A 72089-nucleotide genomic window follows, 5' to 3' on the forward strand; every position below is an offset into this window, starting at 1 on the left:
GGAAAGGGTTCTCCGGTCAGCCGCATACTTGTCGGTCCACGTGGCAAAATATCAGCGGTATCGGCACTCGCCTTGGGCCCACTTTTGTCTGCTTGTCCCCTCCGAGCGACAAAAGCTTTCTTTCTTTAGCTAAAACTGCCAGTTTGCCCCCTCCTTTAATCTTTTTAATTAATAATAATTAATATTGGAAAATTATCATCTAATCGCTGGATTACTGACACATGAAGGACAACTTACCCGTAAATGTTAATTCACCACGTAAATTATCTAATTCAAAACAAGCTTTCCTCCCTTTAATAGACAATGACAAACCATAGTTTTTAAAATCGGACCGGACCGGCAGATCGAACCAGTTTAATCGGGAACTGGACACCCACCCGGTCCGGTTCTGAATTTAACTTCATTTGCAAGTCGAACCCGGTCAAACCTATGAGAATCGGCCGGTTTTCTAAAAACCCACTGAAACCAATTGAACTGTCCTAAAAATTGGTTCTTGATTTTAAAAGAAAAAATGTGATCTGAGAGAGGGGAAAAGAGAGAGAGCGAGGGGGGCAGCGACAGCCCCAACGCCTGTTGTCTTCACCCAAGACGCGATCCGTGGTGACGGCTTAGGCGGCTTGCAACTTCGTATGGCCAGTGATGGTGGAGATCCGGCGACCATCACTCGGATTTTCTCATTTTCCTTAGTTTGAGGTTGAAATTGAGGATGCAGTCAATGGGGAAATACAAGAGCTTTAGTCGGAATATGCAATGGTTGAAGCAGTAAGAGCGGAGGTGGACTTAGCAAAAGAGGAATTCGTGAAATGAAATGGGATGCTTGCCTTGAGTTTTCTGCTTGGTTTGGGAAAAGAAATGGAGACAATGAGAAAGGAAAAGAGACGTTGGGTTGTCGGGAAAGTGGAAAAAGAAAGAGAGATAGCGAGCCACCTTATTCATTTTCCTTTTTCTTTTCTTTTTTTTAATTTCAACTTTTTTTTCTCTTTTTTGGTCAAACTGTTTCTTTTCAGTTTCCTAGCTCTAAACAAGTAAACATATGCTTTAATTTTATAAATATATATACATACGTGTATAATTATATATAACATATTATACAGATTATTTAAATGTTCCATTTTCCTATTCCATTAGAAGATATATGCAATTTTTCTTTTTGGGTGAAAGAGGCTATATATTTTTACAAATTACATTTAATTCTTTTTTTCTAAAAACCCGGTGGAACCCATTGAATCCCGGTTGAACACATAAACCCGTGAACCCAAGCTTTGACTAGTTCGGTTTTAAAAACTATGCTACAAAAAATGTTGCATTTATCTATTTCTTTTTGCTGCGTAAATTTTCATTTATCTAAGCACTCTCTAGGAGCACCTTTATCATCATTTATAGTGGGCTGCAGATAACATAATAAGGAAAAATATTTTTGATGATATTATCTCACCACGTGACATGAGAAACGCCAAATAAATAGCAATAGTACATTAAAAAAGATAAATTAGACTGTAACAAATAGGATAGTGAATATTAAACTATTGGAGATTTTACAGCGATTGACTAGCAAAAACAACCACATAGTTGTTTTTATTTTAACCGTTTGATTTTAATAGATAAAATCTGAACCGTACATGTATCCTATTTTTATAACATGAAGATTCTATGCTCGTATTTTTACTTTCTATATTTTTTATCACGCATCTTTTTAGCGATGCTTGGGCGAACACGAGAATTAATCGATATTCAGGTCATAACAGTTTCAGACAAAACCAACTGACTCAGTGCATAAAAAAATTACGGAAAACAATTATGGTTTTGAAAATTTTTTAAAAAATCAGCAATAATTAATCAATCAAATAAGTATTAATTACATAGGTAGTCCAAAAAGTTTCATGAATGTTTCAGGTTGGTCCAAAATATTTTTTTGGTAACTTATTGGAACGAAAAGTTTCAAAATCGTTTCAATGTAGTGCATTCCGTCAATTGGTCATGACGCCGTTAACATTTTACTGACGTGGCGCGTCCTATCTGTCACTTTTGTTACGTGAAACCAATCATAGTGCGCTGCGTTCATTTAAGAGAACATAAAATCTGAAAAAATACAATAAAAAATACAGAAAAAAAATAAAAAAATTCAGAAAATACTAAAAATATAGGAAATATTATTTAAAATTATTTTCAAAATTTTTAAAAGTTTTGAAAATTTAAAAATATTTTTTTATTATTTTTAAAAGTTTTTTTAAAAAATTAATTTTAATTTTATATTATTTTTAAAAAATTTAAAATAATAAAAATTATTTAAAATTTAAAATTAAAATTAAAATTAAAAGTTTAAAATTATTTTAAAAATTTTAAAAATTATTTAAAATTTAAAAGTTTTAAAATTTTTATTATTTTTACATTATTTTAAAATTTTTAAAAATTTTTTTATTATTTTCTAAATTTTTTACTATTTTTTTATTTTCTGTATTTTTATTGGATTTTTTCAGATTTTTTGTCATTAAATGACGTGGCGCACTATGAGTGGTTCGACGTAATAAAAGTGACACATATGACGCGTCACATCAGTAAAATGTTAACGGCGTCAGGAGCAATTGACGGAATGCACTACATTGAAACGGTTTTGAAACTTTTTGTACCAACAAGTTACCAAAAACACATTTTGGATCAACTTGAAACATTCATGAAACTTTTTAGATCACTGGTGCAATTAACCCATTAAATAAAGACTAAAACTTGGCCAATAAAAAATAAAAAAGCAAAGGCTAAAAAAAAAAACTCAATTCAACACAATCAGGGCAAATCATCACCGTCAACATTAAAAATTAAAAATTCACCAAAAAATAAAAATAAAAATAAAAATATACAAATTAAAAACAAAAACCCTAATCCTCGAATTGATCGATCGACCAATTTGCTGCCCCCTGCCTGCGTCCCAACCGGGGGGACCAGTTTTGACGTCGACGCCAACTCGTCTCCACCCAATCGGATGCCTGTCCTTCCCGTCTGTGCCTCCCACGCCCAGGCCTTCCACCTTCGGCTCTTTCTTTCTCCCGCCGGCTCTGATGTTCCCGCCAGAGCTTCCACCTGCCCGCTCCCACCCTGATTAATTGTTATAATTCTATTTCTTTTGTATGCAGAGATAGAATTTCATTTGTCATACAAATATGGGTCCGCCTTTGTCTGGATATTCTTTCAATTCTTTCTCTGATGATTTTCTTTTCGTCCAATAATATTGTACCAGATAACATCGTTAGCTCCACATTAACTGTTATCATTACAATCTGACGGAATAATTGACTCGTGCTAGATACGCAATATGTATTTAACTAAAATTTAATTTTTTTAAAAAAAATTAAAAGAAAAGAAAGGGTGATTCAACTTAATAAGAGGAAAGAGGGAGGGGGACCGACAGTGGCTACGCCGGTAGTTACCGTCTCCCAATTGGGGTCGCCAGTCGCAGCAGGACACCAATTATATGAGTAGTGGCTGCAATCGGGGCACCCACCGCCGGAATCGAAAGAGCCCCGAAATTGGGGACTTTTTTATTTTGGCAGTGAGGGCCCTAGTTACGCCACTCGCAATCTACAATCTGCTTATTTCTTTTTTTAAAGAAAAAAAACTTCTTTTTAAATTTTTTAAATTTTGAATTATTTTTTAATTAAATAAAAATATATAAGACCCACTCGTCCAATCATGTTGTGCCATGAGGCACTGTTAGCTATCACCATTACATTTGACGAATAATTGACGATATACTAGAATCGCAGCAACACTTGAAAGTCGTGTCTTTCTATGCTATCTTTTAAAGATCTTGCTATATTTAGGAAAAAAAGTAAAGATCGTGCATTTTTGTGCTACTTTCAAAAGGACGTGTTATATTTAAAAAAAATACAAAGGTCGTGCTTTTATGGATAATTAGCCCAAAAGAAATGCACAAGCACTTAAAGGGTCCTTATAGTCTTGGTTCGATCGTATAGCGCGACTCAATCATTTATGTACTTTTATTTTATTTTATTTATTATTTCTAAAAGTATGAAAATATTATTTTTATTGAACCAATTGTTTCACTCTAATTTAATTTTGAGCTGGGTTTGACCTGTTTTGGGCGTGGCCGAGCGTTGTCCAATAGATTTGTGGTTGAAACTATAAAAAGGAAAAGCATCGGTAGGGAATTTTCGCATTACAAAAATATGACATACGTACGGTTGTTACCTAGTAAAATATAATCGCTAAAATGAAAAAATCATAACGGTTGTTTTTTCAGCTAACCGTGATAACATCACCTTAAACTACTGAGTATGTAATTGTCATAATTATTCAGATTGTAATAATTGTGTTAGTTGTCCCTCACAATTGACCATGTGAATTTAATGGGGAAGATCTCATTTGTTTCCCAATGGTTAACTGCTTTCTGCTTTCATTATAATACTTCTTTTTTTAAATTATTATTCTGATCCTAATGTTTGAATTTCCAAAAGTCTTTTGTCCACTTTGATGCTAATGTTTGAATTTCCAAAATTCTATTGATATACATTAATTTAAGAATAAATATTTCAAATATAAAAAAAAATATAATAGTAGAAATCTTTGAACACCACTGAGGCTCTCAACGATTTAGAGCAAGACCCCCATTCCTCAAGATTGATATGACAAATTGGTACGTCTGACATCTTAATCTTAAAGACAAGCTACTATCATGTAATAGTTTTGTGGATAAAAAAATTATTTAAAATAAAAGGAAAAAAACAACAACGATAAAGAGTCTACCCAAGGTGCTCAACTACTACTAAGGCCCAAGGTGACCTAGGGTGAGTAGTGACCACCATCGAGCTCCTAATCCATTCGCCCTCGCACTCTCCCTAGAGATCATTGTAGCTAGTAGTCTTCGACCTCGTCAAGGTGGTGGTCGTTGCCATATGACATTGATTTACCTACTCTTTGTTCTCGGTTTTCTTTTTTCTACGGTTTTTTTTGTGTGTGTACCTTGTATCCAGTTGAGCCTTGAATCAGCCTATTAAGGGGTGGAGTTCTTATAATCAAGGATTTTCTCCAGTCTAAAGAGTCGAACTTAAGACCTTGTTTAAGAGGTACAAGAGCCGAACTGCTTGAATAACCCTTGTTAGTCCTTTTTCTTTTTTGTATTTCGTAGATTTTAAATTGATTTTGTTTTTATAGGAAATTCTAAGGCTGATAAAAAAATTGCTTTCCCCAAAAACCTAATATGAACCGAACCGCCCTGAATTTTTGGTTTGTCTAGAGCACGATTCGGTTCTAGTGCCTGTTTCTCATCCTTTTGTAGGTTTCAATTATGGGGTTCGGGTTTGGAAATTAGATACCCGAATACCCCAACCTGAATGAGTTTACATAATAATATAAAAAAAAAATTACAATATGTTATTTTAAATATTTGATAGATGAGCCTAAGCTAAACCTAGCCCAATAGCTCAGCTTAACCAAGCTAATCAAAATATTACAGTTCATGGTTTACTTTATATCTACCTTTCTCTCTCTCTCTCTCTCTCTTCTCCCCCTTGATCATTTATCATTCTCAATTCCACTCCAAACCGTATCTTTTTTCATCTCCTCCTACCTCTGCTACGCAGCTAAGCCTCACAATCATGAAGGTCGAAGGGGACAACTTTTGATTCTTGAAGATCTTTTTTATTTCTGCACTCTCTGTACTGTTGGTTTTTAGTTTTATTCTTATGTTGTTTTTATTAGGTAATCCAACGACCGACCCGTGAAAACTCGTACGCGTAAGGGTTTGTTATTTTCTTAATTTCGGTTTTGGTTCTCAAGGAGGGGTTTTAAAATTCTGAGCTGATGAAAGCGGTGCCTCAAAATTTTACCCGAAACCAATTCAACCCGAACTGTGATCATCACCCCTAGGAAATTCCTTGTTAACAAATGTTATATAAAGGAACTTGTGATGCCACACCAGCAGTTGCCACCGCCTCGGTGTAATTGAGGCAACCACTTTGGCAGCGAATGACCTCAAGTTGTTGAGTAGTTGCCAATACGAGGATCCCCCTTGAGACTGAGATTTTAAAGGTCATAATTTGGGATTTTGATGACCCACCCCTAAAATCTTAAAACCCTAAAATACAAGGACTCCACCCCTAAAACCGAGATCTTAATGGTGCGTTTGATTTTAGAGTTAAAGTAAGTTTGATTTTGATTTTGATTTTGATTTTGATTTTGATTTTGATTTTGATTGTGGAAAATGACAAATGAGATGAAATTATAAATTTGACTTGAGAAACGTGTATTTTTGTTGTGTAGTATGTTGAGTTAAAATCAAAATCATGATTCTAAAATCAAACTTACAAATCAAACGGGGCCAATGTCATAATTCGGGATTTTGATGTTGAGGCAGGGAGAGCCTCGCCTCGCCAAAAGCGAATGCCGACGCCCTAAATAGCATATGCCTGTTGACAACCTCGGGTAAAGTACCATTTGTCATTTCCATTTTTCTTAGGGGTTTGGTTCCATTTAATCTACGATTTTTCCTAGAAAAATCCAAACATTCGGTGCTATTTTACAGCATTGGCTACAAATCTAACCATTGTAATCATTTTCTGGAATTAAAACTTAACAATTGTGGTTGGTAAATAGATTGAATTCGAAATAGGTGGATTCTCAAATTATAACGAGATTATGATTGTGAATCCCACATCTTAACTATATAAAAATAAATTCTATATTATATTTTCGTTCGCATTTCTAATAATCAAATATATTTGTCAAACACAATAATCTCACATTTCAACCTATAAAGCAAGTAAAATGATTCCGTGGCTATTTTTTTCTTATATAATCTTCATGTTCCATGTAATCAAACAATACCCGAACCAAATGTCCCTTTAATTTTTAAAAAAATTATTCCAATTATTTACACGACAATAGATTTGATGGAAATTCCAATCCTTAGCCAAAGTGGACTAACCAATATGAAATGTTAAGGACAAAATTGGACAAATAAAAGAATTAGGTTGAAATTGAAAAACAACTAAAAATTTATGATTACAATAGTTTATTTCTATCAAGTTATCATGATCAACGAGACGGAGTGTTATTATTATTTTTTTCAAGAATAGGTCGGAGCATCATTTAATAATATATCTCAAACAATGAAAGTGCAATTTTGTTTCCTTAAGTAATGTTTTAAGTTCGAGTCTTGTGAATGGAGATAATATTTAATTGGGAGAGTTTTATCTCTTAGTAAGCCGACCCAACTCGATTGGATTCGTTGAATTTCTGAATTCCCACAGAAAAAAGAATGAGAGTCCAATTTATTCAAAAAATTTCAATTAGATATTCTTTTTTTCTTTCGATGTGAATCATGGTATTCGAAAGTCCAATTGGGCCGAACTAATCCAGTCAAGCCGGGTCTAGTAAAGTTTTCAAAGTGTGAATTTTCTGTATTCATAAAGACTCGAATCAGAGACCTTGTTTAAGCGGAACAAGTACCGAACCGCTTGAACCAATCCACGTCGATTTCAATTAGATATTCTTTATTATAGCTTCCAAGTGTCGTTTCTGATATTGCATGTTCTGAATGAGGTTATTTCCTTGTCTACTCGAGATAGACAAGGACATATTTCACAATATAGTTTGGGTTTACGGTGTGGGTGGGAAGATTGAACTGGAGACAGAGAAAGAATAATGTTTTAAAATTCAGTGTGATGGAATGCTCAATGCGGTCAAATTTGTTTATGACGTACCATATTTCAATTAAAACGGGTTCCTTCTAATTTCCGAAAGTTCTTCTAACCGTAGCGCACCCTACTTGAAATCCGGTGATATAAGAGGACAAAAATTAATGATACATATGAAGATTTTATGGTGGTAATTTTATGGTGGGATTCTGAGTTCAAATACCGATCAAAGGTGTTCTCTCTATTCTATCTCCAGCAAGGAGATAGAAATTCAACGTGGATTGATGGACTGGTTTTGATGATGGAGAATTGTTGCATGAAGGTAGTGGACCGAGATTATTAATTTTTCAAAAGGCTTGTTGTAATTGTAGTGTTCTTACTTAATATGATATTCACGTTTATGTTCTTACTCAATCAATGTATCACACTCTTGTAATTTTTAATTGGATATTTTCCTTTGTATCCGCTTTTACAACGAATCGATTTTTGAAGGATCTCATTATCAATTGAGGAAAAAAATGGAAATTTTATGTAGTTTTTATAAGGGCAAATGACCTAAAAAACACATGGTTTCTCCTTTTTATCAAATTTATCTGCACTCTCTTCTTATCACATAACAAATCAAATGTTTTTAAATTTTATCAAATCTATTCACAGTTAAAATTGGCGAGAGTACTTTTTTTATTAATAAACCTGGGAATTTGGTACATGTATTTTAAGAACTACAGTGTTTGGGCTTGGAATATATCATTTACCATATAGTTCTCCCATCTATTTATTTATAGCATTAGAAAAAAAACTGTCGAAATGGTTCCCTTCAATGTTTAATTTTGTTATGAGCAAATAAATAGTTTCAAAATCAACTAAATTTTTCTTGCCCAAAAAAAAAGAAAACTAATTTTTGTGATGCAAGTGAAGGTGGTCAAAAGCGAATTTCAAAATAAAATAGTAGAGCATTTACAAAATCAAAAAATTCATATTGCACTATTATAATTTTCAATACTTAGGAAATATTTTTACATTTATATATGATTATAATTTTTATAGAGCTGTAATTAAGACTCAATAAATGATTCTTACATATCTATACTAATATATCCGTACTAATATATAAAGTCAGAGATGGTCTTTTCGTCAAACTTTCATCTTCCCAAAATACCTTAATACATATGTTTCATTTTTTACAAGTCACTAAATAAAAACAAAATTGTAAATTCAACAATATACTTACTCAATTCCCCTCTTTTCTCTCACTCTCTCTCTCTTCCTTCCTCACCCCAAATCCAACGTGGAACACTTATGATGCGTTTGGTTTCAGAGTTAAAATAACTTTGATTTTGATTGTGGAAAATGACAAATAATTGTGTAGTGTGTTGAGTTAAAGTTAAAGTTAAAATTTTTGACTCGGGAAATGTGTATTTTTGTTGTATAGTGTGTTGAATTAAAATTAAAATTAAAATTTTTGTAATTTTAACTGCGAAACCAAACGGAGCATTACTTTTTTATAAAAAATAATTTATTAATATTTCTCATAGTTTATTACAGTAGTTTTTAGTTTTTATTACAAAAAACTCACTCGAATTTTATTTTGTGTAAAATATAATAAGATAAAGAATTTACTGTAACCGATTCACAAGGTTTAATGAACACTGTGGCGTAGAGCGGGTATTCATCTAGTATTTATAAAGCAAAACAATGCTTTCCTTTTTTGATACAAATTATATATAAAAACCATAAAGAGCGAGGTTAAAAAAATAATAAATATATATTAATTTATATATTTTTGAAGCTATTCAGCGAAAATAAAAAAACGTAGAATTGTAAGATGTCTAGGGTTAGAATTGAGTTTTTCATAATAATAATGATGGCAAATATATGGTACCTTAATCATTTGTCCTTCCTTTTGCGTTGCCCGGGAACAATAATATTTACTGTTTACACACATCGTTATACCACAAAACTTATTGTATTCTGTCATAGTCCGCAACTTGATTGATGGCAGCAGGTATTTCATTGAAAACTAGAAAAGGTTGATTGCATTAGCAGAGATCGTCCGTAAGAAACTAGTTTTTTTTTTTTGGATAAGTATTTATAAGGAAGTTGTTATAGTTCTTCCTTTTTTAATTTGTGACCATGTATTTAGCTAAGATTTATTTTTCTTCAATCCTATTTTGATTCAAGTTCTTTTGGTTCTCATATAACTTGATGATGTACTATAAAACAGTTAGCTAGATATTTTGTGCTTCCAAAAAAATTAGATATTTGTTATTCTTAGGTCATGAAAGTTTGTGTTTTATTTATGTGAAGATGTTAACGTGTATAATCATATATATATATATTTTGAATTTTATTTTGAAGATTATATAATAGATGATTTTTCATCTTCCATAACTAAAAAAGTTTTAGAGTTCCATAAATGATATGGTTCAACAATACTGTGCCATTTTTCGAATTGTGATTTGTGAGAATTTCAAGAGTCATTCAATCACGAGTTACCTACATCTTATATGGCAATGTCCGACGTTTCGTTCTGATTTTTATAATTATATATAGATGCTGCAGTCTTATTTTTAATGGATAAGTACAAAATCTATTCTTTGAAAGCACACTGTTAATTTTAGTTTTCTTTACCAGCCACAATGAATTAAGAAAGAAAAAGGGGTTATAAAAGAATCCGATTATTTAATTGGTTGGACTTTTAATTGTGCCGGAAATTACTTTACAATGGGGCCTGCAGAGGATTATGTGCAATGATGAAGATTTGGTGCAATGATTTAATAATGGGTTTCCCTTAGTTTTCTCTGTTATCTTTCGCACACCTTTGCCAGGCCGCTTCAAGCACTGACAATGTCTCTCTTTAGCGCATTACAATTTCTTATATCATAATAAATTGTCTAGTTGCCGTTTGGTCTCTTGTTTCTTATATTTTTAATTTTTCTAAGGAGTATTGCTAAATTCTTCTCTCTTTTTCTCATTAACGTTTATCGACATCTAATAATCAATGTTTATTATATATAAGTATAATGATGATATTTAAGCACTTTGTGAGATGAATACTTTAATTTTTTTAATAAATTTTCTTAGGGTCAAGCTTTTGGCCCACTGAAAAGAAGTCGTTATATAGATTAATACGAAGTGCTGTCTCTATCGACTGTAAAAACGGTGCATCCAACACGGTTGATCATTTCATGGACATTTTATATGGTGTCTTTCATAGACAACATTTATGATGAATATTGACAAAATAAACTTTTCATGTACTAGTGTTTCTATCTTTTCAAGAAAACTAGTAAGCTTTACTTTTTACTTTTTTTTTCAATGCTTAAAGTAAAGAAGTACACGTAAATTCATTTTCTTCTGTAATTTTATGGAATATAAAAAGTGAAAATAAGTTTTCATACTTCAATTAATAAAACATACCTTGTCTAAAGTTTGGTGTTATTCTTACTACTTGACCTTTTATTTGTTCCAATAGAAAAAAAAGAAGAAGGGGACACTGGAAGTTCTACAAAAACAAATAGATTTACACTTTTCTCGATAATTTTCAAATTTCTTGAGTTTGTGGGTTTTTCCCCCTAATATTTCGACATATTATAATATAAATTTAAAATCTTGAAATTCAAAAACTTTGATTATTCTTTTCTTTGGGTGAACAAACCTAAGGAAATTAAGTAGAAAACAGCGCGAGGATTTGGAGGCAAAAGGAAGATATGGGTGTCTCGGGATGTCTTAACACAAATGCAGAGAATGAAGGAGACAAAAAACGTATCGTCCGACGACCGAAATTAATGAACTCGAGGTGAAGAATCCTTTTGAAATCAACTTTTTCAACCTCACTTTCTTCATAGAATGTAATGCACTAATCCTGATAATGTTGAAAAGCAACAAATTGGGATTACGTTCAACTCAAAGTATTAGTTATTCAATTGTGATATTCAACTCTCTTATAAATTTATACTTTTATTTTTTTACTAACTCATCACTATAGTATCTTTCAATTTTCAACTAACAATACTCGTTCTTACGTGCTCATGGAGTCTTTTTATGGTCATCTTTTTGTGGCATATGCCCTTTAACAAATAGAGTTAGAATGACTCCTGCGCTAGATAATAAAAATTTAGAATTATGAGATTTTGTATTCGAATTCATTTAGTGGTTTCCTACAACCATCTAATTCCCCTCTTTCTATTCTTTGAAATACCCATGTGACCTCCCTAGCTCATAGAGCTGCGAGGTACTCCTACTGGACTTTGAATTTCTATATTGTAGGTAATTAAAATCCACTCACAAGTATCATATGAAATGTAATTCGTCAATTTAACCATATTTTTCGTGCTTTCTGAATGTTATATTTAAAATTCTATTAACTGACCTTTAGATGTATGTTATGTGGAAGAAGCGTGTACAGACTGAAACAAGCCAAAAAAAAGAGAATTAATAATTTTTTAGATTATAAAGGCGGTTCAGGTCTAGTATAATGAAAGATAAATCATAAATAACTAATAAAGAGGTATGCTGCCACTTCTACACCAACGAGCGAAGATGTGCATCACTGCATTATATTCTCTTTTAATTAATAAATAGACAGGAAAAACCTTTTGTCTTGTCAAATATTGGTCCGGTTATTTTTTTTTCTCATGGGTCATGAGATTGCCATTTGTGGCAAGTATTTTACTCAAGGAAGCATTTCTTGTGTTATTTTTTGGCAACTATTTTTCCATGAGTAATTCTCGCGTTGTATGTTCCCCCACCCCAAAAAAACAAAACAAAACAAAACAAAAGACCCACCCCCACCCAAAAAATCCCCAACACCCAAACCACCAGGGAAAAAAAATCCAAATCAGAGTGACCGAAAACTTCTCAATCGGTTAAAAATATGCAGTACTTGATGGTACCATCAAAATAAGTTTAGACTCACCATTTGCTCCCATTAGCCACGAACTTGCAATTCACAGTTTCAAATTCGTGTAACCTAATCTAAGACGATTTATACCTTAGAAATTTTCATGGACAATTGTCCACTTTAAACTCCAATCTTCTTAAGAGTTAAACTAGTACTCATATTTACAACTTCAATATATTAAACTCTCCATATACGGCAGATCTCTGAGGATCACGCGGCTAGCATACAAAGTCCTTGTCATATCATTGGTCCATTGCTTATGCAACTAGTAGCTACCATGAGTTTGAGTGATAGAGAGTCAATCCAATTTACTTCTCCGGAGATCTACCGTTATATTTCAATCGGTTAGACACTAATAATGTGAAGTTTAAGTTTGCAACCATATATTGCAACCCGAAGTTCACAATGAACCATGAACCATTCTAATATTGCTATTTTCAGATTGAAAGAAGAATGCAGTTTGCTATATTACTTCTGTGTATCATAATTTTAGGAGACTAGCATTTCTTTTATTGATCTCCAATAATCATATGTAATGCACAAAATGAAACTCGCGTAGGAAAATTTAACATATACTAATGATCAAAGGAATGCCTGCAATGCAATCGGCCAGTACATTTGCCAAATTCAGGTTCATGAGTCTGCATCAAGATGTGGAATGTAAATGGTCTAATACTATGGATTTACGCCATTGCAATTTATAAACACTTTGATACAATATAATCATATACTTGAGGGATTCTTCTGTCTAGTTTATAAACGGTTTAAGGATCTTTTTCTCCGTCATTTCAACAATTCGTAATGACCCAACACCAATATGACAGTGAGGAAGAGCCCATAAATCATCCATGGGATGGAAGAAACTCCCACAATATATGGTCTGATCACAGGAAGCAAGCAATGGTAGCCTAAGTTGGCCTACGGGGTCCAAGGATTGAACTTTGAAGAAGTGGGAAAACATGGGCTTCTTCTGAATAACATTATCATCAAATCATAATTAAAAAAAAAAAAACCTCAAGCAAGCTGAAAATTATAAAATGAAAAATGCAAAAAAAAAATTGTGAAACAAAATATAGAAATGATATAATATTAATAATATTGTATGAACAAAAAGGTACGGATATGGTGTTGAGTAGTGCTTGGCGCACTAGCAGACATGGCTGCCCCACCACCATCATCATCCTCTCCACCCACCTAACCCTCCCCTCTCTCCTTCCCTTTTGTTCCCTCCCTCCCCTGCCCTGCCCCCATCTCTTCCTCGTCCTCCTCCTCCTCAAAACTCTCCTCTCCTTCCTTCCACCCAACTCAGCTTCCTTCACCAAACCCACCTCCCTTTCTTTCTCCCCGAACACCTGGTCTTGCTGGTGACTGCATTTATCACGTAAAAGGTTGGTTCTTTCGAGGTTTGTGTCCGTCGAGCATGTCGCACGAGGTAGCGGAGGATGCTGAGCTGGAGCTCGGGCTGGGACTCAGCCTAGGCGGCGGGAGGGCCAAGCACGGCGGGTGGCGCGAGTACGGCAGGATACTGACCGCCGAGGACTTCCCTTCCCTCGTATCCCAGTCCGCTAATAACAGCAATGCTGTGGCCGGCTCTGTTTCCGGCAACAAGAGGGCTGCCGCCGAGCCCGACTCCCAGGACGGCGGTGGTGGGTCCCCTACTAGCGTCAGGTCTGACCTCTCTCTGCCCTGCCCAGCAAGCTTGTTTCTTGAGATTGTACTTCCGCTGTCTCTTTTGCTTTTTACTGAGTACACTCTCTCATTACTCTGTTCTTGGCATCAAATGGTTGAATATCCAAGTGTTGACTATGTCCTCTTCTATGTGATCATACGATGAATTTGTTAGTTTTAAGGTTTTGGTCTTCCCCGTTATTGCTGTTGTGTCAGAAGCTTTAACTTATGCTGGAAGGTTTCATTTGATTGATCATGTTCATCTCTGTAAAATTTCAACTTTCAAGCCCCTGAGTATGTAATCTCGCTAGTTATACTTTAGACCTGGCTGCCCACATGAACGTCAAATTGTATATGGTTTCCCGGTGCTTGCATCTTTGTAATCTGATTGAGCTTAGCTCAGTATTTGTTGCTGTGATTGCTCGAAAATGAGTGGCGCGTACTAGTTTGTTGGGCTAGTATCTCTTAACAATTTTTATGTTCATAAGAATTTGAAATTTCGAAAATCACCATCAAGGTTGGATTGGATCGGATCGGACATTAGACTTGACTTTTATCGTCACTTGACAATATAAATTTGATCCCCTATATTGGCTACCCGGCTAGTTGCATTATCCTCATTGATCTTTCTAGATGGTGGAAAATAGTAATAGAGAATAGTTGTTTACGTTCAAAAAGCTTGTAGATAGACCCTATGCTTGCGAAATAACACTGTTTTTTTTCATAGGAGACTAAGAGTAATCTGTGTCTTGCATCTTTGTTAAATCACGAATTGATTGTTCTCTTTTTGGCGTGGAAACAGTCAGATTGTGGGATGGCCTCCTATAAGGTCTTATAGGATAAATAGCCTCGTGAATCAAAAGCCCCCCCGCTCTGAAGAGGCCAAGGGTTCGGTTGGCAAGAAAGATGAGCCAAGCCATGTCCCAAAGGGCAACCGTCCATATGAAGGGAAAACAAGTAACACTGTCAAAGAGATGTCAAATCTCGGGTTCGTGAAGGTGTGTGTGGATGGGATTCCCATAGGCAGGAAGGTGGACTTGAATGCTCACTCAAGCTACGAGACTCTAGCACAAGCGATAGAAGACATGTTCTTTGGACCCACCAGTTCAATTGGTAAAGTTATATATCGTGTTATTTTCTCCAATATTATGTAATCGCGATGTACCATGTCAGGACCTTTTAAGTTACGATTCCTCATGCAAGTGATTCTCATTTTGGGTTAATCGTATAGGAACAGTGTCCTGCAAGTTGTCTTACTCAAGACAAATACATGAAAATTTGCCTTTTATTGTCTGTGCTTTAGATAATCTTTTGAGTTGTTGACTCTTACGTTTGAAATCCATGTAAAGGTGGTGGAGAGAAGGAACAAGTTAATCGACCATCTAAGCTTCTTGATGGATCGTCCGATTTTGTGCTTACTTATGAGGATAAAGAGGGAGACTGGATGCTTGTGGGAGATGTCCCTTGGAGGTAGGCTCCTCTAACTCATTATCCCACCATTTCCTCTTGAGGGGAACTGCTAAATACATGTTTAAGAAGGAATAGCAATTCATGCCGCCTCATCTCTTGCATTATGCAGGATGTTCCTCAGCTCAGTGAAAAGGCTCAGAATCATGAGAACCTCTGAGGCTAAAGGACTCGGTAGGCACCTTGTAAATCCTGCGAAACTCCTCACTTCAGATTTTACATTCTCCATTTCTGTCGAGTAACCATCTGTAATGATTCTACTCCAGCAACAGGATTCCAAGAAAGGAACCAGACGCTGAAAAGAAAACCCATATAGTACCACCAGAGCCTTCCGCATTCTTTCGCTTGGAAACGATGACGAAGAGCGGTCACTCTAAAGAATGGGAAATCAAAAGTAGAGAAGTTGACAATGTGGAGTTTTTTGGTCCTTATTATCTTTGTTCGGTTTACCTTTTCTGTCTCATGGATCAGCTTCTGGTTCTGAATGCCTTTTTGGGTTCTTTTTGTCACATAGTCATGTTAGTTTTTCTTATTTTTGGTCATATCAAAGTTCAAGTTCTTTTTGTTCTTCCATATAGTGATCTTGGCAACGGGCCTTGCATACTGTGGAGAATGCTGCTCCTTCTCATACTGTATATATGAGAGTATTTTCCTCATTACAGTGCTTGAGTTTGCTCCAATTTCGTGGCAATTTGGAACTTAGCCTTTGTTCCTTTGTGTGTGGTTGGATGGTTTTGGTATTTGGTTTGGTTTTCCTTATTCATTTGAGGACCGAGTCTGTAATTTCATCTTCCAAGTGCTCTCTTTTGTTCTCTGATGGCTGGACGAAGACAAGATCATATAATCCTCTGGGAAATGACAATGGGTAACTCAGTCCTCTTGATTAATCGATATTAGCTATAGAAGGATCCTCACTCCGAGAAACGCATCAGAACATGGAACTCATGTCGAGCTAGCTAAGCAATTCTTACTACCTCAGAATTCCTCCAATTGCAACTTACTGCTTGCACAGAGTTGATGAAACTACACCGAGCGATCAGCCCAAGAATAGCAAAATTGCAGGAAGTTAATGCACTCTACTAATGTATACATATATGAAAACGAAATTTGAGTCATATTCTCATGCCGCTACATCATTATAAATAAGAAAATGGAACTCTCTCGCTTTGTCACGTCTCCAATTATCTAGTAAGAATTTTTTTTATTAACTATGTATTTGCATATTATATATATATTATACATATATGTTTGCAGTATACATATATTTGCAGTATATGTAATATATTGAGACTTAGACTAGTATTACTGATTATATATATGCTGTTTATATCGTATAATAGAACTTAGACTATTATTTCTTAAGATAAAAATTTCATTATATTGGAACTTTTATATTCGATAGGAAATTTCCATATTAATTCTTATGACGTTTGCACTATATATACCGTACATGTGTATTCAATATACTGCCACCGATATCTTATATCAATTTGGTCGATTCGCAAGACTTCACCAGCAATTCGCTAGGTTTCCTTAGGTTTTCTCAAAATCCATGATCGTCAAGTTCATGTTTTTTTCCTATAAAAGTTATATTTTTAGGATGTTATTTGGATGTTAGTTTGTTTGGTGTGTTTATTGCATGGAAAATTTTCTTTTTTTATCTGTATCTTAATAGATTGTGAGGTGGTACAACAGTTTATCATATATTAAAAGAATTGAGACCGAAAGAAGTAATGAAATTATCAATTTTGCTATGATTTTTCTTGATAAAGTGATATATTTTGCGTGTTTGACCAAATATATTATTTTATTAATCAAAATTATATTTTTACTAATTTATTGTTTCTAATGAAATTTGGATTCATTAATGCATGTAAATTTAGGAAAGTCTCAGATTGATCTGCTACAGGCCTTACTTTTAAAACAAACTCATACACAATTAGTAATTTCAAGATAATTACACTCTCACTGAAGTACCGTCCAATTGATGTTCAAGCAAAGATATCGTTTTTGCTGAGTCGATATGAATTATTTTCTGTAATTTGCTGATATCATTAATATAATTAATTCGATTTTAACTAAATTATATTTATGTATAGTGTGTAAAATTATTTAGATTAATTGCAACAAAAAATTATTTAATTGTGCCCGCACAATACTCGGTTCATCAACTAGTTTACATGAATGATATAGGTTTTGGACGATCCCGAGCTTTCCTCAGCATAAAGTGTTAAAAACTTACATCTTCAACCTAGTAGACTTCTACCAAAGTGCTTTTGAACAACAAATTTGATCCAGCATCTGCACAAATGATCATGCAATTTTATTTTTTTTTTTGCATTTTCCATTTTATCACAGATCTCAAGTTCGGTGAATCGGCATTCATGCCATTGTCTCAGTATTTACAGACGATATGTGTGGGAACGTGATGACAAAACTGCCGCTATCTCTAATCATCTCTCTCTGCAATCATAATTTCTCATGTTGAATCGATGTTATATGTTTACACGAGGTTTCGGTATTTGAGAGCTTCTGATATCATAATGTTACCTTTACCATGATGACCCTCCTTTTGAATTTGATGGGTTAAATAGCTGTAACCTTCTAATATTTGAGATGTCATCATTTGTGTAAACCATGCCAGGACACTTTAACCTTTGCCTGGATCTACTTTTCCTTTTCTCCCCCTTTTTTTTCCCTTTTATTTTCCTTTTATTTTTAAGGAATGCTATCTATTTTCTTGATATTTTTTTAAGGTTTTTTACTTTCGTAATCTTAATTTAGCTGCTGCTTCTTCTTTTTGGATCTTAACAATTATCGTTTATGTTTCTTTTGTTTATTTCTTTACTTATTTCTTGCTTTTTCGTGTATAATACTAATTTTCTTGCTTAAGCTATGTCCCACCCAAGTACAGAGGGTTAGGTTAGCTGACTCCCAAGTTATGTATTTGCAAGCAAATGGGCTGGCTTGATTCAATATCTTGACGATCAAGCTTGCATCGCGCTTGAGCTGAGGATTAATATTCCAGTCAAGGTGAGCTGACCTTGCGCTACTCAAGAGCATAGCACGAGGGGCTCAGGAGAGTAATCAAGATTCGCTTGCTTAGTTATTGACTTCAAATTATAGACATCTCATAAGACAAATATTGCCCGTCATCTTAGGTATATCGAGCATCCCCTTATCTTGCGGAAGCTTTTTACCAGGTAGTGTTCTGCCTTAACGTGACAAAATCACTGCCAGGATCAAATTCTACACATCTCATTATCTCACCACTTATGCAGTTAATTAATTCGGTGATCGTTTGACCAAAAAAGATCATAAAGCAGGTGCAACAGAGACGCAGTTCTGTTTTGCGGGGAAGGAATGAAACTTTAGCACAGGGTGCCAAAGTCAAAACGGGTTGATGTTTGTTTGCCTAAGAGTGAGGGAGGTTTGGGAGCTTAAGAGTCGTTGGAGCAGTGGAAAAACGCTTGTGTTTTCCACAGCTTATGCTAATTTTATTTAATGCAGGTTCTCTTTAGGTTGCACGGATAAATGAGTATCGTATAAAAGGAAGGAGTGTATGGTACTTGAAGGCCCAAAGAAATAGTCCTTGGAGCAGGAGAAAATTGCTAAAGTTATAAGAGAACCGACATGGCCTTTGGTCAGCTACTGAGTTGGTCATGGAAAGAGCGTATCTCTCTCGCATGACAATTGGAGCAATAAGGGTCCTATTGCTGATACTCGTGTTTGATCGTGGTCTGCATTTTTTTTTCCATCTATCCAACTAAAAGCATAAACTTAGTATTGGCGATATATATGGAGTTTTGGGATTTGTAATTCTGTAAATATCGGTTTCATTATGTTGGGGTTAGGGATGTACTCAACCAAACAATAACGCAGCAATTAATCTTCCTCCCCTACTGGTGTAATCGAGATAGGAACTAATCAAATCAACCAACAAGCAGTAAAGTAAAACAACACCAAGAATTTTACGTGGAAAACCCCAATATGGGGAAAAACCACGGGACCAACTCCGAATCAACGATCCACTATGAAGGTTATACAATGTCTTTCATCAAGGGTAAACCCTTGGATCACCAAACTCAAGAGAAACACTCTCTTGGATCACCCAAATACTAAATTCGTCACCCACACCGGGTGGTTCACAAAATCAGCTAAAACAGCACCTACAGAGCTCGAATAGAAATTCTGACCGTTCAGAAGTTAGCCCCACGTGTTGTGAAGCTGCTGTCAAAATTTCGTCCCAATCGGAGTTCGTTTGACGTCCCGATCGAGGTTTGATCTCCAGCTGCGCGCTGCCCCTGTTTTGTCCGAATTCTGCTCTGCTCCCTCTGTTATTCTGTGCTGATTTTCTGCAGCTGCTGCTTTGCTGCTGCGGCTCACCAACACCCCTAATCTGCTGCTGATCTGCTACTTATATATATTCTGCCAGTAACCCTAATAAAAATGGGTTCTTGGGCTTATTAAAGCCCAATAAAAGCCCAATACAATTTGAGCCCAACTTCCTCCAAATTGGAGGGAAAGCCCAACAAACTCCCCCTCCCGACTATTTGGAGGCTTCAAGCATACCGGCTATACTTCGGCAAACATGAAGTTTCTCCCTAGCGAGAGGTTTTGTCATCATATCAGCTCCATTCTCATCGGTGTGCACTTTGTCTAGCTTCACCAGCTTGGACTCCAACACATCTCTAATCCAATGAAACTTGATATCGATATGCTTCGATCTCGAATGGAAAGTGGGATTCTTGCAAAGATGAATGGCGCTTTGACTATCACAGTGTAGAACATACCTTTCTTGCTTCAAGCTCAACTCCTGCAAAAACTTTTGCAACCACAACATCTCCTTGCAACCTTCGGTCACCGCAATGTATTCGGCTTCCGTTGTAGACAAAGCGATGCACTTTTGAAGCCTTGATTGCCATGAGATAGCTCCCCCTGCAAAAGTCATCAAGTATCCCGAAGTGGATTTCCGGGAATCGATATCTCCTGCCATATCTGCATCCGTGTAGCCCACTAACTCCGGCTTACCAGTGCCAAAGTGTAAACACACCTTGGATGTTCCTCTGAGATACCTCAGGATCCATTTAACCGCATTCCAATGCTCTTTCCCCGGATTGGAGAGAAAACGACTTACCACACCAACAGAATGAGCAATATCTGGCCTTGTACAGACCATGGCATACATTAAACTTCCTACAGCTGATGAGTAAGGAACTTTCTTCATCTCTTCTTTCTCCTTCTCACTTGTAGGACATTGCTTCGAGCTAAGTTTGAAATGAGAAGCAAGTGGTGATGAAACTGGTTTAGCATTACCCATGTTGAACCGATCCAAAATCTTCTCGATGTACTTCTCTTGAGAAAGCCAAAGTTTTCCACTTGATCTGTCACGAGAAATATGCATCCCAAGGATCTGCTTTGCCGGTCCCAAATCCTTCATGGCAAAGGACTTGCTGAGCTCTTTCTTCAACTCTGCAATCTTGCTCATATCATGACCAACAAGTAGCATATCATCCACATATAACAGTAAAATGATAAAATCACCATTCGAGAATTGTTTCACGAACACACAATGATCTGAAGTTGTCCGTGTGTAGCCATGGCTCAACATGAAAGAGTCAAACTTTTTATACCACTGCCGAGGTGCTTGCTTAAGCCCATACAAGCTCTTTCTCAGCCTGCACACCAAATGCTCCTTACCTTTAACTCGGAATCCTTCAGGCTGCTCCATATATATTTCTTCCTCCAAGTCACCATGCAGGAAAGCTGTTTTTACATCGAGCTGCTCGATCTCCAAATTTAGACTAGCTGCCAGTGCGAGAACAACTCGGATCGATGACATCTTGACAACAGGCGAGAAGATCTCCTCGAAGTCAACTCCTTTCTTCTGGTTGAAACCTTTCACTACCAGCCGAGCTTTGTATCGAGGTCGCGAGTTCTCTGTCTTCAACCTGTAGACCCATTTGTTCTTCAATGCTCTCTTACTTGCGGTAGCTTCACTAGGTCATACGTGTGATTTTCAGACAAGGAGTTCATCTCCTCATTCATCGCCTTAACCAGTGCTCCTTGTACTCATGTGCCACAGCTTCATCATAGCACTCAGGTTCTCCCCCGTCAGTCAGTAGCACATATTCATGAGGCGGATATCTTGTAGATGATCGTCTTATTCTATCAGATTGTCTAGGTAGATCTGCAGGCTCTAACTGTAACTGCGAGCCTGTATCATCCGTAGTCACATCATCATCTACCTGAGGAATCTCACCCCAGTCGTGGTTTCTTCATACTCACCAGGTACCTCTTCCATTGGGCTCTACATCAACCGGTACAGGAATAGAGATCTCGTGAGGATTGCCTACACTGGCCTTCTCTAACTTTTGCAAATCCTCGATTGTCTGGTCCTCAAAGAAGACAACATCCCTGCTCCTGATGATCTTCTTGCTATCAGGGTCCCAAAGCCTGTACCCGAACTCTTCATGTGCATAACCCAAGAAGATGCACTGTTTTGCCTTGGCATCAAGTTTTGATCTTTCATCTCGAGGAATGTGAACAGATGCCCTGCACCCGAATACTCTGAGATGCTTGTATGATACTTTCTTGCCGGTCCACACCTGCTGGGGTACATCTCCATCAAGTGCAACTGCAACTGTGTAAGATTAAGATTATAAGATCAACCGCTGACCTCATTGCCTCGCCCCAGAAAGGCTTAGACAGTTTCGCCTGAGAAAGCATACAACGAACTCTCTCAACAATTGTGCGGTTCATTCTCTCTGCAAGCCCGTTCTGTTGTGGTGTCTTCGGTACCGTCTTCTCAAGTTGATACCGTGAGTCCTGCAATAGTTCTCAAAAGGACCCCTATACTCACCCACCATATCAGCTCTTACACATTTCAGCTTCATGCCCGTTTCTCTTTCCACTGCTACATGGAAGTTCTTGAAAATCTCAGTCACCTGATCTTTAGTCTCATAGGGTAAGCCCAAACTTTCCTGGTGTGATCATCTATAAATGTCACAAAATAGAGAGCACCACCAAGAGATCTATCCGACATAAAACAAACATCTGTATGCACAAGATCAAGTATATGATGGCATCTAGAGGGACGACTTCTAACAAAAGAAACTCTCTCTGCTTACCAGCTAAACAGTGATCACAAGTGCTCAAGTGCATACCTTTAACGGGCAAAGACTGCTTTCTAGCAAGAATTTGAATACCTTTCTCGCTGATATGCCCAAGTCTCCTATGCCATAGCTCGATAGGATAATCCTCAGCAACATTAATTTGACGGAATTGTGTCTGGCACGCAGCCTGTAGAGAGTGTCGGTCTTCTGACCCCGTGCCACAATCAACGAACCCTTGGAGAGCTTCCATCTCCCATTACTAAATTCGTACTGTAGCCTTCATCATCAAGCTGACCCGTCGAGATTAGGTTAAGGCGAATTTTGGAACATGCCTCACCTTCTTCAGAAGCAACTTGCAGCCAAGCTCGGTCTCTAGACAGACATCACCCAGTACCGACAATCTTGCATGACTGTCCATTTCCCATTCTCACATAACCATAGTCCCCGCGTAGTGTAAGATGAGAAGAAATCCCGATGAGGAGTGACATGAAACGAGGCACCTGTATCTGCAACCCAGGTAGAGTCCTGACTGTGAAATTCACATAAGCTTCATCACAAATGATGTAGGTCTCTCCATCACATGCCACTGCTGTAGTGCCTTCTTCCTTCTTGCTCTCACCGTTGCCATTCTGATTTTTCTTCAGAGCTCTACACTCCCTTTTGTAGTGTCCCTCTTTTCCACAGTGATAGCAAGTGACCACTTTCCTCGTCTTCGACTTTGATCTGCCCCTCGATTTGCCACGTGAGTTACTATGCTTGGAAGAGAAATTTCTGCTTGACTTCTCCCCCGTGTTCAGTAACCAAAGCTTCAGACTGAATGGAAATTCCGTGCCTTTCCTTCTAGTCTCCTCATTAAATAAACTGTTTGACACCGTAGCCAACGATAGCTTCCGTTTGGCGCAGAATTGCTTAATGCAACCACAAGTGTGTCCCAATTATCCGGTAGAGTCCCTAAAAGTAGACAGGCCTGCAACTCATCGGGTAATATTATCTCCAGGTTCGTCAACTGGTTAATAATATCCTGGAAATTACTCATGTGCGCAGCCATATCACCTCCATCCTGGAAACGAAGATGAACCAGCTTCTTCACGAGGAATGCCTTATTTTGTGGTGTCTTCCTCGCATAGAGATTTGTCAATTTATCCCACAAAGCTTTCGCATTTGTCTCCTGAGCAACATGATGATAAATACTATTGTCTATCCACTGCCGAATCAAACCAATAGTCTTCCGATTGTGCGTTCCCAAGCCTTGTCATCCTTATCTTTGGGTTTCGCGGAATCCCCTTCAATAGGATCGTACAAATCCCTGCAAAATAGAAGATCCTCCATCCGAGACTTCCATATAGAGTAGTTGTTGCATTCAACTTGAACATAGATCCTGTAGATTCCTCCATCTCGAAAACACCGAAAACTCAAAACTTCTCTAACCCGAGGCTCTGATACCACTTGTTGGGGTTAGGGATGTACTCAACCAAACAATAACGCAGCAATTAATCTTCCTCCCCTACTGGTGTAATCGAGATAGGAACTAATCAAATCAACCAACAAGCAGTAAAGTAAAACAACACCAAGAATTTTACGTGGAAAACCCCAATATGGGGAAAAACCACGGGACCAACTCCGAATCAACGATCCACTATGAAGGTTATACAATGTCTTTCATCAAGGGTAAACCCTTGGATCACCAAACTCAAGAGAAACACTCTCTTGGATCACCCAAATACTAAATTCGTCACCCACACCGGGTGGTTCACAAAATCAGCTAAAACAGCAACTACAGAGCTCGAATAGAAATTCTGACCGTTCAGAAGTTAGCCCACGTGTGTGAAGCTGCTGTCAAAATTTCGTCCCAATCGGAGTTCGTTTGACGTCCCGATCGAGGTTGATCTCCAGCTGCGCGCTGCCCCTGTTTTGTCCGAATTCTGCTCTGCTCCCTCTGTTATTCTGTGCTGATTTCTGCAGCTGCTGCTCTGCTGCTGCGGCTCACCAACACCCCTAATCTGCTGCTGATCTGCTACTTATATATATTCTGCCAGTAACCCTAATAAAAATGGGTTCTTGGGCTTATTAAAGCCCAATAAAAGCCCAATACAATTTGAGCCCAACTTCCTCCAAATTGGAGGGAAAGCCCAACACATTATTCTCTTGTACACTTTCCAGCATACATTAGTCCTGGTTTAGGAGTACAGCTCCAGCTTAAGGATACCAGACAGTAACCTATTACAGAGATTCACATCTTGTACTGTATATATATGTTCTTGTCTTAAAATGAATGAATGAAATTCTCCAGCAGACTCTTTGGTCTGGACCAAGCAAGCTATGAGCGAACTCACAGCAAGTTGGGCCTGGTGTGTAGAAGCCTTGGTCTAGACCAAATATGCTGGGGGCCAAATTTGCAGCAATCTGGTTCGAGTCTGAAGCAGACAGACCGGAATCCTGATCAGATGGCATCGCCAAGGGATGGCTACGGCGTTGGCAAGCAGTCATGGGAATTCTATTTCGATTCCGGGACTCTCAGATGATCAATATCGATAGTTGCTGACCTTCATAGTCAGCAAGTTACAAGGGCCTTCTAAACGCCTTAAAGATGTGGAATTAGTATCTCACGATTTTTAATGGATACTTGATTCCGGTGCCTCTTTGCATATGACAGGTAACTTGAGAATCCTCGAGAAAAGGCGGAAGCTAGATGTGCCAATTTCAATTACCCTTCCAGATGGGAAGACAATATTGGCGAACTTATTGAGGGCAAATTCGGTTTGGCCATGGTTTCATCCTACGAAATGTTTTGTACGTGCGGGGTTTCTCTTATAACTTGATCGCCATTGGGCGTTTGACGAAGGATCTAAAGTGCTCTGTGATAATATTTCCTGATTTCTGTCTCGCGCAGGACCTCACCTCGAAGATGTTGATTGGAGCGGGTGAATTTGGGGGGGTGGTCTATCGCCTTCGGTATGTGACACCATGACAGTCTTCTTTGGTAATGAAATCTACAAGTTGAGAGCTATGGCATCAGCATTTGGGACGTCCTTCGCCGAACGAAGCTTTACCTCAGGTTGTTGAGACAAACACTGGTTCTGATTTATGTGATGTTTGCTCACGAGCAAAATAGACTCAAACTCCATTTCCTATTAGTGAAAATAAAGCTCCTGATATTTTTGACCTAATACATTGCGACTTATGGGATCCTTATAATGAATCGTCATTCGCAGGGGCCGGCCCGATATTTCCTTACCATAGTAGATGACTGCAGTAGGGATGTTTGGGTCTATTTAATGAGAGAAAAATAAGAAGCATATAGCCTCCTAGTTAGTTTTAATAAAATGGTCAAGACTCAATCTAACCATTTTATAAAAACTATTAGGAGTGATAATGGTAAGGAGTTTGTTTACCTTGAACATGGAATTATTCATCAGACCGCATGTGTCGAACTCCACAGCAGAATCATAGGATGGAAAGAAAGCATCGTCACATTCTTAATGTGGCCCGCGGGTTTGTTTTTCAAGTGGATCTTTTGGTTAAATTTTGAGGAATGTGTTTTAATAGCTGCATTTCTTATTAAATACACTCCCACGTCTCTTTTATCGGGTAAAACACCATCTGAGATTTTATTTGGTCAACTGCCAAGTTATGAACATCTACGCATTTTCGAGTCGCTTTGTTATGTTCATCGGAAATTTCGGGATAAATTCGGTGAGAGAGCGAGAAGATGTATTTTCGTTGGCTATCCATTTAGTCAAAAGGTGTGGAAGGTATTTGATTTGGAGTCAGAAGAAATTATTATTTATCGTGACGTTGTATTTCATGAAGGAATATTTCCTTTACTGGATAAAAGGCAACCAGATTCTTCGAAGGATTCCATTAATTTTTCTCGAGGGCAGTGTGTTCAATTGGATGGTGAAATTTGATGATTATGAGGGAGTTTTTGACACACTGTCACAAGAGATGGAATCAGGATGGGCCCAACTCCAGCTGCGAGTCCAACGAGAAGCTGAGCAGGAAGATGAAAAACAGCCAGGCCATTTCAGTCCATCGGCCCAGCTTGTGCTTAACTGATTCCCGGAGAACAAGGGGAGCAGCACGAGTCTTTGATTCTCACGGTATTGATCGACCACATCGAAACACGAGTTTTTGCTCGTTTTAATGAATTTGTGTGTTACACAGCTTTTGTTCATCTATGACCCCGCACTCATCAAGTCGCGCCATCGTCGGCTCTTCAGATACGATATATCCACTCCATAATTATCTCAATTATGCAAGATTATCCAACTCTCACAAGAGTTTTATGGCGCTATCGACTTCCATGTCGAACCTGCCACTTATTCACGAGCTGTGAGAGATGCTCAATGGCGAGAGGCTCTGGCACATGTGATACAAGCGTTGGAAGATAATGAGACATGGAGTATTCAATCTTTGCTTCCCGGGAAGAAATCTATTGGCTACAAATGGGTTTACAAAATCAAATATAATTCTGATGGATTATAGAACGGTACAAGGTGAGACTCATTGCTAAGGGATTCACCCAGGTAGAAGGCCCATACTTCAACGAGATGTTTGTGCCGGTTGCTAAATTTGTGATGCTAAATTTGTGACGGTTTTATGTCTCCTCATCGTATCATTAGCTCGGCAGTGGGAGCTCCACCAGCTTGATGTGCACAATGCATTCTTGCATGGTAACTTAGAAGAAGAGGTCTACATGAAGTTTCCACCGAGATTCAAATCCAACCAACCCAGTCAAGTCTGTCGCTTACACAAGTTGATTTATGGCCTCAGGCAGATTTCTCGCAACCGGTATGCTAAGTTTGCATCAACCTTAATTATGGGTTTCAACAATCAAAAGCAGACCATTCTTTGTTTACTTTTTCTCACGGCAATGTGTTTCTGGCTGTGCTTATATATGTCGATGACATGATCCTAACTATGCTTATATATGTCGCATCAGCCTTACTTAATTATGGCTCTGTTTGCATGCAGTGCTCTAGGACTCTTTCTCTCTCAAAGGAAATATGCTCGTCATATTGTCTGAGTGTTGGAAATTGGGAAGCAAACTATCAAGGTTTCCCATGGAGCAGTAGCATCGGCTCAGTGCTGATATTGGTGACGTGTTTCCTGAACCACAGGGATGTCGACGCCTTGTTGGTTGATTGATTAATTTGACGATCACAAGACCGGAACTGTGCTACTCGGTCCATATACTCTTTCAGATTATGCAATCTCCGCATAGCCTCATTTGGATGCAACCATGAGAGTGCTTCGTTATCTCAAAAATAGTCCTGGACAAGGAATATTTATGTAGCGCCCATCAGATTTGCAACTTCGAGTCTTCTGTGATGCTGATTGGGCAGGATATCCGATGATGTGTCGTTGGTTTCCAACTCAATATTTTGCTACAATTTATATAAACGATAATTCGATTGCTATAATATAAAAATTTTCTTGAATAGTTGCTAATGTATATAGTCTACTACATATTTTGTTATATTGTATATATTATGTTGGGCTATATATGGAAATAATATATATTCTACTACATAATTAATGGCAAAAAATTTTCTTAATACATAAGTGATGGCATGGTAAAGCGAGAAAGCTCGATTTTTAATTTTTGCTGATGTGGCTGTGACACCCGGCTTTTTCAGACAATAGTCCATGTAGTATATACATATATGTGTGTGTGTGTGTATATAGTGTGTGTGTCTACATAGATGGCATTATAACCCACGGAAATATATATATTATCCATATAAATATAGTGCAGATTGATACGTATGGGCTTGAGAAACATTTGGAGCCCACATGGCCCAAATAAACTTCCCTTGAGGCCATAATTTCCACCGCCTTCTTCATCTCTACATTTTTATTTTAATTTTGGTGTAGAGGCCAGTGTTATCAGAACCGGACCGGACATCGAACCGGCCGAGGTATGAGTTCATGGGTTTATGGGTTCAATCGGGGGTTCGACGGGTCGGACCGCATGTTTAATTATAAAATAAATAAATATTTATTATTTTAAGAAAATAACATAAAATATAAGAAAATAGTAATAAATATTAGATAATATTAATATGTGTCAAAAAATTGAAAAATACAAGAAAAGATAGAATATTAGATTTCTTTTGACATGGAAAGGATGGAGACATAGAAGGAAAGAGGAGTAAGTTGTTATTACATTAATCCGAAAACATGAATTGATGTTAGCTGATTAATGATTCATATGTCCTTAAAGAGCTGTTGAAGAGGGTTCATCAATTGGGAGAATACAGCCCTCCATCCCTCTTTTTTTTTTTTTTGCTAAGTGCCCTCCATCCCTCTTGTGTAGGATGGACCATGTCCCAGAAGAAGGCACGCTCAGGATTTGAGCAGACACTGTACTTCTTCTCCCCCGTTTTACTATCTACGCTCAGGATTTGAGCAGACCCTGTGCCGACGCAACACGGCTTTAGCAAGTTCTGAAATGTCGAATTTCCTACAGACCAAAAAGACATCAGCATACGGTTGACAACTAAATTACATGTATAAGACATATATACAAATGTCGATTGTATGCATAGTTGCAAGTTGTCGAGAGATGAGTACCTTTGGGATTGAGCACTGAGGAGAAGGAACTGTAGAGATCAAAGAGGATGAAATTGGTGGCAGCCGGGGGCTTGTCGTTCACTCCAAGAGGTTGTCTTCCTCCCATTTATGGAAATCATACTATGGACTAAAGTAAGCAAGAAGTGGATTGAAATTGGGACACCCAACAAAATGAAAAATCTTTTATTTTTAATTAATTCAGTAAACACAATTGCCACCATTTCTTAATCACTGAATCTCTGAGCTGAGTCAGGCTGAAATAGAGCAGCGGAAGAACCAGACAAACACAGAGAGACAAGCAGAGGACATGAAACCTACAGAAAGGACGGATCTTTCCCAGAAAAGAAACCACCCAACGGACAAAATCAACCAGATGAGAGGTGGAATTCGGAAACGGAATACGAGCTCGAGCTCACCTGAGAAAACCCAGTTCCTACCCCCACATAAACGGGAGAACTGAAACCTGCGGCCTTGTGTCTCTTTCTTCTCACTCTTCCTCTTCATCTCCCCATCGACCCCTTCTTCTCGCATAGCTCCTCCTCGCGGGGGACTCTTCAACAGCCCCAAATCTCGTTCTTCGGTCAAGCGCAGTGATGGCATCATCAACTACTTCGGCTTCCATTACTACATCTTCCGCCAGAACTCCCTCCTCTCCATCCCATCCCTCTCCCTCTTCCTCCTTTTCTACTTCTACGTCCTCATCAAGACCGCCCATGACCATTTCTCCATCGTCACCACCAAGCTCGGCCTCAAGCAGAAGGAAGACAGTGAAGTGTGAAGATGAAGGCGGCTAGGGTTTCAATCGATTTTGATTTTGATTTCGGTTAGGGTCGGGAGATTTCGAATTTCCTTTAAAAATTCTGAACCCATGCAACTTGCCGGTTCGAATGGGTTCGATGGGTTTAACAAAAAATCGGCCGGTTTTTTAGATTCACCGGTCTGTTTGTGCATTTTCGATTTTTAAGCTAACCGGACCGGACAAGAGTTCGGTTTCCGGTCCGACCGGTCGAACCGCCCGGTCCGGTCCGGTTCTGATAACACTGGTAGAGGCTTCTCTGTTCGAGCGAAAAAGAAGAAATAGAAGGGGGGGGGAGGAGAGAGAAGGAGGGCTCGAGATGAAGGTCAAGGGAAGTTTAGCCTGAAATGGATTATGGACAATAGCAGAGATGAAGAGTGAACGAGCAATAGCCAGAGCCCGAGCTTGAGCTCGATGAAGAGATAGAGAAATGAAAGAGCCAAGGATGGGAAAGTAGCAGGTGGGCGGTGGACGAATGGAATAGAGAGGGAAACGTGACAGAGAAGATTGAGGGTAGATTGAGATAGGGAAATTGGAGAATACCACAAGGAAGGCCTTGACATGGTGATCCGTTATTGATGGGTTTTGGGTATGTATTGCTGATTAGGTCTCTCTTTTAATTACTACTTAGTCCTATTGTGTTTTAGTAAATTAGATAGTAGTAGTACGTTTGGGTGATGTGTTGAAGAAGTTGGTTTAATAGTTGATTTTAGGATTTCTAACGGTGGTTAAATGACTAATATAAGTTGAGCTTTGTCAAGTTATTTAGCTTTCCTTTGATGCTATAGAATTGGGTAATGTTAGTTATGTTATTAAGTTGGAGGTTGTTGATCAGTGGTTTAATAGCATGGAAATGATTTATTGGGCATGGTGATAGATCTAAATTTTTTTTCTAACATAATTGCCATAGCAATTTAATCTATGTAACTACTTGTTTGAAATTGTGAAGTTAAAATGATGATTTGAGGAATAAGATAAATCAGTTGTAGCTCACAAGCTGCATATATTTTCCAGATAAACTACTAGCTGCGCAGGAGAACCATTTTTGATATCTGAATAAGCTCGGAGGACTACGGCCATCTTATAGGTGTTTGTTTTTTAATAGAATGTGTCTAAATGGGTTACAGCCTAGAGTAATTCTTTTAACTATTTGTAAATTGTCATGAGGAATATATTAAAAATTCTTTTGGGAAGGAATTATTTTGTTAATGTATTTTAGAGTAGGTTGGCTTGATTAGTTGATGAATTGTTTGATTATATATGTGTTTCTGTTTATGTTAAAGGATTGGCATTTTCTTGAGTTTGGAGCATATGAATATATTAGTAGGTTTTAGTTTATTATTTGTTTGGAAAAAAAAATGAAAATTTAGGGAAAATACCGCTGAATTTTCATGTCGTGACAGTGGTAGTGTGAGAATTCAACTCGTACTTTGTTTATATATATATATATATATATATATATATATAATTTGGAATCCTAAAATATGCAATAATTCAATTCATTTACAAGAATTCAATTGAATTTTTTTGTCCGGCATGAAAATGACACCGAATTTGTTTTAAAAATGCAAGATTTACATTCGAATTCAAATTGGGCCAAAATCAACAAGATTTGGTAAGAATTCAATTCATTTGGAACTAACAACTTTAATTTTTAAATTTTTTGTAAACATATTACTCTTTTTCAATTGGATTCCAAACAAGATAATTCAATTCAGTTTAGTTTAATTTCTTAATTTTTCAAACAACATAATTCATTTATGATTGAATGGAATCAAACGTTATCGAATTGAAATGAACTGATTGACATCAATCTTTCAGGAATTGATTCCCAGCACAGTTAATTAAAGGGTCCAATGTTTGGTCTGCCATCTAAATGAGTCGATGTATATTTAGCTTAAATGGTCTGCCAACATAATCCTTTAAGTTCGACTTTGTCATGACTTGATATAGTATCAGCTTCATCCCCTTCCTCTGAACCTCTGAGCACAAAAGGTTGGAAGCACTTCTTCTAACAAATCCGTTGCATTGTACCAATGGAATCACTATTGCAGAAGCTGAAAAAAATGAATACAAGAGCAGGAATTATATAGAGAACTATAAAGTACGAAGACGGGGTAAAGATGCTGCAGAGTTACGAACTTTTAAGTTCTTGCAGAACCCCAAAAAAAAAAAGGAGCTCTACTTGACATGTCTTGGCTTCAGTAATCGTCACCGGATTTAAGTGTTTAATTGGGGGTATGTAGTCGACAAGGGCTTCCATTGTCAAGGGGGAAGACATTCCTTTAAAGAATTTATAAGGAATAGAAACTCATCAATGTCAATAGAGGCTTGACAAGACTGTACCATTTAAGGAAAGAAGAAGGATATGCGAAGAAGAGTCCAATCCGTGGGATCTATTTTCTCTAGTAAATTCCTCCAGCATTCCAGTATATGAAGCAGAGCCAGAGTTGTGAACTTCAATAACAATACTACAATTAATGGTTGGTCCAGAATACTCAAATATTCTGTTAATAAGGCTGATATTAGAATTATACAGACCTCAAATTCCAGTTCTCGCAGCTTATTAATAGTTCATCTGTTGACTGTTACTCGTGTTTCCAACAAACTTACCTGATCGATCCACCACTGTTTATTTACTGACAGCCGTATCCCATCCAAACTACAAAGCTCTTGCTTATTTATAAGCAGAGCAGCTTTAAAGTAGAGGAACACAGGTTTATAGCTTGCGCTTTTAGATACCTCTTTAACTACTTCAGATAACAGATCCTTTTTGCTAACTAAGGCGCTCACCCCTGATGAATCCACCGAAAACAAAGCTTGAAAGCACAACAAAGAAGAAAGAGTACCAACTTATATTAAAGAAGACAATTCACTGTCTGATGATGTGCCTGCCCAAGAATTCTCTGCAATCACAGACAGTAAGAACGAACTTGTAGATTATACACAGATGCGTATATAAAACCATTTTCAACCGAGACTACTACGAAATTAAACTAACAAACAATTCCATGTTAATGAACCCTTTGAGGGACACCGTCTTGATACATACATTATTCCGAAGAAAGACGTGAATTGTTGTGCTTGTCCACTTTGTTTATGAAGCAAAGGATTTTTATCATAATTTCAATTTACCAGTAATAAAATCAAAAAGCAGCATTTGGTCACCTTCCTATTTATTCTATTTTCTGAGACCTTCCAAAATCACATATGACATACCGTGATGTTGCTCCACCTCGCTCTGTTTTTCGAGTTGACCGCCCTGCATGATAATTATGAAGATTATGTATCACACGGCAGGGGAAAAAGGGAAAAAAAAAAAAAGGTCATTGACAAGTAAGAAAATCTTGATGAATATGCATACTGTTGCTTGAGATCTCTCCAGCATTGCTGCATTAAGGTTGTGATCATGAACAAAGATGGCTTTCCCTGATATCTGAGCTATCGCTAACATAGGCGTGCTTAAGGTTCCATGGAAGAAAAGTTCCATCTTGGGGCATTCACTCAGAGACACTTTCCAAAGGGACGGAAAGTTGACATTGAAATTTCCTCTGGAGAAGCTGGCGAGCTCTGGTAATGAACTTAAAGTCAACTTCTGTAACTGCTCAAAAGTAATCTCATCATTTGCTTGCACATAATCTTCATTTGCAACCACCTCCTCCATAACTCTGCAATTCTCTATGGTCATATGAGTAAGTCGGATGAGGCTTTTTGCCGTTGCAGATGACATTAGACACAGCAATTCATGACAAGCCGATACTTTCAGAACCGTCAGGCTTTGGAATGACAGTGGCAATTGATCCAAGTTTGCTAAGCCTGAACACTCTGATACTTGAAGGACTCCCAAATGTGGAAGAGCACCATTATGTGGGACTTGGTGCACGCGCTGCCCTGTTACACCTTTGACAGGAGATCCTTCATGCGACTTAAGGTCTTTGAAATGACATTTGCTCAGGACAAGTTTACCCAAATTCTGTAATCTATGAGCGGGGAGATCAGCTGCCAAATCCTTTGAGTTGTTTATCTTCAAATTCTTTAACTTGAGAAAAATTTCCCCGCTGAACTGGTGAGACCATATTTCTTCCATGGCTTCAATGCTCAAGCTAAGTAAATTGGGGAACGCATCCTAGTGGCAAGCAGAATCAATAAGTCACACATCAACTTGTATTAAAAAGGATGCAGCAAATGATGCTTGTTTGGCAACTCACACGATCCATAGCTACAACCAATAGGCAAGATCAATACAGAGATCCTAAATATTTCGGAGTGCATTTATATTTTCAAACTTCTAATAATTATTTCAGATGCATAAAATTAATGAATTGTTAGCATATACGGAAGAGCAGGAAGGGTTGTCTCTCTATAAGAATCATAGGAAAACATCAAAAGAACAATAAATTCACACGTGAACATCAAAATGGTTCCACATAATTGTACCAATGTAAATATGAACGTTGTAACCTAAAGCAAAAAAAAGAGTGATGAAGATCAAAATGGTTCCACAGAGGAATACCCTGCACACCTCTTCTATATCATAGTATGTCCAGCTTACCTTGTCAACTGAGGAGAGCGGTGGCTTGGCAGCAACCTCACGACCTTCCGCATTAGTCTGATGAAGGCTCCCAGGCCCTGAAACAAATGCTTCAACTTTGTTGCATCCATGCACCACCAACTGTTTTAGCATAGGCCATTCAGAACGATGTACTGAGGGATAGAAACCCTCAAGCTTTGGTAACCTCCAAAGCTTCAAGAAGGCAGCCTCCTGGAACACGAACCTTTCAATTGCTTCTTCTCCTTTGGCAACAATCCATTCTAAACCACATTCTTCTATATTCAGCCTCTCAAGTCTCGTAAGACCTCTGGCTATAGAGGCCGGAAAAAGATTTACGAGTTTCGGGCATTCACGCACATGTGCCTCCTTCAGGTTTTCAAAGCTTACAATGCCTTTTTTGTCAACATTCCACAAACTCCTTAGCTTTGGCAGTCGTGATATCTTTAGTTTTCCCAACGATGCAACTGTCGAGGCTTCACCTTGTTCATTGTCTTCATGAATTTCATCATCATTATCTACCATGGCAGCTAGCCCCACGAGATCGAATACTACTTCCAATGAACCGCAACCAGTTACGGCTAGTGTCTTCAGGCACATGCATCTTTGGAGAGTGATTGGTGGAAACACTTTCCGCAGCATTCCACAACTTTCAATATTGATTTCCTCCAATTGACGAAATGAGTCCCCATAAAATTCGTTATGCCATATAGTGCTCAAACTATCCAAGCCAGAAAGTATTAATTTCTTCAAGTCAGGGAACAAAACCTGCACATTCCACCCCGCTATTTTAGTACATGAAATTGAACTGTTTCTCTTTCCGGAATTGCAGAAATCTTAGTTTATGGAATATCCTCTTTGATTGATAAGCAAGGATTCCAAATAAAAGTCTCTGAAATCGCAGTTTATGTCATTGAAACAAGAAACATGTCGAGCCTGCCAGCATGTGAAGACTCTATGTGGCAAATAACTCACCTTCTCATTGAAAAATGGTTCAGTTTGTATATGGATGTCACCTTCACCGAGTTGATCTCTGCTTCCCTCAGCATCCATCAAAACTGGACAAGTGAATGCCCTCATCTCGGGGCAGTTTTTTATTATCATGACTTTCAAGGATGGGCATTGTAGAAGGGAATCACCCTGGTAGAAACTAATCAATTTCTGCAAGGAGTCCACAACTATATAGCTTAACATGGGAAACTTGATACAATGCTCTGGACCATCCTCCTCTTCCTTCTCTTTCCCAATAATTTCTCCCAGCATTTTACAGTCCTTGATTTCAATTCGTTCAAGCTTTGTGAAATATTGCACCAGAGTGGGGGTCAGTACATATCTCAAGCACCTGTAGCTTTCAATCTCGATTTCCTTCAATTGATGAAACGACTCGCCAGAGAGTTGATCATGCTGCCATATTTCACACGGTCTATTTGTGTGAGAAAGTGTGAGTATCCTTAATTTGGGGAAGGAAACCTGCATTTTTCCATTACAGTATGTCAGCATTTTAGCGGATCCATTTTCCTTCTGCTGGAGCAGAGTTGTACATGAGTATCGGTATACGGCAGGAAAATTTGAATAAAACATTAGGGTAAACTTCGACAATATCCCATATAATGCATTAAATAGTGCCCTAATTATAAATATATACAATTAATTCAAGTTAAGAAAATATTCATCAAATAAATGAATATATGAATAAATAATAAAATAAAATGAATATATATGTTCTGAATATATATATACACACACATATGGAAGTCTATTTTAAATAATTATCGGTAGATAAGTGATTGTATATTTGTTTAGATACACAAAAATGTTTAGGTTTGTTAGTTTATTTAAATTTTTTATATTACTGAAATATAATACAAATTTTCACTTTATATAATTCTACACATTGATTGTAATAATAATTAATAAATAGATCTAAAAAAAGGTTCATTTTTAGAGTTAACTATTTTTTCTTACTATAATATAACTTATATAATCATCATAAGATTTAAAAGATTTCATATGATATATTTCTAAGAACTGAAATATCCTCACACACATACAAAGGAAATATAATTTATGAATATTTATGTAAATGTGAAAATAGTGAATAATTTAAATAAATTAAGTATTTTCACATCATAATAAAATTTACATAGTATAAAAAGTTTGCATGTTATATAAATTGTAACTTTAAAATTCACATCAACAAATATTATTAAATCCAATTTCTTATATATAGATAAATGGAATTTTCTATCTTAAATTTTTGTTTATAGAGTTCGTGCAATGAACAGGTCTAAAAACCTAGTATAGGATAAGAAGTGTACGATATTTATTAAATAAAATCGACTTCATCCATTTTTTCGTCCAAAAATCCTTTGTCGTCAAAAAATTAATCTAAAAAATATTTTATTAAAAATAAAGTTCAAAACTTTTATAAGAAAACTAAGATTTAACCCAAAAAGAATCTTGAGATTAAAGTGACATAAAAATATCCGAGGGGATTAAATCTATCTACTCGTCCCATCCCGATCTCTATCCTTAACCCGACCTCCAAACATAGCCTATAAGAATACCCTTAAATAAATATCGGATATAATAAATCAATATTTCAGTTATATATATATATATATGTATCTATTACTACAAATTGGAGAAATAAGTTAGTTTGTTTAACTTTCCTTTTCCAAAACTACCCATAAATAAATGATAAAGTTAATTGACAATCACTAAATAAATGGAAGTTAAAGGGTATTATGTAATTTTAACTTTTTTTATAATTACTCTCTCTCAACTCCACCCGCAATTCTCTCTCCTTTTTACTGTATATACTCTCATCCATTCCTTAATGTGTATCATCTTAACACAAAAATATATCTTTCTTTTCTATTAACTTTTCAAAATCGATCATTTTGGCAAGGTTAATGAAAGAAGAAGGATCTGCAGAGGAGAGCCCAATACGCTGGATCTATTTTTCTCTAGTAAATTCCTCCAGCATTCCAGTATATGAAGCAGAGCCATGGGAAATGAAGCGGCGCGGTCAGGACTGGTTTAACTAAGACAAGCCAGAGTTGTGAACTTCAATAACAATACTACATGAAATGGTTGGTCCAGAATACTCAAATATTCTGATAATAAGACTGATATTAGAATTATACAGACCCCCAAATTTCAGTTCTCGTGGCTTATTAATAGTTCATCTGTTGACTGTTACTCATGTTTCCAACATACTTTACCTGATCGATCCACCACTGCTTATTTACTGACAGCGGTATCCCATCCAAACTACAAAGCTGTTGCATATTTATAAGCAGAGCAGCTTCAAAGTAAAGGAACACATAGGTTTATAGCTTGCGCTTTTAGATACCTCTTCAGCTACTTCAGATAACAGATCCTTTTTGCTAACTAAGGCGCTCGCCTGTTGAATCCACGAAAACAAAGCATGAAAGCATAACAAAGAAGAAAGAATACCAACCTATATTAAAGAAGACAATTCACTGTCTGATGATGTGTCTGCCCAAGCATTCTCTGAAATCGCCAACAGCAAGAACGAACTTGTAGATTATACAAAGATGCATATATAAAACCATTTTCAACCGAGACTACTACGAAATTAAACTTGACAAACAGTTCCATGTGAATGAACCCTTTGAGGGACACCATCTTGATACGTACATTATTCCAAAGAAAAACGTGTGAATTGTTGTGCTTATCCACTTTGTTTATGAAGCAAAGTATTTTTACCATAATTTCAATTTACCAGTAATAAAATCAAAAAGCAGTATTAGGTCGCCTTCCTATTTATTCTATTTTCTGAGACCTTCCAAAATCACATACGACATACCGTGATGTTGCTCCACCTCGCTCTGTTTTTCAAGTTGACCGTCCTGCATGATAATTACGAAGATTATACATCACACGGCAGGGGAAAAGAAAAAAAGTCATTGACAAGTAAGAAAATCTTGATGAATATCATACTGTTGCTTGAGATCTCTCCAGCATTGCTGCATTAAGGTTGTGATCATGAAGAAAGATGGCTTTCCCTGATATCTGAACTATATCTAACATAGGCATGCTTAAGGTTCCATGTAAGAAAAGCTCCATCTTGGGGCATTCACTCAGAGACACTTGCCAAAGGGACGGGAATTTGGCATTGAAATTTCCTCTGGAGAAGCTGGCGAGCTCTAATAATGAACTTAAAGTCAACTTCTGTAACTGCTCAAAAGTAATCTCATCATTTGCTTCCACATAACCTTCATTTGCAACCACCTCCTCCATAACTCTGCAATTCTCTATGGTCATATGAGTAAGTCGGATGAGGCTTTTTGCCGTTGCAGATGACATTAGACACAGCAATTCATGACAAGCAGATACTTTCAGAACCGTCAAGCTTTGGAACGACAGTGGCAATTGATCCAAGTTTGCTAAGCCCGAACACTCTGATACTTGAAGGACTCCCAAATGTGGAAGAGCACCATTATGTGGGACTTGGTGCACACGCTGGCCTGTTATACCTTTGACAGGAGATCCTTCATGCGACTCAATATCTTTGAAATGACATTTGCTCAGGACAAGTTTACCCAAATTCTGTAATCTATGAGTGGGGAGATCAGCTGCCAAATCCTTTGAGTTGTGTATCTTCAAATTCTTTAACTTGGGAAAAATTTCCCCGCTGAACTGGTGAAGCCATATTTCTTCCATGGCTTCAATGCTCAAGCTAAGTAAATTGGGGAACGTATCCTAGTGGCAAGCAGAATCAATAAGTCACACATCAACTTGTATTAAAAAGGAGCAGCAAATGATGCTTGTTTGGCAACTCACACGATCCAAAGCTACAACCAATAGGCAAGATCAATACAGAGCTCCTAAATGTTTCGGAGTTCATTTATATTTTCAAACTTCTAATAATTCTTTCAGATACATAAAATTAATGAATTGTTAGCATGTACGCAAGAGGAGTAAGGGTTGTCTCTCTATAAGAATCATAGGAAAACATCAAAAACAAAATAAATTCACATGTGAAGATCAAAATGGTTCCACATAATTGTACCAATGAAAATAAGAACGTTGTAACCTGAAGTGAAAAAAAAAGGGGTGATGAAGATCAAAATGGTTCCGCATTGAGGAATACCCTGCACACCTCTTCTATATCATAGTATGTCCAGCTTACCTTGTCAACTAAAAAGAGCGGTGGCTTGGCAGTGACCTCATGACCTTCCGCACTAGTCTGATGAAGGCTCCCATACCCTGAAGCAAATGCTTCTACTTTGTTGCATCCATGCACCACCAACTGTTTTAGCATAGGCCATTCAGAAGTATATACCCAGGGATAGAAACCCTCAAGCTTTGGTAACCTCCAAAGCTTCAAGAAGGCAGCTTCCTGGAAAACGAACCTTCCAATTGCTTCTTCTCCTTTGGCAACAATCCATTCTAAACCACATTCTTCTATATTCAAGCTCTCAAGTCTCGTAAGACCTCTGGCTACAGAGGCCGGGAAAAGATTTACAAGTTTCGGGCATTCATGCACATGTGCCTCCTTCAGGTTTTCAAAGCTTACAATTCCTTCATTGTCAACATTCCACAAACTCCTTAGCTTTGGCAGTCGTGATATCTCCAGTTTTCCCAACGATGCAACTCTTGAGGCTTCACCTTGTTCATTGTCTTCATGAATTTCATCATCATTAGCTACCATGGCAGCTAGCCCCACAAGATCGAATACTACTTCTAGTGAATCGCATTCAGCTACAATTAGCCTCTCCAGGTACTTGAATCTTTGGACAGTTACGGGTTGAAACACTTTCAGTAGCATTCCACACTGAGAGAGAAGGATTTCCTCCAGTTGACGAAATGAGTCCCCGTGGAATTCATTATGCCATATAGTGCTCAAATTGTCCAACCGAGAGAGCGTGAGTTGCTTCAACTCAGGGAAAAAAACCTGCATTTTCCCCACAATTATTTTAGTAAAGGAACTAAGTTTTTATTTTCCAGATGGAAGATATCTAAGTTCCTAGGAATATCCTTACTGATAAACAAGGATTCCAAATAAAATCAGTAAAACAATGCCTAGCAATAAGACGTATCCTACTCTTGCATGTAATTTTACTTCATTATCGTTCACGTCATCCAAACAAGAAAAGGAACCTGCTTTGATATGTAAAGCGAATATGTTAGTTAGAATCTCACCTTCCCACTGAAAAATGGTAGGGTTGGAATTTTGATGTCACCTTCACCGAGTTGACCTCTGCTTCCTTCAGCATCCATCAAAACTGGACAAGTGAACGCCCTCATCTCGGGGCAGTTTTTTATTATCATGACTTTCATGGATGGGCATTGTAGAAGGGAATCACCCGGGTAGAAACTAATCAACTTCTGCAAGGAGTCCACCAGTATATAGCTTAACATGGGAAACTTGATACAATCCTCTGGACCATCCTCCTCTTCCGTCTCTTTCCCAATAATTTCTCCCAGCATTTTACAGTCCTTGACTTCAATTCGTTCAAGCTTTGTGAAATATTGCACCAGAGCGGGGGTCAGTACATATCTCAAGCACCGGCAGCTTTCAATCTTGATTTCCTTCAATTGATGAAACGACTCGCCAGAGAGTTGATCATGCTGCCATATTTCACACAGTCTATTTATGTGAGAAAGTGTGAGTATCTCCAATTTGGGGAAGGAAACCTGCATTTTTCCATTACAGTATGTCACCTTTTTAGCGGATCCATTTTCCTTCTGCTGGAGCAGAGTTGTAAATGAGTAATGGAATAAGGCAGGGAAATTTGAATAAAAAATAGGAAAAATTCCAACGACACCCCCTATAATACATTAAATAGTGGTCTAATTGTAAATATATACAATTAATTCGCATTAAAAAAATATTCATCAAATAAATGAATAAATAATATAATAAAATGAATATATATGTTTTGAATATATATATATATATATGGAAGTCTATTTTAGTAATTTTTTTAAATAATTATCGGTAAACAAGTGATCATATATTTGTTCAAATATACAAAAAAGTTTATGTTTGTTGGTTTATTTAAACTTTTTATATTACTGAAGTATAATACAAATTCACTTTATATAATTCTATACATGACTGTAATAATAATTAATAAAAAAATATGAAAAAAGGTTCATTTTTGGAGTTAACTATTTTTTCTTATTATAATATAACTTATATAATCATCATAAGATTTAAAAGAATTCATATGATATATTTCTAAGAACTGAAATATCCTCACACACATACAAAGGAACTATAATTTATTAATATTTATGTAAATGTGAAAATAGTGAATAATTTTAAATAAATTAAGTATTTTCACATCATAATAAAATTTATATAGTATAAAAAGTTTGTATGTGATTATAAATTCACATTAACAAATATTATTAAATCCAATTTTATATATATATATATATAAATGGAATTTTCTATCTTAATTTTTTATAGAGTTCATGCCATGAACGGGTCTAAAAACCTAGTATAGGATAGTAAGTGTAAGATATTTATTGAATAAAATAGACTTTTTTTGTCCTTAACCTAGTTAATTTTTCACATTTATCCATCTTTTTTTAATTTGTTTTATCGTTACATACATGGTCCCCTTTGCTCCTACCATCCACTTTTATGATTCTTTTTTGTACAATTAATAGAATTTACAATTTTTATAATAAAAAAGAAAATAAATAAAAAAAGAGAAAACGTGGATGAAAAGCCAAGTGGACGTGGGTGTTTTCTTTCTTTCTTTCTTTTTTGAATTTTTAATTTTTCCTCTAAAAAGTAGGAAAATGATAATTGAATTCATATAATAAACTCAAATTTTAGAAAATAAAAATGATAGTTACAAAATCGAGAGTTCTCTTAAATAATAGTATGATAGTATAAGATTATATAAAGAGAGAGGTGACCCTTTTGATCTCACTTTTCCTTCCAAAATGCCCTTATCAATTATATTTTAATTACTAAGAGTTATTAATTTAACATTAAAACGATAAAATTTTACTTAAAAAATACCGACATTCTTTCTCCCCATCCTATCGTCTTTCCATCACTTCTTCAATTGCATGGCGATTTTCTTTGTCAAAAATGTGATGAGCAATTTCTTTTTTTTTTCCTATTAATTTGTTTAATTATTTATCTCATATTTTATGATAAATAATTCTTTTAATTAAACGCTAATTAAAGTGGTCAATTAGCTAAGGTATTACTTTTCTCAATTATCATTTCATATATTACAAAATAATTAATAATTATGATTATTACCTAGTGGGAGTATAGCTCTAGTATGTATCAATAAAGCAAAAGCCTCCCTAAAGTGAATTTATAAAAATACCTCAATAAATTTTTTTTAAAAAAACCCTTACATATATGTAGAAAAATTCAAAAAAAAAAAGTTTTTTTAGCAAATTATTGCCCTCGACATGTTCCCCATCTCAATATATAATGACTTCCACTCTTAACTTCCCCATAAGTAACCTCCTCCCTATTTTTTTTCAACTAACACTCTTTCTTTCAATTCTTTTGGCAGCCTAAATTTAATTTTGTTTTGAAATCGACCTATTGAAAGAGAACTAAAAATGAAAAGAATTGAAAATTTGATGCGAGTAACATGTGTCGTGTATTTTATCACGCGCGTAGCACGGTGACACTCTAGTGAATATATTACTAGAAGTGTGTCCACACTACATGCTATTTTTATACTAAAAAATTTCGAGTTCATATTTATTATTGAGTTTTTTCGAATCCTTTGGCACTATATTCTCTGAAGGCTTTTAGTTGCGCTACCACTATTTGGTATAACTTTTATTATTTCTTTAAAAGCTTTCCAAAGATATAATTATTCATAATTTTTTAACATACATAAATTACTAATAATATCAAATAATATAATTATTAAAAATGGTGAGGGGATAGAGAATAGAGAGGGCACACGTGGGGAAGAGATGAAAGAGAGAAAAGGGAAGAGGTAGAGAAATATTTAGAGAGAAGTGGAGAAGTTGGTAGTTTCTAATTATAGGAATTAACAAAGTTAACCTCTAACTTTCCTTTATTTAGCAGTAATTAATTAATCATAATATTTTCATAGGGGTATTTTTGGGAGAAGAAAAGTTACATAAACTATTTTCCTTGTCCTTTTTGTAATAGTATTGATATTGATAAAGAGAGGACAGGAGTGTATGAATTTACAAGAAATTCCCTCTAGTAATTTGAAGAAACAAATTAGAAAGAATAAAAATGTAAAAAGAAAAAGAAACCAATACCACTACCAGAAAACGTGGGCAACCGACAGGCATTGTCAATTGCCTCATAACCTGTAACTTCCTAATAAGTTATAGAAAAAATTGAAAAAAATAAAAACATAAATTACAGAAAATATACTTCGCCGATATCCGTTATCACTATCTGGAAAGAAGACAAATGTGCACTGCAGAAATTATATATTTCATTCGGCTAATTGTTCCCGTAGCCACACCCGCTTAACTTGCATAAAATTTCTTAGTGGATGTTCTCGAATTTATAAGAACACCCTTTAGAAACTTATGCCATGTTTGGTAGATCAGATTAGGGGAAGGATAGGATTTCTAAAATCTTAATCCGATGTTTGGTGGCCACAGGATTGGGATTGGGTTTGGAATATGTCAGGATACAACATTAGGCAACTAATCCTATAGGGAGGGGTGGATTAAACCCGAACTGGCATAGAATTATTAATGAAATGACGAAAACGGCCTTGACTCTCTTTCTAATTTTCAAAAAATGCCATCGAACAAGGGTAAGCATGGAGAGGGGCGGTGGTGGCCTGATTCTAGCCATCGCCACCCCAGTGAGGTGGTCGGCACACCCAAAGGACCGTCGAGACCTCGTTGGGGCCGCAATGGCTGGAATCGAGCCATGACTGCTCGACACAGTCGATTGCTTTACCTTTTTTAATTTCAATTTTTCTTTTTCATTTTTAGAATTTCTTTGAACAATAATTTAAGGGCACATTTGTCATTTCGGTCCCATATTCCAATCCCAAACCTATACCCCAAACGCTAAATTAGGACATAAAATATCCAAGGGGATTTAAATATATCTACTCATCCCATCCCGATCTCTATCCTTAACGCGACCTCCAAACATAGCCTATAAGAATACCCTTAAATAAATATTGGATATAATAAATCAATATTTCAGTTTTATATTACTAAATTGGAGAAAGAAGTTAGTTTGTCTAACTTTCCTTTTCCAAAACTACCCATAAATAAATGATAAGGTCAATTGGCAATCACTAAATAAATGAAAGTTAAAGGGTAATTATGTAATTTTAACTTCTTTTATAACTACTCACTCTCAACTCCATCAGTAATTCTCTCTCTTCTCCTTAACGTGTATACTCTCATCCTCTCCTTAAATGTATATCCTCTTAATGCAAAAATATATCATTCTTTCTATTCACTTTTCAAAATCGATCATTTTGACAAGGTTAATATATGTAGCATTTGATAATACTTCGCATGTGTAGGTTAAAATTTTAAATTAAAATTACTTTTAATTATGTACATAGTGCGGGTCACGCTCTAATATATATATAAATAGTTTTCAAAAAATAATGTCCTCGAACACGGCTTTCCCATCCCAAGGTGGAGTAACTCCTCCCAGCTTTCCCATAACCCTTTTTTTCTTTTAAATTAACATAAAAACAATTAGTAATTAACAAAAAAGAGAAACAATTAAAAATTTACAAAATAAAAGTTCTTTAAATTAAAATCAATTAGACATCCGTTGATGACCATTGGAAAATCAACTATTACTCATATGATACAAGAGTGTACATTTGGTAGTTCAGTTTCCACTTTTCGTATTTTCCTATATCGTGATTTATTTTAAATTATCATATAATCTTTTCAAGATATCAAATATTTTTCCAATTATCTTCTTTTATAGTCCACGCCTACTGCGGAAATATCATTTGCTAGTTTTTTTTCTCAAATATTTTCTTTTACTTAAGCTTATATTATTAATTTCAATTTATTCATACACAATTCTGAGTCAGATAAATTCTGCATATAGCGTGGTATGTGTCTAGTACGTGTATATATATATATAATTAATAAACAGGATTATTTGGCTAAAAAAAAACTGACCTTCTCACTGAAGAATGCAGACTGGGAGGCAATTTCCTGATCAATAACGTCCCTTGTGTTGCTTACGTCATCATCCTCTCTAATTGAAGCAGTTGGGTGTGCGAATCTGACCATTTCGGGGCAGTTCTTGATGGTCATCGTTCCTAGGGATGGGAATTCTAGACGGCAATCACCGGGGTAGAAGCTCTTCAATGCCGCCAGACCGTCGAGGACTAAATTTTTTAATTTAGGAAACCTGATTATACTCTCCTGAATTTCCTCACCTTCCTTCTCTTTTGCGATGATTTCCTCCAGCATTGTGCAGTCCTTGATTTCAATTTGCTTGATGCTTGGAAGATGCAGCACCATATTGGGCGTAAGTATGTTTAACAGGCAACTGCAATTGTGAACTTGAAGAGTGTGAAGTTGGATGAAGCTGAAAGTTCTGTGGAAATCTTTGGGGAAGATTAGCCTCAACATCGGAAGATCTCTCAAGTGAAGCTCCCACAAGCATAAATTTGCCAATGCATCATCTGCCCTCGGAGGCTCAAACACTTCTTGTACTGCACCGCAGTTTCTTATCTCTAATTTCCGAAGCGGCCAAATTAAGAGGAGGGACTTATCAGATGGAACAGCTGCTACCGTCAAAAACCCACAATCCTCTATAGTAAGATATTTCAAGGCTCCGAAAGTCCCAGAAAGAAGACTGCCAGTGCCAAGCCATATCTCTTTCCACTCGATGGACTCAGAGATCTTTAATGAATTCATCGAGGACAGTAGTGTCTTTTCAGAGAACAACTTTTTCATTGTTGTGTTAAGGTCACTGTACAGTTTGTAACTGTATCCTGATTTTCTGGAGCCATCCCATTGTACTCTTCTTACCTCTATGTCCTGCAACTTCGGAGTGCTTATATCACCTTGACAGAAGATTTTCATCAAGGGACATCCCACCATGGTTAGCTCTGTCAACGATGGGAGTTTAAGGGAGCTTCCTGAACAGAAGTGCTCAATATTCATCAAATAGTCAAGCTGCAGTACTTTCAGTCGACTAAAAGCAATCTCCTCTGGTCCGTCGCTATCGCTAGATTCGCCACAAGCCATTATTTCTGTCAAGGCATCGCATTCTACTACACTTATTTTTGCAAGCTGCGGGAGACACTTCACTGTTGAAACTGTCAAGAGAGCTTTTAACCGATGGCATTTTGATACCTCTAAAGATGTCAAATTCTGAAAAGTTGTCAGGGGTGGCAGCACACTGATCAATTTGGCACATTCAGACACTTGAAGGGTTTCTAAATGTTTTGAGAAAGTACATTCGTCTCCCTTCCAAATATTGAATAGCTCGGGACATCGGACCAGCTTCAATCTCCTTAGCGGTGCGGCAACAACATTCCCAGGGCTGTCCTTATTAACAAGAGCTGAAGGAGCAACTTCACATGTGAATAGAACTTCCAGCGAAGCATCAGCAAGTATGAGCTGCTCAAGTTTCCACAATTTAAAGAGCAGACTTGATGCATATATAGCAGATGTGACAACAAAACTTTCCACCGCCAGAAATCGTACTCCATGCAAAACTTCAGGATGAGATTGACGAACACTCAATATGTGCTCTATCAGCTCATCGTTCCAATCCGTAAAGTCCAGAATTGGCAAGTCGGGAATTGCAGCCTGAGAATATATCACCAGTAAATATTCAATTCCTTGGCAGTAACTCAAGAACGCTTATTTACCGGTCACAGACTTTGTACACACTCATATGTGTGTATGTATATATGTATGTATTCTCTTGCAGGTGCTTTGGAACAGGGAAAATTATAAGATGACTCGCTATTACGGTGCCACATTTAGTATTTTAATTCAAATATTTAATATTTTTATTTGGTACTAAATATTTAAATTAAAATACTAAATCATTCATAAAAGATATTAAATAATTGAACTAAAATATTAAACCGTGGACACCCATTGAAAAAGAAAAAGTGGAAACAGAAAATGAAATGATTGGGCGTTTGACTTCCGAATACCGGACTTGCCCACACCCTATATCAACTCGGGGAATAAAGCCAGAGCTTTCCACACTCTTATTTCCTTTTTAAAATTTCAAAATTATGTTTAGTTAAAAATACTTTTTCTGACAGAAAATGCAATAACTGTTGGACAAACGAGAATAAATTGTTGAACTTTGAAGATAAAGTTCGGTTAAAAAAAAAAGGTTAAAGTTGAGGATTTAAGTATTATTAGTTTCCCTGTGTTTGTTGAAGCGAACTCCTTTCAAATGAGAAGCCGTCTCCAGACATATCAATAACCAGCCAATCTCTACATCTGTATACAATGACGGCATATGACGGCAAACAGGTGTCGCGTACATATGACGGCACCATCAACTAGTGTAATTCGAATTAATTCAAGAGTCAGATGGCGTAGCACAGTGAATGGGATCCAAAAGGCACTGTCCAGCAAGTTTCATATTTTGAACATTTGTTAACCAATCCAAAACAAGAATTAGTACCAGTCAATATATTTGTCATCCAGACAGGCTAAAATTGACTTTTGACATTAATTGCCTGCATTAATGTTTTACAGCCTTGTAAGCTTCATGATTTGGGTTGGGAGCTAGTAAATATAGAAAAAGAGCAAGCTAGGATACGAACATACCGGCAGTCTCTTTTGCTGAATAATGTGGTCGTCTAAATCTTGTTGTAGTATATCTACAGCATCACTCACGGCCTCCTCTATACCTCCACACTCTCTGACAAGCCACTTATTCAAGGATGGCAACTCTAAAGTGCATAAGCTCCCCTGCCAAAACTTACAAAGTGCTGACAATTTCTTAAGTTCAAGAGTTGTTAACTTGGTAAGTATTACGATTCTGGGAGCCGCATGTATGCACTTTCCTTCTCTGCTCCCAATTATATATCGTAGCTTCAGACAATCAAATACATGTAGCTCTTGGAGTTTCTCCAAATACAATTCATCTTTGGGGTATGTCTGACGGTTCATTCCGGCTGATGTGCTGCTATCTCCAGCATCCAAGCCCTCATATATACACTCTAATGAAGAGCAATCATCTACTCTGAGGCACTCCAGGTTTCGCAGCCTCTTCCGCATAAAAGATGGAACAATGCTGAGGAGCTTAGCGCATCTCTCCACCTTAAGAAGTTTTAATTTGCAGAAGGTCCCCGGAGAAAGTTGATCCTTCCAAAGAGCTCTCAATTTGATGCCGCTAATATGTAATTTCTCCAAATTTGGAAGAAAGAGCTGTGCAGAGCAATTAATTATTTCAGATCAGCAACGGCAAGGTAAAGAACAACCAACCTTTTGAAGCATCTGGAGCTCATACATATACGTAGCAATCAATGAAAGGGAGCAAGAAGATGATGAGAAAAATACTGCACACCGTACCCTACCGTACCTTCTCATTGAAAAGTCCCTGGGAGGCAACATCATCATCTTGAAGTTGAGGTCCTCCATTTGGAGGCTCAGCAATGAACCCCTTCATCTTATAACAAAAAGTTATTTTTAGATCTTTCAAGGAGGGAAATCGAAATGGAGGAGAACTACCATAGAAGAAATACTTCAGGCTTTCAAGAGAAGAAAGCTGCAATGACTGCAGACGGGGAATGATGATTTCATCCATCTGGTCTGCTTTGTCGTCCCCTCGGGTAACAACCTTCCGCATGCCCTTGCAACTCGTTATTTGCAGAGTCTCCAGTTTCAGAAGAGTTGTCATTGTCGTGAGCGGGATGAGATCTGTTAAAAGCTTGCAAGTCCGCACAGTGAGTTCTGTGAGATTCGGAAAACCCACCACAGTTTTGGTTTTGGACACCATCTTGTCGAAGACGACGACGCCTTTTAGTATCGGCAACTCAGACAAATACAATTTTTGCAATTCAAAGAGCATTATTGCTGTCGTGCGCTTCACTTTATTATCTGAGTACTCCCGCCCATTGCCATCAACTTCAAATACAGATTCCAAAAATTCACAATCACTTATCCGGACCTCTTTAAGATTCTGCCACCTCTTCTCTGTTGAAGTTAAAGGAAAGACCGTGCGAAGCTTCTTGCATTTATAAACCCAGATGGTCTCCAGTTTGCTGAAATTAGATGATGTTTTACTTTCAGGGAGTTTATTATTGTCCCATATCTTCTCGAATTCTCCTACCTCGTAGAGCGTCATCCCCATCAACCTCGGGAGGAGAACCTTAAAGGAACAGCAAATTTATGGATTGGATGCACACCAAATTTAAGAATACTTTTGTTGGCTATGGACAAATATATTAACAAAATAATAACTTACACAGGATAATTTTTTAATCAAGTCACATATATAGTATCGCAATCTAACTCGGCTTTATCATTCAAAATAAAGCATCATGAATGTGCAACTCATTGCTTTTATAGTCATCAATATATAAAAGTATTCACATTTGAAGGGACAAATCAATAATCAATTTGGCAATGAACGTTAAATTTTGCGAAAATAAACGATCGAATTCATTATGTTTAGCATACTCATGCCTGTAAAGTATTTCCACTATGTAATTGTAGATAACAACAAAACCATCAAACGATCTTGGCGATCATGAACTAATAATAAATAAATTAAAAACTAAAAGAAAAGGTACATACAACCTTCGATAACCTCTAGAGTAAAAGATACGAGAAAATCGTTATTAATGAAATTATAAAGTCAATTTATAATTGAAAAAGTAAGTAGAGAAGTTTAAAAATCATAAATTAGAAAAATAGAAAAGAAAATATTTGGATAATGAAAAACTGGAGATTAAAAAAAAATTCCTTTCTAATCGATATACAATTTGAGGAGAAGCAGATATTCTTCGAAAAATAATTTCATTTCTATTTAAGTGAACATATAAATATATGTTTGCAGTCTTTTACTATACCAAAAACTTTTCTTGGAAACTTAAAAAATTTCTCCATAAAGCCAAGTTTCTCGGGTGCCATTTTTAAATTGAAAATGTTTTTTTCTTTAGAAAGATACCAGGAACCCTAGATCTTATGACTTTTATCTTTGAGGCCTGAACGTTTTTTTTTTAGGATGCAACCGTATGTTTGCTTTAAAATTATGATGAAAAAATGCAAAGCTACGCTAATACTCAGAGGAGGTGGAGCTGTCGTCGAAGGTCATCACCCAAAGCCTAGGGTCACCAGCGACTCTGAGGTAGCCACAACCTTGGGCGTGGGTGTAGTTGTCGCCTACACCGGCCCAAAACATTATATACAATACAAGAAATATAGGTTTCGCTGATGTTTTTTTCCGCAACATTTGGAAAAGCATCCCTAGAAAGTGTAAGGTGTGTTGTTTGAGTCAACACTTTTAAAAGGCACTACACTGAATCCGTTTCTTCTGACGCTTTTGAAATGATTGAGAAGAAAAGTCACCAAAATCGTTACTATGATGACACTCTCAAGCGTCGCCTAGATTATTACTTCCCGACATTATAGGACGTTGCAAAAAAGTTTGAAAGAATTTTTGCTATTGCATTTTTTTTAATGGATAACGCCTTTGGCGACACTTAAAAAGACGTCGGCAACGGAGTGATTGCTCGACCAGTGGAAAAGCATTGGCTATGTGCTTTTAGGCCAAGCTTCTCAAGGTTTGGCCCATCCAAACCTTTGGATGGCGCTTTGAAAGAGCCGGCCCAAGACTGATATGGGTTGACGTAGCAAAGTGTCATCTCGGGGGTGTATTTGCCGATGCTTTTCAAAGCATTGACTCTTGCAACCTTTGAGCACGCTAGCATTGTCCAAGATTGACAAGGCTATATGCTATTGTCTGGGCTGATGACTCAAAGGGTTGGGCCAGCCCGGGCAAGGCTACGCGTTAAAGCATCGAGCGGCAAGGCAGACGCTTTGGAGCGTCGGCCCACCCAAGCAAGGCTAATTCTATTGTTTGTCGACCTACCCGAGCAAGCCGACACTCTAAAGTGTCAGCCCAGCTCGAGCTACACTAAATCTCGTATAGGGCCGACACCTAAATGCGTCGACCTAGCAAGACAAGGGCAATGCTTAATATAAGTGTTGCCCTTCGTAAAAAATGTCGGCGTATTATTTGCTTCAACTAAAATTTGTTTACGTTGACGGCTTTCTAGAAATGTCGGCGTAGCTACATCGACCGGATGCTTGCATACACTTTTGGAATTGTCAAGAAAAACGTTTGCAAACTTTTCCCGATGCTCAAAAGCACTGAGAAAACTATAAAGGAAAAAAGTTGAGAAAGGATAATGCTATGTTTGGTTTGTAAGTAATATTTAAAAATCAAATTTTGATTTTGAAAAAGTTGTATAAATGATTATGTATGTGGACCACCCTTTGACTTTGTATGAGTTTTTTGTTTTGTTATGGAAAAAAGTGATATAAATGAAACCCACCCTTTGTTTGTACGAGTTATTTCATTTTATTATTGGTAGAATTAAATTAAAAGTGTGATTTTAAAATCACATTAACAAATCAAACAAAGCATTATAGTTTCTCTGTGGTGAGATAACCACATTTTAAAAAGAAAATTTATTTAAAAATGAAAACTAAAAAAAATGTGATTTATTAAATAATAGCTATAAAAATTCAAATATATTAAAAAATTAATATCTATAAAATATTATTCACGTAATAAAATCTATTTGGAAAATCTAAAAAATATTACATTGTATTCCCATCTTATAAGAAATTATTCATTTAAAATAATAATCTTATCATATATTAGTTATTTAATCTGAAAATCAAAAGTTTTTTATTTATTAAACATTCTATAACTAACAACAAAGCATTAGAGAATTAAAAATGCATTCTATTCCACTTTTTTGTGAGATTGCGAAGAATTTTTGGCTTATTGTTTGCAACCGATTCTTGCTCAATAGTCCGTTTGACCATAATTAGATCATAGAGACCGATGTCTTAATTTGCGCATACATACTTATCCCAAATAAATAATAAAAAAAATTTGCACCGAAAAAAGGGAGGGGGGAAGAAGTCTGGCGGCATACCATTCGATTGAAGAAGACTGTCTTCGTTGAATTGACCGCCTCCTGGTGATGATCTTTCTCTTTCTCCCCACAACACAGAGAGAATCTGAAGGCTGGGTTGCTGAATTCTGCGACTCCATAGCAACAACAACAACAACAACAACTGACCCCTCTAATCGAATAGAATTCCTTCAAGTTGGGACACCGCCATATCCACAAGACCTTCAACGATGGGAATTCTTTTATATTGCATGACGACGCACTTTCCATTTTCCCATCATCTTCGTCCATTATGATTGCCTCCATCTTCTCACAGCCATACAAACTTAATTTTGTCAGTTTCGCCGTTGCTTTAGCCATCGATGGGGTAAACAAGTATCTCAACTCATCGCAACTGCTTACTGCCAACTCACTTAAGTTTTGGAATGCCGCTACTTCTCCTCGAGGACACTTGCTCCATATGCAACTCAGTTTCGGCAACAAGACTAGCCTGATCTTGCTCAGCTGAGGGAGGATACCATCATTATACCCACGTTTAGTATTTATCCCTTCAAGATTGAAGACTTCTGTTAACATATTACACCCAGTAATTTCTAATGATTCCAGACTCTGCAGCTCCATCAACAAATTGGAGTCGAAAACTTTCGAGAGTTGATGACAGCCAAGAATTTCCAAACTCTGCAACTTGGGCAGCCAAACCTGACAAAAACCAAGACAATAATTTATCAGAATATATCATTCATGCAAAATCACCCATAGACACTTCCGATTAATTCCAAACAAATTCTTGCCTAAGGTTACAGGTTAAATCCCAATTCCCCGTAAAGTATAAAAGGTATCTCAAGGATTCCCTTGTTGAAATCGTTCAAAGTTTTAGTTTTTATTAATTAATTTGGAAACTATTTCTTATAAGATACGGTTTTCTATGGAATTTCTCATGGGACTTTTTTTACTCTGTTGCAATTGTTAGAAGTTTTAGGCATTTATTTGACTATGCTAAACTTATGCGCAGCATTTTACAATCCTTCTACTATACAATGGGTGGTCTTCGAAAGTGAGTATTATACAGAACTTTTTTCTTCTCCAATTTGTAGTAGCGGAGATATAGACAGATGATGTAAAATAGGATATCTATTCTTCAGCATAAGGATCACACAACCGCGAGAAGAAGAAATTGGAGGTCTGTTAATTTAGTTACCTGTTGGCCATCCAAGAAAATGTCTGGTGCTATCTCCTGGGGCTTCTGCGGATTTGCTCTGGTGAAGAATGTTTTGATCTCTGGTAAGTCTCGCAGAGTCAAACGACGTAGATTTGCCAGCTCAACAACCCGTTTTCCCTTATATCCACCCTCTGTCCGTTTCGTGAATAATGCAGGTATCCTCTTGGTTCTACTTATCTGATCAGACTCCCCGGGCTGTTCAGGGCCTGCAATACGTGGAACACAGAAGAGACTGTTCATCGTACTATAGCATTCCCAACATCCACTGGCTACCTTCTCCTTATCGTCATCATCTTTGCTCTCATCTGAAACAACCTCTTGCATCATCTTGCATTCAGTCACTTCAATCTCTTCGAGCTGTGAAAGGCTTTTCATTGAGGAAAGAGAGAACATGTTTTTCAACTTGCCACACTTTTTGACTTTTATCAATTTCAGTCTACCAAAAGAAAGGGGTGTGACAGGGCCGTGACAGATCTTCTCCAAATTGTCCAGGTGCTGAAGCAATAAGGACTCTAACATTGTAAAAGCGTCATGAGCTAACCACTCTGCTGAGGAGACTATACATTGGAAGGCAGTGCTACTTTCGACACGAAGGTGCTTTAGTTGCATAAAACCTTCTACACATAGCGCGTGAACGCTCAGACAAGTACCTTCCGATATGCCTTTCAGGTGAAGATCTTGAACCTTCTGCAGGGTAAGCTGAAGCCATTGTTGAGACAGAACATCTGACCTCTCCACCTCAAGCTTCATGGTCCGTAGCTCTTCATAACTGCCTGACCAATCCCATTTACCACCAACAAGTATTCGATGTCTTTCCAATTTTCCGAACGGCAGGTCCTGAAGGAGTAACTTGGGATTAGAAACACGCACATCTAGTGTCCTTAGCCGAGGCATGTTGTTTAACTCAGCAAGCCTAGCATTAACTTGCGCTGCATCTCCTTCACCCTCCCACTGGTCGAAACTTTTTTCGAGATACAAATCCTCCAGTTTGGTCAGTCTTTCCAGTATCCCTGGTTCTATCACTTTTAGCTTCGAGCATTTGCTCAAATCCAATAGTACCAGATTGGTTAGTCCTCCTAGCTCTTTTGGCAAATGCTCAATCTCAGAACCCATGAAGCTGAGGACTTGCAGTCTCTTTAGCTTCCCAATGATGCTAATATCCTCTATGACGCAATTGTCCAGACATAATGTTGTCAAATTTTGCAGCAAAAGAACTGATGGAGGTAAGGAGGTAAAGTTTTCACTCCTAATATCTAAGACTCTAAGCTTCCTCATGCCTTTGAAAAAGAAATTTGGGACTTTGAAACGGTTTCCTGTGAGATGTATCGAAGACATAGCAAAATATAATGTAAAAAATCTGAATATTTATAATATGTGACTTGACAATTTCAACATCAAAAGAATTCTTTGATAATCATGTGTCTTCGTACCTTTGGATATGGAATTTTGAGCATTGAAGTCATCCCCTGCGTGTGAGTTATAAATAGTAGCATGAGGATAGGAATTAGACGAATGTATCTTATATATAAATTACGTTTTATAACAGTTCAGAAATATGCATAGTAAAGTTGAAAAACAAAAGCAAAAAGGCATCACATTCTATCCCGAGCATTGGGCTCCGTGACTAGTAACAATATATCGCATGCTCATTTTCATCGACTATGGATATCCCCATTGCAGAATGTAGGTGATAAAATTGGGTAAACATCTCCCTCCCCATTTTCTTCTTCGTCCTATTAAATAATATTAAATAAAAATGGAAGAGGCATTGTGAAAATAATTTACAGAATATAGTGGGCTTCTTTAAACAAATACAAACTTTGTAGCTACCGGGCCGGGCTTTCTGCAACATGGGCATGTAAAAGGCCCAATTAGAAGCCTAGTTGGGCCCAACCTCTAAAAAGGCCGATTATTTCCAATCCCATGGAGCCGTAGGAGCTGCCGATGATCCAACGGCTCTGATCCCCCAAATTTCAAAATTGAACGCCAGTTTGCTTTGGAAACTGCAAGCTGAAGCATTAGATGAATTTTGCTTTCTTTATAAGTAAAAAAAGATTTTGTATATGTAACCGGGAAAAAAAAAACCATGTGTGACCAAAAAAAAAAAAAGAGAAAAATTGTATTGAACCTGTGATTTACTGATATGATATTGTGATGGATATTTTAATATAATATGAAATGAATAGAAGGATTGCATTTTCATGCTATTTGAACACAAAATTTCTTTGTTTGAGTCTGTTGGAATTTTGAAAATATAAAAATAAAATTCAATTGACAAGAATTTAGATGAATACTGATGTCTGGAGTCAATAAGATACTAGAAACTAAAAAAAAAAAAAAAAGGGTACAAGATTTGCATTGGGGATTCGAAATCGGGCCAAAATCAACAAGATTTGGCAATAATTCAATTGGAAGGAATAAGTTTATCAAAATAATTTATTTCAATTCTAATATGTTCAAACAAGATCATTTAGTTCATTTCAAGTAAATTAATTGGTATTCCAAACAACATAATTCATTTATAATTGAATGAATTGAAATCAATTGAATACAAACACATTTCACCAAGAATCGATTCCAAAACGGGGTGTCAGAGAACATCCTTGGGCATTGGCGTAATCTCCCGCATGTGAAATAAAGGTGCTGAACACCAAATGACCGCCATCTTTATTTGCGATTTTTGTTGAAAATTCACGAAACACGTCGTGGATTTTGACATGATCGTTGTCATCACCTTGGAGCAGCAGTGACGAGGCTTTAAGCTTCGAAGTGATTCAACCATTTCTCTCCTAGCTCTTTCCACGACATTGGTGCCATCAAATGAGCGCAAGCCTATCCTGTACTTGAGCAGGTTGCGTACTGGGATGTTCTGGTTTCCCATGAGACCGCAAAGTAGGAACAACTCCTTGTACTTCTCTTCTTCTAAAGACTGGTAACTCAACTCCGGGGCCGAGTAACCAGCTTCTGATTTGTTAATGTGCTCGACTGCTTCTTCCCAAGTAGAGATAACCTTGTTCTTCAACATCGTTGCGAGCAGCACGATAAAGAGAGGCAAGCCTTCAACCTTCTTGACTAAGTTAGCTGCCAGAGTATCCGTTTTAGGGTCCCCAAATTCGTTACCTGCTATCTCAGCAAACAACTTTGCTGTTTCCACCGGACTCAAGTGAGTAAGATGGAGGTTTGGTCGGCAACCCATTTTGTTGGCCAGCAGATCTTGATTTCGGGAGGTGAGCAGCAACTTCACTTCCACATTCTGGTAGCTATCTTCAATCCCGATCCGCTTCAAGTGAAGCTCCTCCCATAGATCATCAAGGATAATGAAGGCCTTCCTCTTTCCAGAACCCCTCCCACCATCTTTCTTGTCCAGCTTGCCCAATATGTTGTCGATTTCCGCTCCGATTACCTTAATGTTTGGGTTCTTTGATATGAGCTTCCTTATGACTTCATCAAACCTGTTCGACTCCTTGGCCTTACTTTCGACCTCATCCAGAAGGGTGGTCTTGCCAACACCACCCATTCCGTGGACACCGATCCTCCTGACATTATTATCCTCCAGAGCTTCCATGATCTTGCGCAGGATCAAATCCCTGGAACCGAGGCGAATGCGGGGCTGGGCAGATGTCCCTGAAGAGGATGAAGGCAGGGTTGCTGCAGCTTCTGCGGTTTGTGCGTCATGGTAGGAGATCGGGTTGAACTTATCCACCTTCTCACAGTGTTTTCGAATGGCGTCAGCGACTTTCCTTGCCTTCCTGCCCAGTTGATGGCGGGCAACCGGATTCGGAATGAAGTGCAAGCAGCTCTTTATGCTCTCGACATCCGCAATCACCTCCCCTGCACGTTTTGTCAGCTCATCATTCTCATTACGCCACGATTGAACATCACCGTGGATCCTCTCCCCTTTGAGAGTAGCCTCTTCAACGTCACGCTCAACCCTTCGTCTAGCATTCGCCAGATTGCGATAGCACTCTTGGAGCTCATCAACATGGGTCTTGTAGCAGAGTATATACCTAAGTTGAAGGCATACAGGATCTACTGACAACCTGATAACTTCAGCAACAAGAGGTGAAGGATCCATTTCCTTTCTCTTCTATTCCAGTTTAATCGGCAAATGATGGTTTCGACCGTAACGAGAGCAGAAAGTGGAAATATGGCAGAAGAAATAATTGATGGAGAAGGCAGATAGGGTAGGGACTGGAGAGGGTGAGCTGAACTGAAGTAGAGGAAGAAAGAAGCAATGGACAAAGAGAGTAATAATTAACGGAGCCGAGGATGGATTTTTTTTTCTCTTTCTTTTTTTTTTAGTATTACGAGAAAGATCTGTAAATCTTAATAAAAGGAAAATAAAAAGTTTAATTCACCGGCAAAAATAAAAAGTTAATGCGTTTGGATTTAGAGTTGAGTTGAGTTGAGTTTTGGTTTTAATTGGTTTGTAATGATTGTATTGTTGAATTATGAGAAAAAAGTGTGAAAAGGTAATAAATAATTGAGAGAAAATAATGATTAAATGATCATTGTGTTGTTGAATTGTGAAAAGTAATGAAAGGGAAGGGAATTTAATATTAAAATTGAAGGAAAGAGGGAAAAAAAATTTTAAAAAAAGAAAAAAAAGGAAGAGAGGACGGGGAATTGAAGAGCAGGGAATTGAATTCAAAAGTTTTTAAAAAAACAAACACCCGGCACGGGCGGCAAAGGGAACAGCACAATCAGGACTTTTGGATTTTTAAAAGGTTTTTAACTAGGCAATAATTTTTAATAGGAAATTCGCTTAACGATTGGACTTTTTACAAGGCAACAACAAAATAAAGGACTTAATCAGACGGGCGCTAAATTATTAGGACTTTTTTCACACTTATTCTCATAATTTAACAATACAATCATTACAAATCAATTAAAACTAAAACTCAACTCAACTATAAATTCAAACGCACTCTAAAACTCAAATATGGAATCACTTCACTATGGCTCTTTCCTCCAATCTCCCCGTTCTTAGATTCACACTACCGGATGTCAACCCAAAATTTACCATGGTGTTGCTAAATCATATGTAATTAAGACCATATAAACACAAAACTTACATTGATCTTGACAAATACAAAATCGCACAGTGGAGTCTAAAAGTTGTGCGACCTTTCCCCAGACAAAAATGGCAGAGAACCTTTACTTTAAACATAAAAAAATGAAAAGCAAAATTAAAACCCCAACGGGCCAAAAAAAAGAGAAGTATGAAGAAAGCTGCAGACTGCCTCTCTGCTTCATTTCTGTTCTCTTCAAAGGAGGAACTGTGCACCCGTTAGAGGCCGCTCCATCACTTCCGATTTCGCTGCTCCGCAAGACCAATCGCATCTCCACTGGTGCGCCCGTACGGACACTGCTCATCCCTTCCGTAACCTCAGATGTATTTCAATTAAATATATATGAGAGTGTTTAATGTAAAAAAGTACCGGTGTTTGAATATATTAATTTGTTGTCTAGAACTTTTGATGGAATGCTGCTCGCTCCATGTCTAACGCGTGAGAAAATGCTTCAATAATATGTATATGTGCTTATATATTTATGTGTGTATCCGTATAAGTGGATATGTATTTTATATTTGTGTGTATGTATATACGTTGATATATCAATAGGTGAGAATATGCTGGCGTGCTTATATATTTATATATGTTGGTATTTGTATATGTGGATATATATTTATATATGTATGTATAAGTACATGGGGATATAAAATTAGGTGTAAGAATTTATTATTTAAAAGTTTATTGTATAATGTTCAGAAACTACGTGAGGAAAAATTTAATAATATAAAAAAAATAAAATATAAAAAAAAAAATAAAATAGTAAAAATTATAACGTTGAATTTGTGAATGAATTGAGTCGAGTTGAATTAAATAAAGTAATGATTTTATTTTAAACAAGAGGTCAAGCTAAAGGATTTCTCCTGCTTCAGGAGCGTAATAAAAAAATCTTAGTATCATTTAAGAGATTTGTGAGATTTTTGTGGGAATTGACTCCAAATTTTTGTAATTGGACCACTATATTTAGAAAAATTCTCTCACGGTACATAGTTGGCAATACTTTTTAAATTTATTTAATTGATATTTAAATACTTCCAAAAAAGTGTGATGAAAAAGGTAAATTGAATCTATTTTATTATAAAATCCTCTCTCCTGCATGGAAAAATTACAAAAACTTAGGGCCAATTCCAAAAAAATCCCACAAATCTCTTAAATGATACTAATAATGTGTTTGATTTTAAAGTTCAAATGAGTTGAGTTTTGATTGTGATTAGTTTGTAATTATTGTAATGTTAAATCATGAGAAAAAAGTGTGAAAAAATAATAAATAGTTGAAAAAAAGTAAATGAGTAGATTTCATGTTAGAGTTAAAATCTTAAAAATCAGATTGCGAAATCAAACCGTAAGAATTTTTTCATCTTCTCCATTTCTCTCTCATATATGGCAGGATCAAAATAAAAATGAAAAACCATTCTCTCTCTTATTGCATGCAACGCCTTGGTAAGTTTTAGACAAATTTTGTATAAGCATCATTTCTTCAATCCATCTTTGACGATTCTAATTAATTTTTTTCCTCTCAGTTTCTAATCTACGAAATAATTTCTTTATTGCTGCAATAAGGACTATCACTGTTGTCTTGTTGCATGAACAAACAATAAACAAATATAGGGTCTTCCTAATTTTTAAGATTTCATATATAACTAACTAATTGATAACTTTTAATTCAAAAATTACAGAAATCTCATATAAGACAATTTTAAGATGTTTCGGTATGTTCAAATTTTAATGATTGAGCTTTCTTTTACCTTTTTATTTACAATATTCTTCTATTATAGTTGGTAATTTGTTCATTTTGCTATCATGGTTGGCTATAAAACAACCGTGATTATTTTCTTTTCAATTGTTGGATCGGATGAAGATTGTACATGTGTCCAAATTCTTTTTGCTAGAAGATTCACCACTCAATCTTTGACTTTCGATATTTTCAACTACACATCTTCTCAACGATACTCAGTCGCATTAGTCAATGACTCGAATCCAATCCGATATTAAAGCAAATGAAACCTACCTATGCAAACAAATAATTAACAATTTAATTTATTAAAAAAGAAAAGAAAAAACAAAAATTGAATTCTAATTTTGATATCTTCTCATCCCCTAGTTGAATTGACAATATCAACTCACATATCCCAAAAATTCAATCAACAATTCAATCCTTAAATGTTAATTGTTGATTTCTTTTTTTCTTTTTTCTATGGGATCATAGAACAAATCAACCGCAAGAGATGCCCGATCATGATAGCCAAAACCCAAATTAACACGCGATCCAATTCTAATTTCATGATATCCACAGCAAACATGGCGGCTCATTCACCTAATTGCAAGGCACAAAAAATCCAATGGCAGAGATGAAGAACTACTTCGAATTAAGAAATTTCTTTTTTTTCAATTAAAAAAAATTATTTTTAAATTATTCATAAATTACTAAACGTGGTAGTGTCACTGTAATAATTTTTTTAATAGAGGAACAATTTGTTCGACAGAATGGATATTGTAGGACCATTTTTATTATAAAAATCTTTGAAAGACTAAATTATTGATTTTCGAATCTTGATAGTTTTTTCAAATCCAAAATTGAAATAAGGGGTTAACGCCCCTTAGCTAACCCTTTTGGCCTCTCTTTTAGCTCAATCTAGACAATTGCCGTATTTGTCAAGATCAATGTCAGTTTTGTATTTATATGGTCTTAATTACATTTGATTTAGCAAAACTATGGTAAATTTTGGGTTGATATCCGGTAGTGTGAATCTAAGGACGGGGAGATTGGAGGAAAGAACCGGAGTGAAGTGATTCCATATTTGGATTCTCATCCAATTGAATTATTTATGTTCATTTATTTAGATTTTTCTGTCTTCACACTAAGTCTATAATATTTCTATATTGTCATAGGAAAAAAGAAATAAAAAATAAAAAAGAAATTTGAGGAGGGAAGCGGCTGGTAAATGAGAGTAGGTTAGGTGAGGGTCCTTGAGGGAGATGAGAGGGTCATTAATTTCCGGACAACTCCTTCCCGACGCCCTTTTCCCCCATCTTTAATGCCCTGATTGATCCCTGACCCTACTGATTTATACAGTAAGTCTCTCCCTATCCAGTGCTTTCCCATTTTCCGTTTACCATTCCATTTTATTCCATTCACACTGCAAGCTATCGCGAGACGAGATCCCGGAGGATTTTGCGATTTTTTTTTTATGAATGAAAAGTCGGGAGAAAAAACCAGCGTAGCAATTCTCTTTGAAGTCTAGAGGGGTTCCATAGTGGTCATGGAATGTTCCATTCACCTGAATTGGTAAAAGGTTCGATGAGACATAACCCACCTAGGTCATTATGATCCCACCAAAACGCACAGTAAATCAAAACAACTATCATATGATAAAAGACAAGGGTCTACTAACGTAAGCACTTTCGTGTTTGAGTCGAGTTTCGACCTATTAACCTCATTTTTAAAATACGAAATCCGTTATCAGTAGGACTACCACCCTGGTGGTGGACGATTTTGCGATGACCATTGGAGACAATGGACATTGGACTCCTCGTTCCAAGCATGAGAAATCCCCCAGGTCACGTCAGCTTCGTGCACAAATTTCTAAATTCACAAATAATTATTACATATTTTCCTTAAAAATAAGTGAAATTCCTAACCAAGAAAAACCATTTGAAAAGAAAGAAAATTTTAAATAAATCAAAAAATTTCTCCATAAACGTCGAATAAATCAAGTAAGGCTCGAAGCTGACGTGACCTAGAGGATTTCTCATGCTTGGAATGAGGAGCCCAATGTCCATTGTCTCCAATGGTCATCAAAAAATCCTCCGGCATCTCGTCTCGCGATAGCTTGCAGGGTGAATGGAAACGGAAAATGGGAAAGGAATCGATAGGGAGAGATTACTGTATTAATCAGTAGGGTCAGCGATCAATCAGGGCATTAAAGATGGGGGGAAAAGGGTGTTGAGAAGGAGTTGTCAGGAAATTAATGACCCTCTCATCTTCCTCAAGGACCCTCACCTAACCTGCCCTCATCTACCAGCCGCTTCCCTCCTTTAATGCTCTCACTCCCCCATCCTCAAATTTATTTTTTTATTTTTTATTTCTCTTTTTTCCTATGACAATATAGAAAACATAAAAATCTAAATAAATGAACATAAATAATTCAATTGGATGAGAATCCCAATATGGAATCACTTCACTACAGCTCTTTCATCTCCCCGTCCTTAGCTTCACACTACCGGATATCAACTCAAAATTTACCATAGTGTTGCTAAATCATATGTTGTAATTAAGACCATATTAACACAAAACTTACATTGATCTTGACAAATATGGTAATTGTCTAGATTGAGCTAAAAAAGGGGCCCAAAGGGTTAGCTAACGGGCGTTAACCTCTTATTTCAATTTTGAATTTGAGAAAACTGTCAAGATTCGAAAATTAATAATTTAGTCTTTCAATGATTTTTATAATAAAAATGGTTCAATATCCATTCTGTCGAAGAAATTGGTCTTTTGTTAAAAAAATTATTACAGTGATACTAGCACCTTTTGTAATTTATGAATAATTTAAAAATAATTTTTTTAATTGAAAATAAACCAAGAAATTTCTTGATTCGAAGTAGTTCGTCATCTCTGCCATTGGATTTTTGGTGCTCTTACAATTAGGTGAATAAGCCCGCCATGTTTGCTGTGGATATCATGAAATTAGAATTGGATTGCGTGTCAATTTGGGTTTTGGCTATCATGATCAGGCATCTCTTGGGGTTGATTTGTTCTACGATCTCATAGAAAAAGAAAAAAAGAAATCAACGATCAACATTTAAGGATTGAATTGTGGATTGAATTTTTGGGATAGGTGAGTTGATTTTATCGATTGAAATAAGAGATGAGATCGTATAAAGATATCAAAATTAGTATTTTTTTTTTATTTTTTAGTAAATCAAATTATTAATTATTTGTTTGCATAGGCAGATTTCGTCTAGTTTAATATCGGATCGGATTCGAGCCATTGACGGGTGCAATCGTTCGAGAAGATGGGTAGTTGAAATATCGAAAGTCAAAGATTGAGTAGTGAATCTTCTAGCAAAAAAAATTTGGACGCGCGTATGGCTCAGATCAATCTTAATCCAATCCAATAACTGAAAAGAAAATAATCACGGTTATTTTTACAGCCAATCATGATAGCAAAATGAACAAATTATCAACTATAGTTGTAGAATATTGTAAATAAAAATGTAAAAGAAAGCTCAATCATTAAAATTTGAACATACTGAAACATCGTAACATTGTCTTATCTGAGATTTCTATAATTTTGAATTAAAAGTTATCAATTAGTTAATTATATATGTAATCTTAAAAATTAGGAAGAGAGAGAATGGTTTTTCATTTTTATTTTGATTCTGCCATATATGATAGAGAAATGGAGAAGATGAAAAAATTCTTAGTATCATTTAAGAGATTTGTGGGATTTTTTTGGGAATTGACCCAAATTTTTGTAATTGGACCACTAAATTTAGAAAAGTTCTCCCACAGTACATAGTTGGCAATATTTTTTAAATTTATTTAATTGATATTTAAATACTTCCAAAGAAGTGAGATGAAAAAGGTAAATTGAACCTATTTTATTCTCAAATCCTCCCTCCTGCATGGAAAAATTACAAAAATTTGGGGTCAATTCCTAAAAAAATCCCACAAATCTCTTAAATGATACTAGGAATTTTTTCAACACAATTATTATTTTTTCTTTTTTCTTCAATTTTTTTAACTTTTAATTCAATTTTTAATATTAAATTTTTTAAACTATTTATTACTTTTTTTTTCACAATTCGACAATATAATTATTATTTTCTCCAAATCAAACACAACCTAGTCTCTAGTTTCACATGGACATACACAATCCATGTTCTACGCTTAATGACCCTCTCATCTCCCTCAAAGACCCTCCCCTCCCCTACCCTCATTTATCAGCTGCTTCCCTTGTTTAATGCTCTCACTCTCCCCCATCCTCCAATTTCTTTTTCTTTTTTTTTTCTTTTTTTTTCCTATGACAAATAGAAAAATTATAGTCTTTGTGTAAAAACATAAAAATCTAAATAAATGAACATAAATAATTCGATTGGATGGGCCAAAAAAAAAAAAGGAAGAAGAAAGCTGCAGATTGCCTCTCTGCTTCGTTTCTGTTCTCTTCACAGGAGGAACTGTGCACCCGTGAAAGGCCGCTCCATCACTTCCGATCTCGCTGCTCCGCAAGAAGCAATCGCATGTCCACCGTGTGCGCCCGTACATACACTGCTCATCCCTTCCGTAACCTTAGATGTATTTCAATTAAAGATATATGAGTGTGTTTTACGTAAAAAAGTACCGGTGGGAAAATGCTTCAATAATATGTATGTGTGCTTATATATTTATGTGTGTATCCGTATAAGTGGATATGTATTTTATATATGTGTATGTATATACGTTGATATATCAATAGGTGAGAATATGCTGGTGTGCTTATATTTATATATGTTGGTATCTGTATATGTGGATATATATTTATATATGTATATGGGAATATAAAAATAAATAAGAGAATTTATTATTAAAAGTTTATTACATAACATTCAAAAAAAGTACGTAAGAAAAAATATTAATAAATATAAAATAATAATAATTATTACATTGAATTTGTGAAAGAATTAAGTTGAGTTGAATCGAAAAAATCAACTCACCAATTCCAAAAATTCAATTGACAATTCAATCCTTAAATGTTGATTGTTGATTTCTTTTTTTCTTTTTCTATGGGATCACAGAGGAGGGAAGGGGTGATAAATGAGGGTAGGTTAGGTGAGCGTCTTTGAGGGAAATGAGAGGGTGAATAATGTCTCGACAACTCCTTCCCAACACCCTTTTCCCCCCATCTTTAATGCCTGATTGATCCCTGACCTTACTGATTTATACATTAATGTCTCCCCATCGATTCCTTTCCCATTTTCCGTTTACCATTCCATTCGATTCCATTCACACTGCAAGCGATCGCGAGACGAGATCCCGGAGGATTTTACGATGACCATTGGAGACAATGGACATTGGACTCCTCATCCCAAGCATGAGAAATCCCCTAGGTCACGTCAGCTTCGAGCCTTACTTGATTTATTCGACGTTTATGGAGAAACTTTTTGATTTATTTAAAATTTTCTTTCTTTTCAAATGGTTTTTCTTTGTCAGGAATTTCACTTATTTTTAAAGAAAATATGTAATGATTATTTGTGAATTTAGAAATTTGTTTTATTTTTTAATATTATAATTAATTATGATCTTAGGGTTGAGGAAATAAAATGAAACTCAACCACAGAAGTGAGGATATTAGGAAAAGAATGATGGCCCAGCGAGAACATTACATATAGTATTAGAGCCGACCCTCGAAGTTGCCAATACATGATGGGTTGGGCAAAGGGGCACTGTGAGTTATCCCCCACTTTGTTTTTTTTTTCAATTAATTTTTTTTTAAATTATTCATAAATTACTAAAGGACCAATTTGTGATAATCTTTTTAGCAGAGGACCAATTTGTTCGAGAGAATGGATATTGGAGGACCATTTTTATGATAAAAATATGGGAAGGACTAAATTATTAATTTTCGAATCTTGACGGTTTCTCAAATCCAAAATTGAAATAAGGTGTTAACACCCGTTAGCTAATCCTTTTGGCCCCTCTTTTAACTCAATCTAGACAATTACTGTATTTGTCAAGATCAATGTAAGTTTTGTGTTTATATGGTCTTAATTACATATGATTTAGCAACATTATGGTAAATTTTGGATTGACATCCGGTAGTGTGAATCTAAGGACGGAGAGATTGGAGGAAAAAGCCGTAGTGAAGTGATTCCATATTTGGGTTTTAATTTTGCTTTTCCTTTCTTATGTTTAAAGTAAAGGTTCTCTGCCATTTTGTCTGGGGAAGGTCATACAACTTTTCAGACTTCACTATGCGATTTTGTCCTCTAGTTGGAGAAGATACACTTGAGTGTTTACTCAACTCAAAAGCCGAACAACTTTGCGCGGGTTCAATCGTATAATTTTTTATTGTAATTAATCTAAATAATTTTACACGTGATACATAATAAAATATAATTAAAATCGAATGAATTATGTTAATAATATCAATAAGAAAATTTCCTGTCGAATATAAAAAATTTAATATAATGAATTTTTTTATCTCAAGAAATAATATTCTAAATTCCACTATATGCTATAAAGGACATATATAACCGATAATAGTAGTCTAAGTCTCAATTTATGATGCATATTGCAAATATATATTTCCAAAGTGAAGATTCTATTCTATGTATATGTTATTGGGGATATATTGATTTTCATTAAATAAGGAAACTTTATATATGCAAACGTTGATATATATGCATATGTTATCTATTTTATCTGTTGTATAATATATTTAAGTTGAATGTAAATGCCAGCAAATTATTATATAATATATCTTATCTATTTTATATTTAAGTTTAATTTTATTATGTTGTAGATAATTTACATATTCGGTAATATATAGTTTATTGTATATTTTGCACCTTTGTATATATTCTCTTGGTCTATATATATAATCTACATATTTTACTACATAATTGATGATAAAAGAAATAAAAGATTCATGTATAAGATTTTTGAACGCATTATTAGAACTTAAGTATAGACAAAACGAAACAAATAATTTTAATAATATTTTAGTATATATCTAAAAAAATTGCCTTTTCGAATTGGTATGAAAAAATAATTCTAAACAAAGATGATGATGATGATGATGATGATAATATCAAGTAGGTTATCTCCCTGTATGTAATTATCTTGAAATTTTTGACGGTGTATAAATCTCATTCTCGAAGTAACTATCTGAACAAATCCATCTGGGAATTTCTTATGCTTGCATGCATTGAAGAATTATGATTTCCTTAGAAACAATCATAATTAAATAAATAATCAAGTTTTGTACTTCAAAATATTATAATTAGTTAAAAATACCAAAATATACCCCTTCATTATGGAAAATCATGTCAAAACTAATGACTTCATTAATCTTTGTGTTCACGGCATCCCACAATTTTAACAATCTCACTCCAATTGTCCATGTGCCTTTCTTAGGATCCAATTCTTTTATCATGTGATAAACTATTGTAGTGCTTCAAAATCTACAATATTATACGTTGAAAAGATAAGTAACTGAAAAGTAAAAAAATTCAAGTATGTTACACGTGAACATGATTTTAGTATGAAAGAATAATTTCTTCAATTAGCAAAAGAAAATATAATTTTTTTATTAGGTGAGTGCAATTTCAAAAAAACGATTTTTTACCTTTGCTTCTCCCTTTGCCTGCCTCTTGGTTGCGCTGCTTTTCCCTTTGCAATGTTATAAACAAATATTATTATATAAACTACAATTTGATTGTAGTTAATATTATAAGAATATATTTGATCATAATGTAAATGACAACTCTATAAATATTTTGAACTCTCGTTAATATTAGTTTCCAACTCTATATTTTGCTACAATTTATATAAACAACAATTGGATTGCTATAATATAAGAAATTTCCCAAATAGTAGCTAATGTAAATAGTTTACTGCATATTTGTTGGGCTATATATGGAAATAATATATATTCTATTGCATAATTAATGACAAAATTTGTTCTTAACACATAATGGATAACGTGACAAATTGAGAGAGCTCCCTTTTTTATTTTTGATGATGTAGTCATGAGACTCGGTATTTTTACACACTCATGCATATAGTATGTACATATATATAGTGTGTCTATATTGATGGCGTTATAACACAGGGAAACATATATGCTACATATATATAGAAAATTACAATGCAGATTGTTAAGTATGGGCTTGAGAAACATTTAGAGCTCACATGGCCCAAATAGCTTCCCCTGAGCCCATAATTTCCACCGCCTTCTTCATCTCTGCATTTTTATTTTATTTTTGGTCTAAAGGCTTCTCTGTTTAGCCGAAAAAGAAGAAACACACCGAGGGAGGGAGGGCGGTCTTGAGAGAATGAGAAAGAGCGAGAGAGAGGTGGAGAGCTCGAGATGAAGGTCGAGGGAAGTTTAGCTTGAAATGGATTTTGGAAAATGGTAGAGATGGAGAGTGAGCGAGCAATAGCCAGAGCCCGAGCTTGAGCTCGATGAAGAGATAGAGAAATGAAAGAACCAAGGATGGGAAAGTAGCAAGTCGGGGGTGGATAAACCGAATAGAGAGAGGAACGAGGTAGAGAAAATTGAGGGTAGATTGAGGTAGGGAAATTGGAGAACACCTTGAGGAAGATCTTGACATGGTGATCCTTTATTGATGGGTTTTGGGTATGTATTGCTGATTAGGTTTCTCTTTTAATTACTGAGTCCTATTGTATTTAGCAAGTTAGAAAATAGTAGTACGTTTGGGTGCTGAGTTGAAGTTGGTTTAATAGTTGATTTTACGATTTCTAACGGTGGTTAAATGACTAATATAAGCTGAGCTTTGTCAAGTTATTTACCTTTCCTTTGCTGCTATAGAATTGGGTAATGTTAGTTATGTTATTAAGGTGGAGGTTGTTGGTCGGTGGTTTAATAGCATGGAAATGATTTATTGGGCTTGGTGATATAAATTTTTTTACTAGCCTAGCTGCCATAGCAATTTAATCTTTGTAACTACTTGTTTGAAATTGTGAAGTTAAAATGATGATTTGAGGAATAAGATAAATCAGTTATTGATTGGTTCTTATTATCGCAGAGAGAATACTGATGGGAAGTAAAGAGTATGGAATGGGGATAGAACGACTAGAGGAAGCTGATTGTATTAAGCTTCTAAGCTTATGACTTATACTCTACCTTGTTGTTTGCTCAAAGGTATGTGATTTTTTTTAAAGAGGCATGTGATGAATTTAAGAGCTTTATCTAGTAAATAAGTGCATGGAGGGTATGGATTAGTTATATGCATATAAGGTAAGTGATGGACTTTGATGTTGTGGTAGAAGCATATAATGGTTGATATAATATGTTTGGAGTTATTGTGATATTAAAAGGTGTGTATGGTTGTGATGAGATTGATATATTACTGATGTTGCTTGTTTGTTTATAGCCATGGGACCGCTGGACCCGGTGGAATAGAAATAGGGGTATGATCAGTCACTGATCTGGCGGAATGTAAAATAGACGCCTAGACCGCTGATTCAGCGTGATATGAATAAAAGACGTCTAGACCGCTGATTCGACGGGATACAAAAATGGATGCTTAGACTGCTATTTCGACGGGTTATAAAATGGACGTCTAGACTCCTACTAACAGAGGATCCCCTCTTATGGGAATTCATATGAGGAGTTAAGATTGATGAGATGCGAGGGGTCACGATACCGTCTTAACTCTGTCGCGAGGGAATGCGACCCTATGGCTATATTGTTTGATTGTGTTATATATTGTTTGTTTGATCTGATTGCAATAAATCTGATCATTGTTGAGGTTGTCTGAAGTTATTTCATAAAAGTCGTGTTGTTTACTAGAGATTAGTGTGGTAAGTGTTTGTATGAACTTGTTATGTGGTGCTGAGTTAAGGATTAGTTCTAATATCTTTGTGCGGCTATAAAGATCATTGATGGCCCATTTGATTTTGCAATATGATTTTAAGATTTTAACTTTAACTTTAACTCCACTCACTATACAATAAAAATTAATTATTACAAGTAAAAAAGGTGAACTCATACATAAACCAATATATAACTTTATTATACTCAATTCAATTTTTAATATTAAATTCTTTCAACTATTCATTACTTTTTCAATAATTCAACAACATAATCATTACACAATCATAAGTTTTTCTCAATTATTCATTATTTTTTTCATGCTTTTCCTCATAATTCAACAACACAATCATTACAATCCAATTAAAATCAAAACTCAACTCTAAAATCAAACACACCCTGATTGTTTAAGAATGAATTTAGATATTTAGATATATTGTATAATGTTTTGTGTCGGTGAATTAAATAACGGATTTGGGTATACTTGTAGTATGTGTATGAATTACTTGGTTGTTTAAAAGTAGTTTTATTTGTTTAATATTAGTTCATTTTACTATACGATCTTGTGCTCATTGGGATGGAGCTCACACTATGCATATATTTTCTAGATAAACTACTAGCTACGCAGGAGAATCACTTTTGATATCGGGGATAAGCTCGTAGGACTATGTAGGGAGCCTTGGTTATCTTATCGGTGTTCTTTCTATATAGAATGTGTCTGAATGGGTTATGGCCTGGAATAATTCTTTTGGCTATTTGTAAATTGTCACGAGGAATATATTAGAAATTCTTTTGGGAAGGAATTATTTTCTTAATGTCTTTAGAGTAGGTTGGCTTGATTAGTTGATGAATTGTTTGAATAAATATTTTCTTAATTGTGTTAAAACTTACATCTTCAACCCAGTAGACTTCTACCAAAGTGCTTTTGAACAACAAATTTAATCCAGTATCTGCACAAATGATCATGCACTTCTTTTTGCATATTCCATTTTGTCACAAATCTCAGGTACGGCGAATCGGCAATCATGCCATTGTCTCAGTATTTATAGACGATATGTGTAAACGTGATGATAAAACCGCAGCTAGCTCTATTCATCAGTCTCTGCAATCACACTTTCTCAGGTTGAATCGATGTTATGTGTTTACACGAAATTTCGGTAGTAGAGAGCTTCTGATATCATAATGTTACATTTACCATGATGACCCTCCTTTTGAATTTGACAACCTTCTAATATTTGAGATGTCATCATTTGTGTAAATCATGCCAGGACACTTTAACCTTTGCCTGGATCTACTTTTCCTTTTCTCCCCCATTTTTCCCTTATATTTTCCTTTTATTTTTAATGAATGCTGTCTATTTTCTTGATTTTTTTTAAGGTTTTTTACTTTCATATTCGTAATTTAGCTTCTTCTTCTTCTTTTTGGATCTTAACAATTATCGTTTGT

At 36.1% G+C, this 72089-nt stretch overlaps 2 protein-coding genes and 1 long non-coding RNA gene across 4 annotated transcripts in view; 2 read left to right on the forward strand and 1 right to left on the reverse strand.

The window, feature by feature from the left end:
* The first annotated feature begins 13766 nt into the window (after positions 1 to 13766).
* Positions 13767 to 16478, forward strand: LOC116196429 (auxin-responsive protein IAA13-like). 2 transcript variants are annotated; one of them, XM_031526152.1, is made up of 5 exons: positions 13767 to 14220; positions 15023 to 15333; positions 15570 to 15690; positions 15800 to 15861; positions 15960 to 16478. In XM_031526152.1, exons 1-5 carry the CDS (start codon positions 13973 to 13975, stop codon positions 16001 to 16003), a joined length of 786 nt encoding a protein of 261 aa, XP_031382012.1. In that variant the 5' UTR covers positions 13767 to 13972; the 3' UTR covers positions 16004 to 16478. The 2 variants fall into 2 exon arrangements, with proteins under 2 accessions (XP_031382012.1, XP_031382003.1); XM_031526143.1 differs by having other exon boundaries at positions 13768 to 14220; positions 15954 to 16478.
* Positions 16479 to 32679: 16201 nt separating this feature from the next.
* LOC116203696 lies at positions 32680 to 57596 on the reverse strand. Its single transcript, XM_031535568.1, has 13 exons — positions 56892 to 57596; positions 56634 to 56793; positions 55462 to 55497; positions 54011 to 55344; positions 52834 to 53511; positions 49242 to 50030; positions 48485 to 49087; positions 45851 to 47497; positions 35699 to 36193; positions 34727 to 35491; positions 33539 to 34300; positions 33394 to 33436; positions 32680 to 33080 (listed from the first exon to the last, which is right to left on the reverse strand). The coding sequence occupies exons 1-13, from the start codon at positions 57594 to 57596 to the stop codon at positions 33028 to 33030; spliced, it is 8070 nt and encodes a 2689-aa protein (XP_031391428.1). The 3' UTR covers positions 32680 to 33027.
* An 11486-nt stretch (positions 57597 to 69082) lies between these two features.
* Positions 69083 to 72089, forward strand: part of LOC116192703 — a 4053-nt gene continuing 1046 nt past the window's right edge. The window contains exons 1-2 of the long non-coding RNA XR_004154134.1: positions 69083 to 69446; positions 69856 to 69971. This is a non-coding gene — a long non-coding RNA (uncharacterized LOC116192703). The remainder of the gene's footprint in view (positions 69447 to 69855; positions 69972 to 72089) is intronic.

Source organism: Punica granatum, chromosome 1 (assembly GCF_007655135.1).
Source record: "Punica granatum isolate Tunisia-2019 chromosome 1, ASM765513v2, whole genome shotgun sequence".
Lineage (NCBI taxonomy): Eukaryota > Viridiplantae > Streptophyta > Magnoliopsida > Myrtales > Lythraceae > Punica > Punica granatum.

What these genes read in the sequence shown, in the direction of transcription:
- LOC116196429 (XM_031526143.1), top strand. Translation starts at nt 13,973, where the DNA reads ATGTCGCACGAGGTAGCGGAGGATGCTGAGCTGGAGCTCGGGCTGGGA. An exon ending in GGGTCCCCTACTAGCGTCAG is followed by an intron (nt 14,221 to 15,022) that starts GTCTGACCTCTC and finishes GCGTGGAAACAG; the next exon opens with TCAGATTGTGGGATGGCCTC. An exon ending in TGGACCCACCAGTTCAATTG is followed by an intron (nt 15,334 to 15,569) that starts GTAAAGTTATAT and finishes ATCCATGTAAAG; the next exon opens with GTGGTGGAGAGAAGGAACAA.
- LOC116203696 (XM_031535568.1), bottom strand. Translation starts at nt 57,596, where the DNA reads ATGGAAGCTCTGGAGGATAATAATGTCAGGAGGATCGGTGTCCACGGA. An exon ending in AGGGACTTTTCAATGAGAAG is followed by an intron (nt 49,088 to 49,241) that starts GTACGGTAGGGT and finishes TGCTCTGCACAG; the next exon opens with CTCTTTCTTCCAAATTTGGA. An exon ending in TGGAGAGATCTCAAGCAACA is followed by an intron (nt 33,437 to 33,538) that starts GTATGCATATTC and finishes ATTATCATGCAG; the next exon opens with GGCGGTCAACTCGAAAAACA.